At 41.9% G+C, this 72,089-nt stretch overlaps 1 protein-coding gene and 1 pseudogene across 2 annotated transcripts in view; both read left to right on the top strand.

The window, feature by feature from the left end:
• The window catches only part of LOC120528399 (zinc finger protein 665-like), a 9,347-nt gene extending 5,930 nt beyond the window's left edge, over nucleotides 1-3,417 (top strand). For both annotated transcript variants that reach the window (XM_039752556.1, XM_039752555.1), the window contains exon 3: nucleotides 2,268-3,417. In XM_039752556.1, coding sequence (XP_039608490.1) covers nucleotides 2,268-3,076 — 809 coding nt within the window. In that variant the 3' untranslated portion in view covers nucleotides 3,077-3,417. The remainder of the gene's footprint in view (nucleotides 1-2,267) is intronic.
• A 29,214-nt stretch (nucleotides 3,418-32,631) lies between these two features.
• LOC120529007 lies at nucleotides 32,632-64,867 on the top strand (annotated as a pseudogene).
• Nucleotides 64,868-72,089: the final 7,222 nt, after the last annotated feature.

Here is a 72,089-nt window from a genome sequence, read left to right as displayed (position 1 = left end):
CACATGACTTGAACATCATGAAGCTTGGACTGAAGCTGTGATGTATGCATGTATGCAGTGGTGCATTACGTTCAATGAGAATATCAAAAGTCATATTTTGTTAAAGACGTGTATATTTCTTAAATTGTGTGGTAGTTAAGGCAGAAATGTCCACACGACTCTTAACAAGAGAGAACCCAAATTCAGAAACATTATTGGGTAGGAAGGCTCTGATCGGAGTCTAAAGAGCTGATATTAATCACTTATTCCATTCCATTAGGAGCTGCTGATATCAATAATACCGTTTTATTTTTTTAAATAATAAATGTAATTTTACCAATACATAAACTTCACATTTCATAATAAAGCTACTGCATACAGCATACACAAAGAACATTTACCCATAATGCACACATAATGGAACAAAAACAAGCTGAACAAAACAAAAGACATGTCTTAATCATACTCTACATTTCTAATCAGATAAAATGTTCAATTAGATATTTGTAGCCGTCGACTCCGACAAGAAGAAAATGAGACAGTCTTGGTGAACGCTTCAGGTTCTCATCTAAGAATATAAGCATCTCTGCATGTTCTGAGGACAGTCTGGTCCTCCTGTCATCCACGACGTGTGCTGCCCTACTGAACAGACCCTCGCTGTCCCCACTCGTATAAGGAGGGCACAGGTAGGACGACGACTTTTATTGGTCCTCCAGAGAGCCAGTGGCCCAGCATCTCTTGTGGTATGAGGTTCACAGAGAGAAAGATTCACCTCTGATGCTGCTGTCTCAAATATCGTTTTTATCTTTATTGACAATTTCTTTTCATGCGTTCTGCAGTTATGTTGGCGGGGAGTTTCTTTGGATCTCTCGGCTGTCGTCTGTCGCTCCGATTGCGTTTGTGTGGTCGAGACACCGGCACCAAGCAGTATATGTGTTTTGAGATTTGCAATCATCTGTGAAATGCGTGTCCTTGTACCATTGTTTAATTTAGGGAAAAAAATCATTATCGTAATAATATCTGTTACAGAATTCGTGACTGTATAATGACTATTCACATTCAATGCTTATTATGCATAATTAGTATTATTTTGTTTAGCTCTAAAAACTAGGCTCGCACCATTTTACCCAACAAGCAAATAAGAGGGCTGATTGCAATTTCTAACTAATCGACGCTCACTTGATAACAATTTATATTTATTTATCAGCTCGGTAAAACTCTACATCCCTTTCATCCCATCTACCTACACATTTACTGAAAAGCTAATCAAAGGAAATTTGGTCAAAATAGCTAATGCCTGGTTAATTAATTAATTATAAAAATAAATCGGTCAACAAACACTCACTGGCAGATGGAATCGTGGATCTAAATGATCTACAAGGTGACATGTTCCAGAACTGAAAGTGGCTGGTTGTCCAGGCTTACGAATTGCACTGTTTTTACTGTCACAGTAAGTCTTTGGTGTTCTTACTGTCAGTATTATAAGGTTGCGTTTTCTAAGTGCTGCCATTATTGGAGGCCGAGTGTGAGTAGGTGACTGAGTTAGACTAAGCTAGCTGTTCACCTCAGCCCGAAAAGCTCGTTCTTCACACCAGTCCCTTTTGTGTTGACTTCTCAGATGCTGAATTAAGTTTATATTGTTGAAAGTGTTAGCAGATAATCCTCCATCATTGACTTTTTTTGTACAGATATTGCAAACTGCAAATTTATCTCTTGTAAGAAGGCAATTAAACTGTTAGACTGGCGAGGACGTGTTTTTGTATTTTGGTAATGTTGGAACTTTGTCTTGCGTGCTTTTTATCATTTAAGATCAAATGTTAAGGTCAGCTAATTTGCTGATCATCGGTCAAGTCATTTGGAGTGAAAGTTGGCTGATTTTGATTTGTGATCGATTGATCAGATCTGGCCTGTCTTTCACATATGAGAGAAAGGTGGATAAATTGAACATACAGCAGCAGAACATGTAAAGACCACACATGGAGTGTCCAGACCAGAAATGGCACCTCTGTGTGAGGCAGGAACTCCAACCAGTGTGTCCCCACTTTACTTGTACTGTTTCATTTATTTTTAAAGGTGAGTAGTGCTTAGGAATTTGGACATCAAACCCTGAAGTTGCAGTTTTAAATTCAGCTATTAACACCATGTGACCACAAGCAAGTCACGTGACCTGTCTGTGTTCCAGTTGAAAAACAAGAGAAATGTAACCAATTGTGTCTGAAATGTTGCGAGTCACCTTGGATAAAGATGTCAGGGAAAAAATTATAGTTAAACTGTTTGTGTTATTTCAGATTTACTGAAGAATAGCAGCTTCTCTCCACCTTCATTTGGTCAGCCCTCTCCTCAATACAAAGAGAAAGGTACGAAGAAATCAGCAAGAGGATGCGAGAACTTGAAGGCACCTTTTTTGCAATGCAGTCCTCTCACTGCCTCTGGAGTAACACCGACAGAAGCCATCAAAACTGATCAAGAGCAAGTGGAGAAAGAAATCCAAATTCATACTGGAAAAAAATGTTTGGAATGTGGAAAACAATTCACACAGAAAAGTAGTCTTAATGAGCATATGAAGATTCACACAGGAAAAAAAGCATATTGTTGTCATGAATGTGGTAAGCTGTTCACTAGGAGAAGCCATCTTCAGAGTCATAGAAGAATCCACACAGGAGAAAAAACTCATATCTGTCCAGAATGTGGTAAGTCATTCTTACGTATAAGCAATCTTCAGACACACAGAAGAATCCACACAGGAGAAAAAACTCATTGCTGTCCAGAATGTGGTAAGTCGTTCTCAAGGAGAGGCCATCTTCACACGCACAGAAGAATCCACACAAGAGAAAATCCTCATTGCTGTTCAGATTGTGGTATGTCGTTCTCCCGTAGAAGCCATCTTCAGAGGCACAGAAAAAGCCACACAGGAGATAAACCTTATTGTTGTCCAGAATGCGGCAAACAATATTCTGACAAACTCAGTTTTCAAAGGCACACAAAAGTTGATACTGGAGAGAAGACATATTGCTGTTCTCAATGTGGAAAAAGGTTTTTCAACAGTAGGTGTTTTCGAGTACACACACAAACTCACACTGAAGAGAAAATGCAATAGACCTGTTCTGAATGTGGTAAATGTTAGGAAAACGAGAAAAGTTTTCATATAAACACCAAAATCCATACTGGAGAAAAATATTTTTGCTGTTCTGAATGGGAGAAAACGATTCTTAGACTTAAGCATACTTCAGTCCCACATCTGAACTCACACTTGCGAGAATCCTTATTGTTGTCCTGAATGTGATAAGCAGTTCTCACAACAAAGCACACTACAGAGTGACATCAGACTTCACACCGAGAGAAACCTCACCATTGCTTGGCAAACAATTCCAAGTGTCTATCGTTCTTTGGGTAAAGAAAAACTTCCTAATGTTTGTGCGAAATTTACCCTTAACAAGTTTCCAACTGTGTCCCCGTGTTCTTGATGAGCTCATTTTAAAATACAAGTCTCGATCCACTGTACTAATTCCCTTCATAATTTTAAACACTTCAATCATGTCACCTCTTAATCTTCTTTTGCTTAAACTGTAAAGGCTCAGCTCTTTTAATCTTTCCTCATAATTCAACCCCTGTAGACCTGGAATCAGCCTAGTTGCTCTTCTCTGGACCTTTTCTTGTGCTGCTATGTTTTTTTTTGTAGCCTGGAGACCAAAATTGCACACCGTACTCAAGATGAGGCCTCACCAGTGCATTATAAAGGTTGAGCATAACCTTCTTGGACTTGTACTCCACAGATCGTACTATATAACCTAACATTCTGTTAGCCTTCTTAATGGCTTCTGAACACTGTTGGGAAGTTGATAGCTTAGAGTCCACTATGACTCCTAAATCCTTCTCCTAAGGTGTACTCTCGATTTTCCGACCGCCCATTGTGTATTCAAACCTAATATTTTACTTCCTATGTGTAATATTTTACATTTACTGACATTAAATTTCATCTGCCACAAATCTGCCCAAAGCCTGTATGCTATCCAAGTCCTTCTGTAATGATATAACGGATTCCAAATTATCTACTAATCCACCCATCTTGGTATTATCTGCAAACTTAACCAGCTTGTTACTTATATTCCTATCTAAATCATTTATATATATTGAAGATCGCAGCGGCCCTAGCACTGACCCCTGTGGAACACCACTCTTAACATCGGCCAGTTCTGATGAGGTTCCTCGCACCATCACCCTCTGCTTCCTGTGTTTGAGCCAATTCTGCACCCATCTAAAAACATCACCCTGAACTCCCACTTCTTTTAACTTGATGCCCAACCTCTCATGTGGCACCTTATCAAATGCTTTCTGAAAGTCCAGATAAATAATATCATCTGCTCCACTTTGACCGTATGCTTTTGTTGCAACCTCATAGAATTCCAACATGTTAGTAAAACACGACCTCCCTCTTCTGAACCCATGCTGACTGTTCAGAATAACTCCTGTCCTTACCATGTGTTGCTCAATCTTATCCTTAATAATTTCTTCCATTATTATTTACACTTATCTTCAAATCTTTGACGCCTGTTTAATGTAATATACTCACCAACTAAATCAAACACCCCAGAAATATTATTATCATTGGATGCAGAAAAAGCATTCGACATGATTGAATGGAAATACCTTTTTACTACATTGGAGAAGTTTGGGTTTGGCCCGAACATTTGTGCATGGATTAAATTACTGTATACTAATCCAGAAGCTTCAGTTTGCATCAATAACATTTGCTCAGACTACTTTAAACTAGAATGTGGCACTAGACAAGGATGCCCCTTGTCACCGCTGCTGTTTGCGATTGCCATTGAACCACTGGCAATACATTGTCGAAATACTGATCAGATAAAGGGGATTAGCAGAGAAGGACTGGAACAGAAAATCTCATTATATGCAGATGACATGGTACTGTATATTTCGGACCCAGAAAATTCTGTGCCTGCAGTCTTAGCAGCACTCACAGAATTTCAAAAGATCTCTGGTCTCAGAATTAATCTGAATAAAAGTGTACTCTTTCCAGTGAATTCTCAAGCATATAATATTAGATTAGACACCCTACCTTTTATCATTGCAGAACAGTTTAAATACCTCGGGGTAAACATCACAAGTAAACATAAAGCTCTTTATCAACAAAATTTCGTCTGCATGGAAAAAAAATTAAACAAGACTTGCATAGATGGTCAACCCTTCATCTCACACTAGCTGGAAGAATTAACACTGTTAAGATGAATATTCTTCCTAAGCTCCTTTTTTTATTTCAAAACATCCAATATACATTAATAAATCATTCTTTAAGCAATTAGATTCAACAATAACCTCATTTATTTGGAATTCAAAACATCCACGCATCAAAAGAGCGACCCTACAAAGACAAAAGGCAGAAGGTGGCATGGCTCTACCTAACTTCCAGTTTTATTACTGGGCAGCAAATATACAGGCGATAAGAACCTGGACACAAATAGAAGAACATACACAGGCTTGGACCGCAATAGAAGTAAAATCCTACAGTACTTCTTTCTATTCCTTGCTCTGCGCTCCAATAAACACATGCTATCACAATACACTAATAACCCAATTGTGCTCCACTCACTTAGAATCTGGAACCAATGTAGAAAGCATTTTAAGACAGAGAAGCTTTTTCTGTGGCACCTGCAAGAGAACCACCTCTTTCAACCTTCACAAACATATGCAGTTTTAATATCTGGAAAAAATTTGGAATTAACTTGCTTAGAGATCTTTATATAGACAACGTCTTTGCATCCTATGAACAATTACATTCCAAATTTAACATTCCAGCTACACATTTCTTTCACTATCTTCAAATCAGGAACTTTGTTAAACAGAACCTTCCAGATTTTCCTCATCTTGCACCCTCATCCATGCTGGAAAAAATATTGCTCAATCTCAAGGACTTAGACTCCATCTCTACAATATATAAAATCATTTTACAATCCCTCCCTTTCAAAGATCCAAGAGGACACTGGGAAAAGATCTCTCAATTAATATATCAGAAAAGGAGTGGAAAGTAGCAATGCAGAGAATTCACTCGAGCTCCATATGCGAAAGCATACAATTATACAACTCAAAATTATATATCGAGCACATCTGTCTCACTAAAACTCTCAAAATGTTTCCAGGGCGAGATCCAACCTGCGAACGTTGCAACCAAGTCCCAGCCTCACTGGGTCACATGTTCTGGGCCTGCACCAAATTAACATAATTCTGGACAAACATTTTTAATTACCACTCAGACAGCCTTGGACTCACAATCCCTCCTAACCCATTAACAGCTGTGTTTGGGGTTCTTCCAGAGGGGCTTAAAGTGGAGAAGGACAAACAAATTGTGATTGCATTCACTACACTGTTGGCACGCAGACTTATTCTGATAAACTGGAAGAACCCAAACTCTCCTCTTTTAAGTCAGTGGGAAACCGATGTGTTATATTATTTGAAATTGGAAAAAATCTATTACTCAGTTAGAGCATCCGTACAGACTTTTTTCAAAACATGGCAGGATCTAATCAGTAATATTGTAAAATAAGTTCATGAAGCACAGAGAATTTATTAATTTAGGTATGTTTACAAGCCTTAAATTTAACGCCGTTTGGCTTGCTCTCTCTCTCAGGGGTGGGGATCGATCTGTTCTTAATTTTTCTCTTTGTAAAAACTTGATTGCTTTGTATGGATTGTAATAAAATTAATAAAACAAAAATAATAATTCCTTCCATTAATTTTCCTGTGATGCATGTTAAGCTTACTGGCCTATAGTTGCTTGGATCTGCCCTGTCACCCTTTTTATATAATGGGATGATATTTGCCATTTTCCAGTCCTTTGGAATCTCTCCAGTGCTCAGTGACTTCCTAAAAATATGTGTCAAGGGTTTATATCTGTACTCACTAGCCTCCTTAAGTACTCGAGTATAAATATTATCTGGTCCTGGTGATTTGTTTGATTTCATCTTATTTAATCTGAGCAGCACTTCTCCCTCTACAATTTCCAAATCCCTCAGTACCTCCTTAGTAGTCCCTGTTACTGCTCTGAGGTTATCCACTTGCTCACTTGTAAACACCTCAGAAAAATGTAACTTTAGGGCATCTGCTATTTCATTGTCTGTATCTTTTAATTCCCCTTTACTATTCCTGATGAACTTGACCTCCTCCTTTAACTGTTCTTTTACTACTAAAATACTAAAAGAATTTCTTGGGGTCTTCTTTTGCCTTATCTGTTATATTCCTCTCCAACTGTCTTTTAGCCTCTCTTACACCTCAATTCTTTGTATAATAATAGGAGAAGTTATATGGGAAAGAAGCCTTACATTTGTACTAAATGTGGAGTGTGATTCTCCTATAATAGTTTTCTTCACAATTATAATTCATTCTGGTAAGAAACAACGCTGTTCTGACTGTTCCAAGCTTTTCTCTGACAGCAGGATTCTTAAAGATCACATGAGAATTCACTCTGGAGAGAAACCTTATTGCTGTCCAGTGTGGCAAACGATTCTCACGTCAAAGCACACATATGTGCCACTGAAGGATCCACACTGGAGAGAAGCAGTACACCTGTTCTGAATGTGGTAAAGGGTACTCTTCCAGAAGAGGTTTTCGGAGACACACACAAAGTCATTTTGGAGAACAGCCTGTCCCAGCAATGACAAATGATTTTTCCATTTGCTCCTCAGCCAAAACAATTGAAGACAAATCTTCTGAATGCTTTAAAGGACTCCAATTGAAAGTAGTTAATAAATGCATAAGAATAGTGGAGAAAACACTGAAGGTGTGAAACAGATCCTAGATGTAAGGTCACCTCAGAGTCATATGTGAATACACACTGCAATACAACACATATTTCACAAACAGCAAGAATCTTCTTCAATAACGTCTAGGTGCAAGAAATAACCTAATTGTTGTCCGAAATGTGGTTAACGCTTTTCAGACAGCTGTGGCCTTCATATTCATAAATGGCTGGCCTACTTGTGGTAAGCCTCTTCGCTGTTCTGGATGATGAAAGTGGTCCTCCTGTATCAGCCGTCATCAGCAACCCGTAAGATTTCATGAAGGACTCAGAAACGGTACTGCCAGGACGTCGACCATCCAGGGTGTGAACACAACTGAAAAAGTACAATGTAATAATGAAAAAATTAGGAAGTCAAATCCACAGTGCAGTGCCAACTACCAGTAGGTGCCACTCACAACAAGGGGAATATTTTTGTTTTGGAGCTTAGGAGATGTGGCCTTATCTGAGTAGCCATGAACTTGTACCGTCTCTGGGATGACTTCGGATGACTGACGCTTTGGCTGAGTGCAGACAGCCTTTCTGAACCCTGATAATGAAGAAGTCATTTAGTAACATCAGCTGACAGCCAGTGCTGTCCAATCAGATACTGGGGAGGGACAGTTGAGGAGGACAGGAGACTCAAAAGAGAGTTGTCACATGACTGACCAATGTAGAGGTGATTTATAAGACTTTTACACTAATTTAGGTATCATTTATAAATGATAAGAGTCTTTACAAACCACACACATTTATCAGCTGTGTGTCAAGGGTGAGTCAAAAAGTCAGAATTTAAGAAGATCAAAATACAAATAAAATGAAACATTCAGGGTTCAAAGAGAAATGTTTAAGAATTGAAGAGGAAGTCACAACAGCATGTTGGGGTTAGCACGGGGGACCACAGTTGTGAAGAATATCAATTAATGTGTAGAAAGAACATTAAAATAATAATAATAATAATAATAATAATAATGTTATGAAAAATGGGACACCATACTTAATGCAAAACACAATGAAAATTAAATGAACTGATTTTATTGTCTGACATATAAGAGAAAAGGAATGAAAAAGTAATAACACACAGGGATCTCTGCTGCCCCAGCTGTTATTTTGAGTTCAGCACCTTCTTCTTATCGATACCCAAGACAACGATTCTTCACTTTGAGACTACAAGCTGGAGGCCACAGGAGCTCAATAAACTCCAAAAGCAGAATGGACGATTAGAAAGCTCTGCTCTGAGAGAATGTCAGCTGCACAAAGCTTCGGCTTCATTTACTTGACAGAAAACTCCAAAAAGCAGAAGTGGCCCCTTCTGTACCCACCAATGAAGGTCAAATTTGACTCCTCACTACTCAGCGTTGGTTCACTCTACTTGGACTTCTGTGTTTTGTGAGTTTATATTTCATTTTTTGGCCACACTCTTTTTACATTTCATGTCATTGATGTTCTCAAATGTGTGAGTATAGCTTGACTCTTACAAGGACTTATCTAACAAGGGTACATTGGCCAAGGCAGAAAAATATAAAAAGTGGAAACCACAAAATGAAGAGATGACATCGATGAAATCCGCTCAGTGGCAGAGGTGACGATGACAAAATCAGAAAGGGCAGCATAGAAAAGGCAGGTACTAACTGAACACAAAAGAAGAAAGCTGATTGGTGGAAAGACCTGTCAGTCACTCCTGATTGGACTGTTGAGGTCAGCCGTGGCATGCAGACTTCAGAGTTCATGTGTTTTTGATTTCAAATCTGTGACCATGCACTGAATAAGTCTGTTATTTATCGGTTAGCATGTTCTGAAACTGTAATGTCATCACAAAGATCAGCATTTTATTAATACATGAATTACATTCCAATAGGTGGTGCACTGCCAATGATAACGTTGAGGTTCATGCTGATCACTTATATTTCATCCCAGCTTATTAAATGCCACATTCCTTTGATATTTCTATACTTTGTCTTTTTTTCTTGAGTGACTGAAGTTAATATTAGGGCAACGGATGTTGGAAGTTGCTGCTTTCTTGCCCAGGGTGTTACCAACTCTGAGAGGTTCCACTTGAATAATAATAATAGTAATTCTTTATATTTTTATTGTGCTTTTCTCAAAACTCTTCTACACAGTGACTGGGGAGCAACTTCAACCACCACTAATGTGCAGCATCCACCTGATGATGTGACAGCAGCCATTTTTGTGCCAGTATGCTCACCACACATGAGCTATTAGATGATGAAGTGTTGAGAGAAACAGTCAGCTAATGAGAGAGAGGGGGCGATTAGGGGTACACAATGACAAGGCCTTTGAGAGCAATTTAGCAAAGACATCTTTATGGAGGACACACAGGGATCTTTAATAACCACAGAGAGGACTTTTTTTTTTGTTTTACACCTAATCTGGAGGACAGCACCATGTATACAGCACAATGTCCTTGTCACTGCACAGGGGCATTGGGATCCACATTCAGACCACTGGGTAAGTCCCCTATTGGCCTCACCAACACCTCTTCTAGCAGACACCCAAGCTTTTCCTAGATGGTCTTCAATCCAAGTACTGGCCAGGCCTGAATATGCTTAGGTTGAGGTAGATGACCTGATCTGAAGTGCATGTGGTGTGTCTGCTGGCTACAGAAGAGCAAGGGTGGCAGAAGTAAGACCCCCTTGGTTGGTAACTGGCATAAAAACAAATGTTATACGAGTCTATGTGTCTCAGAGACTTCTGTACATTTGTCAGTGTTGGTGACAGTGAGTCCCAGTGTGGGATACTGAGAGGTGACAGGCTGGAGGGGTCACTCTTATGTACTTAAGTGGAATGAGTCTGAGGTGGGACTGGCATCAGGGCATCCCTTATACCCAATTGTGTGACTAGGATCTGTGCGTGGTAATTGTATGGTGCAGGACTAGACAAGCCTGTTCAACAGACTTGATTAAGTCTCACAAATCCTGACATAATACGACTTGAATAACCAAGAAAATCTAAAAACTGTGAAGGAGCCGAGAGCGCCGAGCGCCTGCTGTATGTTACGTGTCTGCCTGTCTGTCTGTTTGTCTGCCTGACTTGTGTCCTGTCTCTTGTCAATTTTTAAGAAGTTTCCATATTTCTACAATCCTTGTGTTTTTTAATGAATCCTATGATTCTGTTTCTTAGACTGAGTGGTCTTCAGTTACCTTAAGAGAGTCTTACAGGTGGGGTCTTTACTGAATAATCTGATAAATTACTGGCATGGACAAAGAAAAAACAAAAATTCATTATTTGAGTGGATTAACAACAGTCAGTCGATTCTTCTCACCAACAACATTCACACAACTCTGATAAACTGGAGACGAGAACTTATTATGGGATGGGCAATTAGACTAATAAAGAGGACTAACATGGACTCTGATGTGGACTTCAGTATGTAATATGTGACGATGCCGGCCTCTCCAGACTCCCTCTTCCCACGTAGGAGTCTGTTGAACCAACACCATCGATAGTTATGACAAGATGAGCGGACAAATCTCATTGAAGTCAGGGGATGGTGGAAAGTGCTCAAGAGCTTTTATTAAAAAAACAGCCAGAAGTAAAATCAAAAGTGTCATGTGAACATGTGCAATGTTCTCAAAAAAAAAATTCACAAATCGTTAAAACCAGTGAAAGGTGGGTATAAAATCCATAAGAAATAAATCCGTTAAAACAGAGGTTACAAATGCATGGTCTCTCGTCACGTGATCTCAGCCCAACTCCTTCTGTCTCCCCGGTTCATAAACATAACCACATCAAGTAAATATTCAGAGTTCGAGTGTTTTCGGCGGCTGAATCCATCTACCGCTGTGTGTGTAGTGCGAGTTGTCAGGTGCATTCTCAGTTTGCATCTTCTTCCCTGTCTGTGAGATGGGCATGCTGTCAGTTTCATGTGGATGCTCCGGCTGGTCCTCCGCTGTAGCCTCGGTCGGCGCATCATGACGCGGTGCCTCACTGGTCTCTGTGTTAGCCTGAAACTTTTCTGAGAGCGTAGACTCGGCAGGCCTGAGGTCCACACGGTTGCATCGGTACAGAGCTCCTTCTTCATCTACCAGATAGGAGCGTGGGGCTACCTGTTGGAGGCAAGTTCCCATCTCCATATGCCGGTTCTGTCTCCAGGAAGAAACTTCATTCTTATGCTTTGTCCCACGTTCAGCTCGGGAAGATCTCTGGCCGTTTTACCAAATGATTGTTTTGCGACTTAACTTTTGAAATGCAGCTTATCAGGTACATCCATAACAACACATGGTTGGAGCAGTGCGTCAGTCACAGAGAGGGGTGTTTTCACAGCCTGCAGGCCATCAGCCTCTGTGCAGAGCTGGTGTCCATGCCCATAGTCGGCGTGTTTCTCCAGAGCAAAATCGCTTTCCACAGGTCATTACCCGCATGGTTCGCTCGTATGCAAAGAGTTTTAATAATTTTCATTGCTGATCCTGCTTTGCCGTTAGCTTTAGGGTACCTTGGGGATGAAGTATCATGCTCGAAAACCCCACTCCCGAGCGAACTTTGAGAACACAGTGCAAGCAATTTGCAGACCCGTATCTGTAATGACTCGGTTGGGCTGGCTGTACCTGGCCAATTGAGCCTTGCATCTCTTAATGGTAGTGTCTGCTGATAGGTCAGGCAATAGTTCAACTTCCCAGAAATCTGAGTAGTGATCAGCAGAAAGTCCTTTCCTGCGTAGTTAAATATGTCCATACTCAGAATTTGCCATGGACGTGTGGGGAGTGAATTTGACATCATGGTCTCTTTCTGCTGTTCGTGTGCGTATTTGTTGCACATGGTGCAATGTCCTACATAGTCTTTAATCTCCCTGTGCATATTTGGCCAAAACAGTGTCTTGTGTGGCTGTCTAAGGCAGGCTTCACCGCCTATGTGGCTCCAATGTATGCGCCGCAGCATCTCTGTATGCAGTTGCTTTGTAATAATTACACACTGGACTTTATAAAGTACCCCGTCCTGTAGACTGATTTTGTCGCGGTAGGCCTAATACTAATGGCCACGGGTGTTTCCACCTTCATGTCGGGCCATCCATTCAGCACTACTGACTTGAGGATTTGGAGGTGCTCATCACACTCTGTGGACTCTGATTTGTGAGAGTCGCTGGCGAGTGACATTCAAATAGTCAGCCTGGTTTATGTCCTCATATCGTTCTGTTTATTGTACATTCTGCACACTGAATGCCGGACATGTGGTGTGTGTGTTCCGTGAGAGCGTATCGTGGCTCTGCTCAGCGTGTCGCTCACATACATAATCGGGCCCGGTTTAGAGGTTACTTCCAGAGCGTAGTTTTGGAGTGAGAGTAGCATACTTTGAAGTCATTTTGGGTGCTAAGCAGAGGTTTATTAAAGATTGCGACTAGCGGTTTGTGGTTAGTTTCAGCAGTGATCTCCCACACCATACAGATAGCTATGAAAATGGTGGCAGGCAAACACAATGCTTAAACATTCCTTTCTCGATCTGAGCGTAATTCTGCTCGGTTACAGTGAGAGCTGTGGAAGCAAATGCTACAGGCTGCCCTTCCTGTAGTAGGCAGCAGCCAAGGCCATTCTGACTGGAGTCACTCTGTACTGTTATGGGATTGTTAACATCGTAATATCTTAGTATTTGTGCCACAGCTTGACTTCGTCCACGGTGTTCTGGTGCTTCGGCAGCCTGCAATGCCACTGCATGTTTTTATCCAGGAGCCTGCGCAAAGGCTCGCACACCTCTGAGAGGCGAGGCATGAATTTCGACAGGTATGTAATGAATCTGATGAACCTGTACACCCTTTGAATCTGTGGGAGCAGGCATGTCTTTTATAGCCTTTACCTTCTCTGGTTCTGGCTTGAGACCCTCAGCTGAGAGTATGTGTCCATGAAAATGAACTTCATTCAATGTAAACTGCAGCTTGTTGATACTCAGTCTCAGCTTCACTTTCCTGCAGTGGTTCATTAGGGCAATTATATTGGTGTCGTGGTCACGAGTGGCTTCCTCCAGAGAGTCTCCGCAACCCAATATAAGTATATAATTCGCAATCAGCTTGACACCATGCAGGCCAGCTAATTATTTATATTGTTTACTTTGGTACACCTCAAGAGCTACTGACACGCCAAAGGGTAGCCTGAGCCAGCACATTCGCCCCTATGGTGTCCAGAACATTGTAAGGACGCTGCCATGGTTGTCTAATTTAATTTGTAGGAAGGCGTCCACCAATGACAAAAGACGGGCTTTGGGCAGCTTATAAAGGACATCTTCAAGTGTCGGCATTATATAGTGGGACCTTTCAGAGCTTTTTTCAATGCCTTTGGATCAATGCAGATTGGGATTTTCCCAGTTTTTTTTACTATGACCATGTTGCTTATCCATTCCGTGGGGTCAGTCACTGGGGCTCGATGGCCATCACGTATGTGTTTGTCCATTTGGGCTTTGACAGCTGTCTTGAGGTCAACTGTAACATTGCGTGGTGAGCATTGTACTGGTGTGACAGTCCGATCCAGGTCAAAATGTACTTCCCCCAGGGAGATTCAATGGAATTGCTGTATACGTCCCGGTATCTGTTGGTAAGTTCATGTTCGGTCAGGGTCTCTGTGATATGGCCTTCTAAATTATGAAGTTCTTCCGGTATTGTAATGTTCATCAGTCCCAAATGCTCACATGTTGAACCTGATAGGAGCGGATATTGATTTGCTTCAGCTATTTCATATCCTAGCTTGTGACTATGTCCCTTTATCAGACATTCGGTGCGAAAAAGCCCACTGACTTCATCACCTCCCCCGAATACAGTTTCAGTCACGTCTGGATATGAATTAGCTTTACATTAGGTACCAGCTTACGTTTATCCCATAGACTCGTGACATTGCACGTTGCTCACGAGTTCTGCTGGCAACATTGTTGGGTGCTGTGGAGCTGTAGGTTGGCAAATCACTTTTTCCCTCGGGAGCTGGGTGACCCCATTGTACTGGTGGTGTATGTGTCCGTCAGTGTCGTCGTCCTCCTCCTGTTCAAGCTTGTCTTGGGTGACTACCGTATGCAGCTGACGCTGGTCTCGTTTCACTTTAAGGCACACCATTGCGAAGTGGTTGAGAGTTCCGCAGAGTCTGCAAACCTTAAAAAGCTGGGCACGTGGCTCTTCCCCCGTTTTCTGTGCTGCCACAGTACTTGAACTTGTCAGCGCTCCCGTAATTGCTCTGAAGTCGTGACTTGGTGGTCTTGAGTGTACCTTGTTGTGCTGGCTTTAGAATGTCTGCGGTGTTAATAATGTCATCCGCTTTAGCCTGCGTTAGCGCCTTCATTCGCAAATCTGTTTGCTCCGCAGCTCGGCAGATGTCGATAACGGATGACAAAGTAAGTTCCCGTTGTCTTAGCAAGCGGCGTCATGTGCTTTCATCAGCAATACCTAACACCAGCCTGTCTCTAATCAGTTTTTCTTTCAAATGTCCATAATCACACGTTACAGCTTTCTGCCTTAGTTTAGTTACAAATACGTCTACTGTCTCACCTTCCTTTAGCTTAATGGATCCGAAGACAAAGTGGTCAAATATGACATTCTTTGTCGGCTTGAAATGCCTCTCGAGGGCAGTCAAAATTTACTGTTCCTCCGTCAAGTGCAGATTGTGTCGGTAGACATGTCGGCACTCGCTACCCATTACTCGACCGAGGATGGCTGCTTGTACATCTGCAGATCTCTCACGCAGTCCGGTGGTTAACATAAAGTCCTGAAATTCCACTTTAAAGATCTCAGTTCGTAGCCAAGTTGCCGGACATCTTCATCTTGACTGGAGGTGGTATGGCGTTTGTGTACATGGTTGCTTGATTATAAAGTACTTTCCAAATGGCTTTTCAGCTGGATATGTGGTTGATTTGTCGTAAAATCGGCGCGGTTGTGGTTCACACTTCTGACACCATGTTTGTGTGTACAGTCCACGCGGAGCGATTTTCCACAAGCAAACTCTGCTTTATTCTAACTGTGCATTACAGTCAACTTCCAACAGGACACACAATCTGTTAATATAGTGTCTGCCACAAGATGGCAGCATAACCCCTTAACAATGAGTGTAGAGGTGACAGTTCTATAAAGTTTAAGGCCGTTCAGTAAACAGTCAGTAGTTTTCGCCTGCATTATGAAGACGTTGTCTGGCGTGTTTTCTTTCCTCGCACGGCACTACAGATGCTTTGTATGAAGTGTTCACCGAGCCAGTTGTTAATCACTACGAGCTGCACTGAGAGGAGGCGCAGGTAGCGACCAGCACACACAACACATTCACTTCATGATATACCCTGCGAAGAGCTGGCGCCCCGTTCAGGAATTGTTCCTGCTTTGCGCACAATGCTTGCTGGGATGGGCACAGCCCTGAATGGATGGCATAATTAAACATGTATAACGAGAATTTTTCAAAGTTCCGAACACTCCGTGTCCTCAGTTTTTAGCTAGTTTTACTTTCACAAAAACGTTCATCGCGTGGTGATTGGTTATGTAGTGAAAGAAAAAGGAAGGATAAGAACTGGGGGGTTTGGTACGTCAGACAGAGACAGCACTCCTGCAATAAAGAAATCCCACTGAGAAGAACATCCAGTGAATTCTGTGTTCGTGTCTACAACCACCAGCTCACGAACCCAACATTTACACAATATTCCAGTTAAACCAGTGTGATACCCAGTCATACACCCAGCTTTATGGAGCCTCGTCACACCCGCCATAAAGGGTCTCTACACTGGACGTACACCTGGGGACCCCCGAGGGAGCAGCACTACCGCCACACCACCGTAACCCCTCCTTGGCCATGTTTAATAAACGCTTTAACGTATTTCATCATTAAATGATATCAAGTATTTATTTTTGCATTTTAAATGTTCAGAGAGCAGGAATATCATAAAGTGAGTGGATTCTGTGTGGCGATTGCTGCCGAGAATAAAGTGGAAATGTTGACTTAAATCCCGACACAAGTTTCTTTTCTTCACTGTGTCCGTATTTATTTGTTTTGCTTTTTCTTTTTTCTTCTCCGTGGCCCTAATACCCTTCCGCCTGCAGGTGTTTAGCGCAGTAAAAGCCAAGCAGCCTTTCAGAGATCCCCATGAAGAGCAGAGACTCCGTCCATTGCGGTGCTTGGCGCCGACGCTGCAGTATATCTGCGCTCAAAATGACAGACCTGCACGTTGAAGCCAAGTTCAGTGACAAAGTAAAAGGTAATGCTATTTATTATTCTACACAGTTGTAATTATTCGACACAGTCCTAGTGTTTTATTTTACAGTGCATATCATTTGTTTATTTCTCGTTCTTTTTCAGCTCGTGGTGTATTTGCTAAATCATTAATTCTGAGGGGTAACTTTGTTACAGAATACAGAGTTTAACTTCTGAACCAGGAAAAAGTAGAAAACCAAATCAGCGGAGGGAATTTGTCTGCTGCTCTTGTGAATGATTTTTAAATATAACTCGTATTACTAGGAGGCAGAGGCACAACTGAAACTTGGTTAGAACCTCAGAGATTTGAAGAAACCAGGAATTCATTTTACCAGACAGACAGACAGACATTTTCACGAGTGTTTCATTATTTCTGCAGGTGAATTCTACTAACAAACCATCAAAATTATTTTGACAAATAACGTAAATTAATTTTTCTTTCTATTGGACAACGCTTTAATAAACATGAGTTAGTTTTTAAAATTATGTTCCTAAAAGTTTTTTTTTAAATATCTAAAGTGACTGTTTTGTTTTTTTTGGTACATAATTACATTGTTGGTGACCTAAAAGATATTTTATTCACATTAATAAAATGGTGAAGTCTTGTATTTTTAGTGGATATGAAGTTTTGATATTTTGACTTAACTTGTGACCTGCAGCTCTGGACTGTAGACTCGTGATTAGAAGGGAAGGTTTATTGGCTTCCAACCATTTCACTCCTTTCAGATCCCACTTGGCTTATCTGTTACTGTAGATATTTGATATCATTTCACTTACACACGTATTTAGTTTGTCTTATTCTCATAATAAATCAGATTATAGTGGCTGAGGTGTTACCTGAGTTAAATTTTCACAACTCTGTGAACATCAGTACAGTTTGTTGAACTTCCTTTGTGTTTCAAACTGTAAAGCCTCTCTTCCAGCATTTCTCACTATGCTAATGTGAACCTACAGCTCTCACATATTCTGTTTCTCTACGCTTTAGTTTCTTTTCACATAACATCTCCTGGACCACTCAGGACCACCTCATGCACATATATATATATATATATATATATATATATATATATATATATATATATATATACTGTATGTGTGTTTGTGTGTGTGTGTAATAAATATATCAAAGCAGGTGTTATCTAAAGAGATTTGGTATAACAGCCAGTTATTCATTGAATCCAGACTGATGATCTTATCTAGAGATTGTCTCTTTATACTTAGGTTATTTTAATAGTTTCATTGCTTTAGGGTTTAAAACCATTTACAAGTGTAGTTGCATTTTATAATATTTTGAATTAGTTTAAGGGAATGCACTAAAAATACCTATGGCCTAATCAAAGCTTTCTTAAAGTGGATATTGAACAATGGAAAAGAAAAATAATGTATTTTTTTCATTACATAATTATTCAATGTTAGAACAATGTTGTTGTGAACAGGTCGTTTAACCAATCCAAGTACTGTGGAACCTCGGGTCAAGAATGTTTCTGAGCACATACAAATCGAGTTATGACCAAAAACTTCACCAAACTTTTTCATGTGTTCACGACCACACACTCGGGTGACAAAACAAGCCTGTTTCCCTTCCAGTTCATACGTGCCGATGATTTCCGCACGTGTTCAGTCTCTCCCTGTGCATTCCCTGTACAGCAAGCAAGTGAGAGAAAGAGAGCGCGAGAGAGCGAGCAGGGGTGTTTAGGCCGATACTCAGTGGGGCAGAAGGAAGCGGTCGCTCCATCTGAGCGATCAAGGAGCTGGAGTGACCAGAAGAAGGACGGCTGGCCGCATAAGGCCGAGAAGGCAGTTAAAGAATGCACTGGGCTTGTTTTAAAGAGACTGATTCGAGCATTGTTTTAACCTCGTTGTATTTAATGAAGACTTTTTTCTGTTGGATTTTAACTTTGGTCGGTTTGTAGCATGCATTATTGCAACGTTACTTTTCTTGGTTGTTTATTAAATTATGGATTTTTCAAATGTTCATGTTTTTCCCTGTGCTTAAAACTCATTAAAAAAAGTGTTTTTAGCAAGCGGTTTGTAGCGCTATAGCGCAGACTCTTGCAATGTTAGTTTTCTCTGTTGTTTATTAAAACTTCTTCTTTCGGCTGATTACGTTACACCACAGCAGATCATCTTCTTCCATATCTTCCTGTCCTCGTCATCTTGCTCTGTCACACCCATCACCTGCATGTCCTCTCTCACCACATCCATTAACCTTCTCTTAGGCCTTCCTCATTTCCTCTTACCTGGCAGCTCTATCCTTAACATTCTTCTACCAATATACTCAGCATCTCTCCTCTGCACATGTCCAAACCAATGCAATCTGGCCTCGCTGACTTTGTCTCCCAACTGTCCAACTTCAGCTGACCCTCCAATGTCCTCATTTCTAATCCTGTCTATCCTCATCACACCCAATGCAACATCTTTAACTCTGTCACCTCCAGCTTTGTCTCCTGACTTTCATTGCCACCGTCTCCAACCCATATAACATAGCTGGTCTCACTACCGTCCTGTAGACCTTCCCTTTCACTCTTGCTTATACCCATCTGTCACAAATCACTCCTGACACTCTTCTCCACTCATTCCACCCTGCCTGCACTCTCTTTTTCACTTCTCTTCCATAATCCCCATTACTCTGTACTGTTGACCCAAGTATTTAAACTCATCCTCCTTTGACAACTCTACTCCCTGCATCCTCACCATTCCACTGACCCCCCTCTCATTTACACACATGTTTTCTGTCTTGTTCCTACTGACTTTCATTCCTCTCCTTTCTAGAGCATATCTTAACCTCTCCAGGGTCTCTTCAACCTGCTCCCTAGTATTGCTACAGATCACAACGTCATCAGCAAACTTCACAGTCCATGGGGACTCCTTTCTAATCTCGTCTGTCAACCTGTCCACCACCATTGCAAATAAGAAAGGGCTCAGAGTCGATTCCTGATGTAATCCCACCTCCACGTTGAGTGCATCCGTCTCTCCTATCACAGACCTCACCACTGTCACACTTCCCTCGTACATATCCTGTACAACTCTTACGTACTTCTCTGCCACTCCCAACTTCCTCATACAAAGTACAATACCACAGCTCCTCTCGAGACACCCTGTCATATGCTTTTTCCAGGTCCACAAAGACGCAATGCAACTCATTCTGGCCTTCTCTCTACTTCTCCATCAACATCCTTAGAGCAAACATTGCATCTATGGTGCTCTTTCCTGGTATGAAACCATACTGCTGCTCACTAATAATCACCTCACTTCTTAACCTAGCTTCCAATACTCTTTCCCATAACTTCATGCTGTGGCTCAATAATTGTATTCCCCTGTAGTTACTGCAGTCCTGCACATCCCCCTTATTCTTAAATATAGGCCCACCAGTACACTTCTTCTCCACTCCTCAGGTATCCTCTCACTTTCCAAGATTCCATTAAACAATCTGGTTAAAAACTCCACTGCCATCTCTCCTAAACACCTCCATGGTTCCCTATGTATGTCATCTGGACCCACGGCCTTTCCATTTTTCATCCTCTTCATAGCTGTCCTTACATCCTCCTTGCTAATCCGTTGCACTTCCTGATTCACTATCTGCACATCATCCAACCTCTTTTCTCTCTCGTTCTCTTCGTGCATCAGCCTCTCAAAATACTCTTTCCATCTTCTCAGCACACTCTCCTCACTTGTGAGTACGTTTCCATCTTAATCCTTTATCACCCTAACCTGCTGCACATCTTTCCCAGCTCGGTCCCTCTGTCTAGCTAATCGGTAAAGGTCCTTTTCTCCCTCCTTAGTGTCCAAAATGCTATTTACTGTATTAAAACAAACTCGTTTATTGCAACTGTTTATGGTAGTAAAATCACACAGAATATGTAGACTATCGGCTCTGACCGCATGTCGTGATGTCTCATTCGCCGCTAAGACCCGATTCTTTGTAGTGAGCGAGAAGAGCCGACTCCCATCTGGTAGTGCTGAATCTTCAGATGCAGAGAATCCGTGCAGGCGGGGCGGAACTTTCTTTTGGTGGGCACACCATGTGGCCAATCACAAGCAAAGACAGACAGGGATCATACCATGATGTGAAAGAAGGAAGGGGGGCAGACGCTCCGAAGACAACGAGTGTACTGGTACAGGCCAGGTACACAGAGCCGCAGATAAACAGGGAGTCGGATTGAAATGCAAGCACATCGGGAAAAACTGAAGAAATGAGCGAAAACCGAAAAAGAAACATTTCAATGATATTGGAGACTGCAAAGCTGAGTGCAGAATTTGTAAAATGAAAATATCCATCAAAGCAAAGCAGGGCCAACACCAAACCTGCATAGACATCTAAGAAGTGCTCGGCCATCCATGAAAAGTGTCCTGTTTTGAGCCAAGAACTTCTGCTGCAGCATCCACCGCCTTGCCTAAAACTACAGGTATATCACAGCCTTCTGCCACTCAATCCAAAATAAGCACATTTATTCCAATACAATTGACTGCAGCCAGACAGATAAGTGATGATGAGGAGCTGCTAAAATGATAGCCCATGACTTTCACCAATTTTCCATTGTGGAGGACAAAGGATTTAAAACTTTAGTTCAGGCCTTAAACCCCATTTATGTTCTCCTCTGTAGAAAAACTTCATCCTAAATAATTAGTCCATGACTATATAACACGGAGCATGCATTGTGGCGAGACAGCATCAAAAAATACGTAAGCAGTTTGCCTGACAGCTGACTGCCGGACATCCAGAATGACCTGCTCATACGTGTCTGTCACTTGTTACTTTATTGAAAACGTTAAGATGACATCCTGCCTTCTTGGCTGTTGTGAGTTTACTGAGAGACGTACTGCAGAAAACCTGGCAAAGGATCTGCTGAGAGTGAGAACAGAGTGACAAGTAGACGACACAGTGGCGTGCTGAGTTACTGTATATATACTGTATGTTACGTGGAGAGGCCTGTCCGCCGTAAGCAAACATCAAAATTCAAGCGCAGTCCTCTCTCTTACTGTTAGACGGCACTTCTGGAATCTCTAATATGTCACTTATTGTTTTGGAAATAGGGGTGACACAGTGTCGCAGTGAGTATTGCTGCTGCCTCACAGTTAGGAGACCCAGGTTCACTTCCCAGGTACCACGCTGCGTGGAGTTTGCATGTTCTCCCCCTGTCTGCGTGGGTTTCCTCCCACAGTCCAAAGACATGCAAGTTAGGTGCATTGACGATTCTAAATTGTCCCTAGTGTGTGCTTGGTGTGTTTGTGTGTGTGCATGCCCTGCAGTGGGCTGGCGCCCTGCCCGGGGTTTGTTTCCTGCCTTGCACCCTGTGTTGGCTGGGATTGGCTCCAGCAGACTCCCGTGACCCTGTAGTTAGGATATAGCGGGTTGGATAATGGATGGATGGATGTTTTGGAAATAAGACGTGATATTATTCTTAGGAGTATTTATAATATTCCATCCATCCAACCATTATCCACCACTTATCCGAGGTCGGGTCGCAGGGGCAGCAGCCTAAGCACAGAAGTCCAGACCTCCATCTCCCCAGCCATCTCCTCCAGCTCCTCTGGGAGGACCCCAAGGTGTTCCAAGGCCAGCCAGGAGATATAATCCCTCCAGCGTGTGCTGGGTCTCCCCAGTAGCCTTTTCCCAGTGGGGCATGCTCGGAACACCCCCCAGGGAGCCATCCAGGGTGTATCCTAACCAGATGCCTGAACCACCTCAGCTGACTCCTCTCAATGCGGAGGAGCAGCGACTCTACTCCAAGTCTCTCCCGGATAACTGAACTCCTCACCCTATCACTGAACTCCTCACCCTACAAATATTAAATATTTGTCATTTAATTTGTATTATTATAAAATGGAATAATTTAAAATGTGGAGTTACTAAAATTACTAAGAATTTTCAGGAAATTTAATGAAAACCAAAGAAACGTTTGAATTTAATGTATTTTTTTATCACATGGATTTAAATTTTACTATGTCACATGTGTGACTGTATAATTTGATGATATAAAATATTAGTGATGCCCCAGTCTGATCAAGACTTGAGCACTTCTGCCAATAGTGCATTCCCAAATTAAAATTTAGTGTTGTTGGGTGGATCTCAGTATAATCAAAAATCTGAAAATCTGCATAAAAACTTTAGGGAGGGCACAAAAACTAATATGAAAAAATCTGCCACACATGGAAAAAGGTTGAGAAACACTGTATTAGACAATGAGAAATTAAAGTTGCCGCAGCTTCTCTACTAATAACATGTAAGGGCTGGGAAAAGGGTGATGAGAAGAGGAAATCTCATTGTATCCTTCATGCCATTTCACCATCCACAGGGTTTATTGTGTTATTCCTTACAGATTCAGACAGCATGACCATAATGTCAACTGGATTGTCAAATTAACTTGTACTGCAGGTTGAAACTGATGTTCTGAGTTGGACCAGTTGTGGTGACATTAAATTTAGCAGTCACTTCTGCTGCCTCACAGATCCACTGTCCTCTATTCATTTTCCATTTGGAATTTAATCCCTTCTTCCAATATATTTTATGTTTTTCTCCAGCTACTCCAGTTTTTCTCTAGCATCTCTACATGTTGATTTGGTTGATTGGCAGTGACTGTAATTTGGCTCTCTAATTTAGGTCCTGACCTTCATTGGACTGACACACTGCCGAATGTTGATCTCTGCCTCATGTCCAATGCTCCCAAAATCCATTTATCAGAAACTTTGTACCCAGCGTAGAAAGAGCTTGTCATGAATATTTCTATTTCTGGACAAACTAAACTTTACCAGTCTAATTTATTCAGCTCATTCTTTATTCTCAATGTCCTCTTTCTGTGTTTTTGTGACTTACAGATTCACACAAACCAGTTTAGTGCCACCTAATGTACTAAATACATCAAGTCCAGACCACTGGGGTGCATCTTCAGTTCAGAGAAATTGAGCGGAACACAACATGTCACTCAACACTAAGCGGACCAATCAAGACACTGGTGAAGTGACAGACGTGACAGTCGAGTAAGGACAAATGACTAAGGGAGAGCCGTCTTGAACTAATGGCCTCCCCACTGGTTTCCTGATTTTATGCTTGTCTGCTTTTTTTTTTTTTTTGCTCCCTCATTGAATTGCTGCATATTATTGAAAACTAAAATCCCCATCTAAACCCCTGCTGACTGCTCACTAGTAAGGAGTGAAAAGTCAGAGTTTTGTTTCACAAACTGATTTTCAGTCTAAAATTTGTTTTGCATGCAATTTCACAATTGTAAAATTAAAAAAAAATCTGTTTAGTATGCTTTTTTATTTTCTTTGTTAGGGGTGGTCAATGTTGTATGAGGCTGAAAGCAATGAATAATGGTCTCTAAAGGTTACTCTAATATCTGCTTCCTTGATCACTCACTATGCCAATGCTGTTACCCCAGTTCTTCATGTCTCCTTCCATGTGTCTCCACACACTTTCATGTTCCTCACACACATCCATGCCAACAGTTTTGCTTCACACCGTTCATATGGTGATCAGAGATAACACCATCAGTGCTCACTCTCCACAACTCCATCTAAACCATTATCCTTTCCAAAGCTCCCCAGGAGTCACACTAACAGGCTTTACCTGAGAAGAAAAGCCAACACAATGTGCCTGTAAGTGCTGCCTGTCTGCACCTACCACTGTCCGTACTCTTCACCAGAATATTTTTTTACAATATTTTAGTACGTGGAGAAGAAGGCTGCCATTGAGAACATATTCAGTCATCACTACTGTCCACTAATAGTCCTGTTCTTGATATGTGCTACTCAATCTTTACTAAGCAGCTGTTGTTAAAAATGCTAAATAAATCAGATTTATAATCAGGTAATGAAGCCACTCAAATGTTATTTACAAAAAATTAAATCAAGATAAACCTAACTGTGCCTTTCTACCTGGAGCCAACTCAGAATCTGCTGTAACTCACATTATAAATGACATTCTGATTGAACACAATGTAGTAAACTCCACCATTATTAAGATTTTAGTCTTAAGGACAACATCTGAGAATCAGCTTGCTGGTTAGACGCTGTCCTTATGTGGTTTACTTTTTATTTATCAACTCATTTTTATTATTTACAGAACTCCCAATTCCTTCCGTCTTCAGGGTCTGATGTTGTGGCCATTAGTGTTTTGGTTCTGTTTGCCATTTTAAGATTTCACTCTGAAATGTAATATCATCTTTACTGTGTAGACTGATGACACTCAATTGTACTTATAAATGTTTTTAAAACCTTCTTTTAATTACATTCATAGGTTTAGTGAGTTAAAATAATACATGAATGAAAAATATGTTTTCATTTCACAAAGAAGGCAGGTCTTTATCCATTGTCATTGCATTATTATGTTTTGTGTTTTATCTGCAAGTCATTTTGTGTTTTATTTTACAGCACTTTTTTTGTAAAATGTGTTTATGAATTTTACTAACATAACACAATATCATCTTCACAGTTTCCATTTTTCTTTTTTCTTTTTATTTTCAGGTTGTGAAGTTCCAGTTTTCACCCTACAGCCTCCTGAACCTCAGGACAGAGAGGAGTTTTTACAATGTGAGTCTGTACTTTGATTAAATGGATCATCACAATAGAAATCATTTCTCTTTAATATCTCAGTCCAGGCTTATGATATAAAAATGTGGTGTGAATGTTGTGTGACTGATGAGCTGAAAGTGATGGGGGTCCTGTGACAAGTGCATTATGGGAATGAGAGATTCAGGACTGTGATATACAGTACCAAAGCAGTCTGTTGGACCTGAATCAATCAATCTGAAGAGTCAATTGAATTCATAGGAAGTTAAAAACACAAAAACATCAAATGAAATCCTGACGACTATGCCAAATCCTACATCCATTGGTATTTTTCCCAAGATCTACAATTTCCCAAGAATTTTGTCCCTTCAAGGATTTTTTTTCTCGTCTTCTTAGTGAATGAACATGGCCAGTTAAAGCCCACTGAGACATTCCTTGTGTGATTTTCAGCTCTACTAGAAATGCATTGTTGTTTATCTTCTTTCTTTTGGCCTCTTTTCCTTTGTACTTTTACTGCACTTTATATTTTCTAGTTTCTACTTATTGTGTGTTTTTCTATTTTAGTTGTTCACCTTTAATGACTAAATTAATGACTAGCAAAATACCTGCGCTTCACAGCGGAGAAGTATTGTGTTAAAGAAGTTATGAAAAAGAAAAGGAAACATTTTAAAAATAACGTAACCTGATTGTCAATGTAATTGTTTTGTGAGTGTTATGAGTGTTGCTGTCATCAAGGATTTGATTATCATTGTTTCTTTCAATCAGGTTCGTATTTGGAGGGTGTGTTGTGTTCAAGTTACATTCCGTGTTTGTCTATTCTATCCCTGACCATCTCATCTTCGTTTGCATAAGCACAGTCCTTCAGCAGCAATTTTAACTCCGTTACAAAGTGATCAAAAGTCTCATTTATACCCTGCGTCTTCTCACTAAACTTGTATCTCGCGGATATCGTATTCGTCATAAGCATGACAAATGCCTCAAAACAGTCATAATAAGTTTTCAGTACCCTGGCTTCCTTCTGGGTGAGAGTCCATGTGTTAAAAATGTCTCTTCCTTTTTCCCCAGTCCACAGGAGCAGGTAGATGCATTTCTCACTCTCGTCTTTGCCTTTTAGCGGGCCAGAAAACATCAGCTCCACGTGCTGTTGGAACTTTTTCCATTCTCCTGGCAGGTTAAGAGAATCCCAGTCAATTCGTGGTGACGGAACTCCAACAAAATCCATCACTGTCTGTCATACCACCGAAATAAGTACATACATTGGTTTCGGTTAGTGCAGGGAAGCCGCCTACCAAATTTCGTGAAGATGGGGCCATAAATAATAAAGTTCAACATGGTGGACGTTGTCGACCGTTATGACCGTTACCTGAGAATTTCAAAATGAAACCTGCTTAACTTTTGTAAGTAAGCTGTAAGGAATGAGCCTGCCAAATTTCTGCCTTCTACCTACATGGGAAGTTGGAGAATTAGTGACGTTGGAAAGTTCAATATGGCTTCCGACACTGGCGTCATACCACTCAAATAAGTACGTACATCGGTTTTGGTTAGCGCAGGGAAGCCGCCTACCAAATTTCGTGAAGATGGGGCCATAAGTAAGAAAGTTCAACATGGAGGACATTGTCGACCGTTATGACTGTTACGTGTAGAATTTCGAAATGAAACCTGCTTAACTTTTGTAAGTAAGCTGTAAGGAATGAGCCTGCCAAATTTCAGCCTTCTACCTACATGGGAAGTTGGAGAATTAGTGATGAGTCAATGAGTGAGTGAGTGAGTGAGTCAGTCAGTGAGGGCTTTGCCTTTTATTAGTATAGATAATACTGTAATAATAATTTATGTTGTGGATTTTATCCAATGAATGCAGCCCAATGTGCTAGAAACAACATAGATAGATAGATAGATAGATAGATAGATAGATAGATAGATAGATAGATAGATAGATAGATAGATAGATAGATAGATAGATAGATAGATAGATAGATAGATAGATAGATACTTTATTAATCCCAAGGAGAAATTCACATAATCCAGCAGCAGTATACTGATACAAAAAAAATATTAAATTAAAGAGTAATAAAAATGCATGTAAAAGCAGACAATAACTTTGAATAATGTTAGCGTTTTACCGGTGGAATTGAAGAGTCACATATTGTGGGGGAGGAACGATCTCCTCAGTCTGTCAGTGGAGCAAGACAGTGATAAAAGTCTGTCACTGAAGCTACTCCTCTGTCTAGAAATGACACTGTTCAGTGGATGCAGTGAATTCTCCATGATTGACAAGAGTTTGCTTATTGACAGACATGTGCACGAGTGACAAAGGTCTCTAGACTGTTGTCCCCTCACCAGATATTTTTTGCCCCTCGATTGGTCACTCAAGGGGTCCATCACCTCTGAATAAATTGTCCGTGAATATCTGAAGATGAGGACTCACTGGTCACTCAGGTATCAGGCACACTGATGGAGTTTGGTATTTACTGAGGCACTTGATGTCATATTAGACATTAAACTGCACCTCCTCTTTCCTGCTCTCAGGTTTGTCAAAGTCACCCAAACTTAAGGAGTTAAGTCAGCTGACTAACTTCACCATCACTGTCAACATTTAAAGTACCAATCACATGTGATACCTGTGAACACTTTTATCTAACCCTAATTCACAATTCCCTCAGGACCCCTGAATATGCTGCATGTCACCCGATGTAAGTCTGTATGAACAGACAGATAAAGGTCCAGGTTGACCACCATTATTACAGGCCTAAGCAGCAGGTGCAGACTGTGAGTTCTAAATCTGTCATCTTCTTTGAGCGTAAGGGGTTCAAAAGGAAGTGGAGAAATTAGAGAAGGAGTGAGAGGTGATAGTGAGAGAGGTGGGTGTCGGGGGGACAAAGGGCAAGATGAACAACCTCAAGGAGCTGAGTGAGTCACGTGAGTGTGCTGCTTGTGTGTCTGTGCCACTGTAACATAACTTGATAAATAAAGAACTGAGATTAATTCTTCCTCTCTGACGTTTTCTTCTTTGACTTGACACATTCTAATAGCCCTCCTGTTATCACAGATTATATTCCTTGTTGATCAAATCTGTGTCCTGATGTTTGACTGACATCTAAATCTTAAATCACTTTGTCATCAGACAGGCAATCACATGATGAGCTCTTCATTGCTGACCTAAACTCTGTTGTCCTCTTCTCTCACTCTCATTATTTCACTTCAGCCATTGTGTCAGTTCTCATTGTCTGACCTCATAAAGCCATTGGTCTCTATGGTCACTCACATGCATATCACATTTGCAAATCAGCAGTGATTCAGGTCAGAAACTCATTTTAAAGTCGATGAGCACATTCTACACGTTCTCATTTACTTTGGGTCTGTTACCCTAACAGTTTTGCTGTCGTCCTTGTCCTCATTTCAATGACACAGCTGTCCCACCCTGATGTCTGGAGTACTGCAGTTCCCATTAATTATAAATGGTATAATTATGAAAGTCTATGTCATCTCACATAGTAATTTCAAGTTCAAGTTCAACTTCTTTATTGTCATCCCATCCAAATACATTGTACAGGTTGATATGAAATTGGGTGTCTTTAGGCCCGCCATACAAATATACAACATGTAGTGCAACAAGACAATATACACCACTTAGTGCAAATACAACAGGCAGTGCAAACAGACAAGACAGTGTGCAGTAAAATGGCACGACAATGGTAGGACAACGTCCAGCAGATCAGTTCTAACTGGATCAGTGACAGCTTAACAGCAGAGGAGGCATTACTGTGTTAAAAAGGTGAAATATAAGCAGTCGACTAATGTACAGCAAACATTTAGTAACTATTTATCACTCATAAAGTGCAAAGTGTACATTTGATTTAGAAAGTTTTCAAATGTGCAAATAGTGTAAAGTTTACATTTCAGAGTTCAACATCGAGTAGTGGGGAGGTGCTCAGGCATTAGGTAGTTGAACAGTACAGAGAGAAGAAACTGTCACAGAGTCTGGATAATCTGACTCAGATACTGCAATACCCATCTGCTAGATGTCAGGAGCTCAAAGAACCCATATTATGGGTGTGAGAGGTCAGTCACAATGCTGGACACCTACGGAGGTTGTTTGTGCTGTAGGTGTCTTGTATGGAGGGGAGAGACACACCAATGAAGTCCATCCTCAACTGTCTTAGCAGTCCTCTGTGGTAACTTGAGATCCGCAGCACTACAGTCCCCATACCACACCATGATGGAGTTGGTCAGCACATTAACACATTCATGTATCTGCTTAGTATAGTGGCTTATGTTTGGTAGTGAAAGGATGGCGCTATATAATAAGGACTGATTTACAAGGCTGTGGATAGGATGAGAAATAAACCATTAGTGGAGTGCAGGGTCATGAGGATATCTGGAAGACCACAGGAAAGACAGCAAACAACTCTGTAAAGGAGGCCTGTACTTGGTAGGGTCCACTCACACACACACACACACACACAAACTCACACACACACACACACACACACGCACACACGCGCACACACACACGCAATCACACACTCACTCACTCACACATGGATACCATCTGGGCCAATTACACTATGCCAATATATAAACAGGGTCATACTTTTATAACCCTTGTGTTTATCGTCAGTCAGTCATTCTCCAACCCGCTATATCCTAACACAGGGTCATGGAGGTCTGCTGGAGCCAATCCCAGCCAACACAGGGCACAAGGCAGGTATTTATAATAAATTTTAAATTGGCCCGAGTGTGTCTGTGTGTTCGCCTTTTGATGAACTGGCACCCTGTCCAGGGGTTGTTCCTGTCTGGCCCCAATGGTTACTGAGGTATGCTCCAGTTTCCTGATGGCCCTGCATTGTGTAAGCAGGTTAGAAAATCAATGGGTGGATGGATGGATGGATGAATGGATTATTCTGTTTCTTAAAATGAGGGGCTTTAGTTACATTGATGGAAGTCTAACAGCTGGGAACTTCAACTACAGAGAAAAGTAACGAAAATAAAGTGTGGGCTTTACTGAATAATAAAATGAATTACTGGCATTGACAAAAGGCAATACTGGTTTTGAGTTGTTTGACAGATTAACATCAATCAATTGCTTTTTCTCCTCCTAACATTCTTATAACTTTTATAAGTTAGAGAAGAGAACTTACTATGGGATGGACATTTTGATTAATAAAGAGCACCAGCATGAGTGGAATGAATCCTCAGTTTAACAGCTCGCTGTCTCTGTCTGCTGAGGGCTGCCAAGCTGTCACATTACAAATCTGTTTATGATGATTTATGTGTTGAGTTTAATTTTAATTTTAGTTAATTTGTACAACCCCAATTCCAATGATGTTGGGACGTTGTAGAAAATGTAAATAAAAACAGACTATAATGATTTGCAAATCCTTTTCAACCTATATTCAATTGAATACACTACACAGACAAGATATCGAATGTTCAAACTGATAAACTTTATTGTTGTTTGGCAAATCTTTACTCATTTTGAATTTGATGCCTGCAACACATTCCAAAAAAGCTGGTCCAGGGGCATGTTTACCACTGTGTTATATCACCTTTCCTTTTAACAACACTCAATATTCGTTTAGGAACTGAGGACACTAATTGGTGAAGCTGTGTAGGTGGAATTCTTTCCCATTCTTGATTGATGTACAACTTCAGTTGCTCAACAGTCCGGGGTCTCTGTTGTCGTATTTTGCTCTTCATAATGCGCCACACATTTTCAATGGCAGACAGGTCTGGACTGTAGGCAGGCCAGTCTAGTACCCGCACTCTTTTACTACAAAGCCACGCTGTTGTAACACATGCAGAATGTGGCTTCGCATTCTCCTGCTGAAATAAGCAGGGACGTCCCTGAAAAAGACGTTGCTTGGATGGCAGCATATGTTGCTCCAAAACCTGTATGTACCTTTCAGCATTAATGGTGCCTTCACAGATGTGCTAACTAACACTAACACACCCCCATAGCATCACAGATGCTGGCTTTTGAACTTTGCGCTGATAACAATCCGGATGGTCCTTTTCCTCTTTGGCCCAGAGGACACGACGTCCATGATTTCCAAAAATAATTTGAAATGTGGACTCGTCAGACCACAGCACACTTTTCCACTTTGCGTCAGTCCATCTCAGATGAGCTCGGGCCCAGAGAAGCCGGCGGCGTTTCTGGGTGTTGTTGATATATGGCTTTCGCTTTGCATGGTAGAGTTTTAACTTGCACTTGTAGATGTAGCGACGAACTGTATTAACTGACAAAGGTTTTCTGAAGTTTTCCTGAGCCAACATGGTAATATCCTTTACAGAATGATGTCGGTTTTTAATGCAGTGCCGCCTGAGGGATCGAAGGTCACGGGCATCCAGTGTTGGTATTCGGCCTTGCTGCTTACGTGCAGAGATTTCTCCAGATTCTCAGAATCTTTTGATGATATTATGGACAGTAGATGATGAAATCCCTAGGTTCCTTGCAATTGTATGTTGAGAAACGTTGTTCTTAAACTGCTGGACTATTTGCCCACGCAGTTGTTCACAAAGTAGTGAACCTCGCCTCATCCTTGCTTGTGAATGACTGAGCCTTTTGGGGATGCTCTTTTTATACCCAATCATGACAAACACCTGTATCCAATTAACCTGTTCACCTGTGGAATGTTCAAAACAGGTGTTTTTTGAACATTCCTCAACTTTCCCAGTCTTTTGCTGACCCTGTCCCAGCTTTTTTGGAACGTGTTGCAGGCATCAAATTCAAAATGAGTGAAGATTTGAAAAACAACCAAAACAGCAATAAAGTTTATCAGTTTGAACATTAGATATCTTGTCTTCGTAGTGTATTCAATTGAATATAGGTGGAAAATGATTTCCAAATCATTATATTCTGTTTTTATTTACGTTTTACACAACGTCCCAACTTCATTGGAATTGGGGTTGTAAATGTGCACTGAGCTCTGAGTCTTTCTAATGTGAACTGCAGTGTGTAATAAATAAATAAGAAATACTGATGTGAATGACACTTTAGCAGATCCCCTGTGACAGGTCTTCTCTTCTCTTCTCTCACTTTGTGGTCTTCACTCTCTGAACTCCTTTCTCATATTAACTGTTCATCCTCAGTTTCTCCTCAGATGTCCTCTCTATGAACTCTCAGCTTTCTCTTTAAATCTCCTCCTCCTCCTCCTCACTGAGCACAGACAAACTTTCACTTTCGTTTCTTCACAAGTCCCTTCCTTGTTTGTCTGACTGATTCTCTCTGCCTGCCTCTCCTCAGACTGATGATGGCTAAAGCCCAGCTGTTTGTTTCACAGGACGAGTTCACCTGCTCGGTGTGTCTGGACACCCTGACTGACCCCATCTCAATCCCCTGTGGACATAATTTCTGTCTGAAATGCCTTACGGACTACTGGGATCAGAGCCAAGTGTGCAGCTGTCCTCAGTGCAGACACACCTTCACCACAAGGCCTGAGCTGAACAGAAACACTCTGCTGAATGAAGTCATCAAGAAATTTAAGAGACCAAGACTCAGTCCTCATCCGTTTCAGAATTATGTAAGGCCCTGGAGATGTAGAGTGTGACTTCTGTACTGGGAAGAAGTTCAGAGTGGTGAAGTCCTGTCTAACCTGCATGGCCTCCTACTGTCAGACTCACCTGCAGCCTCACTATGAAGTAGTGGCCTTGAAGCACCACAAGCTGACTGGTCCTGATAGAAATCTGAAGGAGAAACTCTGTGTGAAACATCAGAAAAGTCTAGAGATGTTTTGTAAAACTGATGAGACGTGTATCTGCATGATGTGTGGAATGACTGAACACAACAGTCATGAAAAGGTTGAGCTGGAGATGGAAAGAGAAGGAAAACAGGTGAGTGGAGTTTAGTGTTTAATGGAAACTCAATAAAAAAGGAGTTAAGTGATACATAAATGTAGTTTGTCAGATAAATCTATTCCTTCATGATGAGGAGTCTCAGTTTGCTTGTGTAGGACAGCAGGAAGCTGGAGGCTATCCTGGTGAGACTGGGTGGAAGACATGAAACAGTCCAGGATGAGATCCACAGTGTGATCCATGGACAGTCGAGTGAGCTGAGTGCTCTCATTAAACTGAGCGGAGGTTCATTGTGTTCTGATCACTTGTGTCTCAAGTACCTCAGGCCTCTCTAAGTTCAGAGATTTTAACCTTCTTGTGAACTGGAATGATGATGGCTACCTTAAAGCAGTCCGGACCTTTCCCCAGCATCAGCAAATATTAAATATGTTAGTAAAGACAGGGGCTTACTGGTCTAAGAATACCAGGTGGGACTACTCAGGGCCTGCTGCTTTCCTGATACTCCATTTCCTAAAAAGGTTTTAGTACCTCCAGGGTGGGGTGGAGAGGAATGACTGGGGGGAGGGAAGTTGAAGAAGGTGAATCGGACTTCAGTGAAGGGGGTCTGAGGGGGGTGACACAGAAATGGTTGTGAGAGGCAGACAGGGAAAACCTCTGTGGTAAATCGCCCTCATTGCAAACAAACAGAGGAAAGAAATCAAATGGAAATAAGGCTTGTATGTTCAAAAGCTCTTCACAAGTAAAATTAATTCTTGAAGTCAACAAACAACACAAACCAACCACTCAATACACACAGAGAATGAGCACACCGGAAAAAATGCGGAAGCCTATCAGCGCCCAATATGTCAGGAGTTTGATTCTGTTGTCAGGTGTTCCTCCTGTGCTGCTTTAGTGACCGTTCAAATTACGAGGTGAGCCCCCCATCACTGTTCATTTTTCACCATTCATTACGTTATTCTCTTGTATTTGGTTTTCTGTCTCTTTTTTTACTTCTTATTTCATTTTTCCAGTTTCCACATCACACATTGTTATTTTGGTTGTGATGTTTGCCTCTTTTGAACAGGTGTTTAGTTCTGTCACCTCATATTTTATTCTTTGCCTTATTTCATTTACTTAGAAAATTAGGGGCTCATTGTCCTGAAGAAAAAGTTTTTGTGCCCTTGAAAGGCGTTGGCATTTTGAAATGGTTGATGTTTGAAGTCAGTTGACTTAGTAAAAATGATAAAGCCGTAAAGTGAGTGGACCGATCTGCCCAATGTGACTCACCCGATACGTGCAGGTCGCCATCTGTCACATTTTTATCAGTGTCCTCCAGCCCAGAGTCCGACGGCGTTTCTTATTATGTTAAGACTTGTTCAACGTCTTCTGCAGTCTTATTTCAGCTTCTTGACTGACTGAATAAACACCCAGACGCTTACTGCTTTAAAGAATTTAAGATTTGTCTCATTCATCACTCTATTGATGTTAGTTTGCAATTTCATAGATATATATATATATATATATATATATAAATGAACAATTCTGATTTTTGTTTTTTTTTATACAATTTCTTCTTTGTATTAGCAACATTAATGACTGTATAAATTTTCTGAGGTGTTAGATAGATAGATAGATAGATAGATAGATAGATAGATAGATAGATAGATAGATAGATAGATAGATAGATAGATAGATAGATAGATACTTTATTAATCCCAAGGGGAAATTCACATAATCCAGCAGCAGCATACTGATAAAAACAATATTAATTAAAGAGTGATACAAATGCAGTGCAAATTAAAAAATGCAAGGTAGAAAGTGCGAGGCAGGTATAACAGTCAATAACTTTGTATAACATTAACGTTTACCCCCCAGGGTGGAATTGAAGAGTAACATAGTGTGGGGTCTCCTCAGTCTGTCAGTTAGCAGGACGGTGACAGCAGTCTGTCGCTGAAGCTGCTCCTCTGTCTTCATATCATCCTGTGCAGTGGATGCAGTGGATTCTCCATGATTGACAGGAGCCTGCTCAGCGCCCGGCGCTCTGCCACAGATGTCAAACTGTCCAGTTCCGTGCCTACAATAAAGCAGCGTTTCTCAACCTTTAAGTATTTGCAACCCAAGTTTTCATAACAGTTTTAATTGTGCCCCCCTTTTTTGAAAGGAGCCCACTAATACCAATCTGTTCTTTTTTAATTAATGATATATCATAGATGCGTATTTTATTATACCTACTTAACTTTTAGCAACATTTACAGTATATTTGTATTACCATGTATTTTTTTACTTTGTTGACTTTCATACTACTATCCACCCCAGCTTATCTATCCATCCATCCATTATCCTACCCGCTATATCCTAACTACAGGGTCACGGGGGTCTGCTGGAGCCAATCCCAACCAACACAGGGTGCAAGGCAGGAAACAAACCCTGAGCAGGGTGTCAGCCCACCGCAGGGCACTCACACACACACCAAGCACACACTAGGGACAATATAGAATCGGCAATGCACCTAACCTGCATGTCTTTGGACTGTGGGAGGAAACTGGAGCACCTGGAGGAAACCCACGCAGACACGGGGAGAACATGCAAACTCCACACAGGGAGGTCCTGGGAAACAAACCCAGGTCTCCTTACTGCAAGGCAGCAGCGCTACCCACTGCGCCTCCGTGCCCCACCCCCCCAGCTTATCCCTTAGTCTTATTAATATCACTGCCTGTTTCTTTTTATGAGTGTATAACTTCAGACTTCTTAAACTTCTTGTGAATGACTGACCCCCTAAACATCAGTGCCCTGTGTTCCAATATAACCCAAATCACCCTGATTCCCCTAAGTCCTGTGCCCTTCCATCATAAACCAAATCTGATCCTCATGTTTCCCTCTCTGATCTCTCCAGTCCTCCCAAGAGTGGCTTGTGTCACAGACAGCACTTCTGATAAGACCACCTTGACTCCTCTGCTCCTAATCTTAGCTCCTTCGTCTTTATACTTTTCTTACACAATTGCCAGCCTGCTCTCACTTTTGTCAGTTGCTGACATTGACAATGACAACTGGATCAGCACCTCTCTGTAAAATAGACAAGCCACATGCCCTCCAATCCATAAAGCAGCCCACCATTATTGGAATCTGAGTTTGTTTACTTTCACTTTCCTTCTTATTTGTATAATTAAATTGTAACTGTTGTCCAGTTTCTCTAAGGAGAGATTATGCACTGATATGCACTCTACAAGCTCAACGTCTATCTTCAATTGAACTGTTAAAGTAAATGTTTCTTTCAAATCTTTTGTATTATTATAATTATTTTATCAAATATTTGTGTGTAACCTAATGTGACATTATGAAGACAAGTGTGACAGAAACAGTAAGTTGTGTCTTCGAATGTAAAACAAATGTTTTGTACAAATGTGTGACACCAAAAGTGGAAATTAATTCTGATGAGACCCCATGCGTCCTTTTGTGTTTCCAAACAGAAACAGCTGGGGGTGACACTGAGTGAAATTAGGAGGAGACTTGAGAAGAAAGAGAAGAAAATGAAGGAGATGAGGAGGAGAGTGGAGGAGATGAAGGTGGGTGGAATTAAGATAACACTTCATATGAAAGTAAGGAAAAAAATAAAAGGGTTATGAGAATTTCTGGTAATGACGTGTGAGGACAGGGAGATGGAGGAGGAGAGAAGATGGTTTATTGTGTCCTTCATGGCATTTCACTGCTGACAGCATTTCATGTTTTAGTCATTAGACATTCAGACACCGACATCTTAACATCCTCAGGTTTCTCATTCCACCACTTAAAGATGACTTAACTCCCCTTAACAATAACTCATACAGAAGATTGGTGCTGATGTTCTGATGTTCAGATGTGCATTAAGCCTACTCATCTATTTAACCCCATGTGTACTGGTGTGTCGGGAGCACAGGTGGAAATCCTGAGGTGACCAATTTGTCAGTTCTGCTTCTTAGCTTTGCACCCAACTCTTTGCCCTGCAGAACTTGCAGTCTGATCTCCATATTTCAATTGTACAATGACAACTAAATAAGCTTGATGATGACATATGGATCCTTCACTGCTCTGGCCAGGAGCCTATCCAGCTATTCACAAAGGTTTTCTATCAGTGTACCCAAAAGGCAACACAGCATGTGAGACTCTCTGTATCTGTAGCAAAACTTCATCTCAATTCCCATAATACCTGAATCTCTGACTATGACTACTTTCAGAGCTCCTCATCCCTGCCTACTGTCTCAGAAATTTCAGAGTCACTGTGCAGGTCTACAAGGTCCTGAAAACAGCTGAACATCTCCAGATTTGGGGTTGGTGATCATGGACAGTGTGCACCTCATACACTACTGTGACTCACGTGGACACTAACTTTCACCTCAATGACACTCGGGTGAACCATACAAATAAAATTCACAGTGGAAGTTATTAGTATTAATGAGAAGTTAAATAAAATAAATAGCAATGCAGCAACCTGGAATATAAAGACTCACAACTCTGAAGATTACAATTGAATACAGTTGGGAGAAGGTTAATAAGTAAAGACACAACTACTGTAATTAAATTACAACAGATCAGCTTTTCTCCACAATACCAATTCTTCTCCTTCTTAATTTTCAACTCTCAATCCCAGGATGACCAGGAGAGGCTCTTTTAAAGACGCACCTCTGTAACACTACCAGAGTTCTCACTGGACAATAGAGCTGTCCTGACAAAGACTCTCATAGTTCATACAGAACCCCTTATTAAGACTGCACATTCCATACAGTCTTTCAGGTGCCTTTAGAAGATGCTGCTACCCAGAGTACCAAGGGTCTGCTATGGCCCTTATCCTAAATCAAATTATCAATCACTACATCAGAATACCAACAAAAGTGTCTTAGGACTGTTTTCTTTTTTTTTTAATTTGGTGACTCAATTTTATATTTCTCTCCTATCCAATCAGCTGTCTGTGGAAAGAGTAATGGAGGAACATGATAAGAGCTTCACTGATCTGATGCGGTGCATTGAGGAAGCCCACAAGAAACTGACTGAGAGGATCAGAGAACAAGAAAAGAGAGAGATGGAGAAGGCTGAAGGAGTCATGGAGCAACTGGAGAAGGAGATCAATGAGCTGAAGAGGAGAGAAGCTGAGCTGAAAGAGCTTTCAGAGACCAAGGACCATCTCCACTTCCTACAGGTGAGTGTGGAACTTCAGAGGGAGTCTGATCAGACTGGGGTTTGTGGGACCGGAGCAACTTTATAGTCAAATTCAAAGGATCTGAGTAGTTTTTACAAATGGTAAGAACAGGCTGTTCAGCCCAATTTCACATTTGCCTAATGTTTTCCCAATTTATGCAAAACTCCCAAAGTTCCTGCCTTTATCTTTGGCCTTCAAACAAAATCCTATAGCCACCTGACAACCTCCTACCTTGATTTAACTGCACTGATCAATGTAACTCTTTTATGACCTTTTTAAATATGAAAATTGGAAATATCTACCAGCAGTTGACTTCTCTTGTAAACTCTGTACATGGAACATTTTATGATCCCCCTTCTTCTTTTTTTCTTACTATTTTTAATCTCCCAACTGTGGTTCAAATGTCTTATATTGTTAGAAATTCCAAGTGCTCTACCTGTCAGCTGGCTCCAGTTCTTACTGATTTCTCTTTCCTCTCTAATAACTAACATTATACATTCTTCCCTTATCTCTGGTCTTGTTCCTTTATTTCTTAAAATGGCTGTGATAACTTCAATTCTCAAGAAATCTGGTGCAAATCCCTCCCTACAAATTAAATAATTATCATCAAATCTCAAATTTACCTTTCCTTTAAAAAACACTTGGTAAACTGTTACCATGCAGGTTCACTCTCACCTTACTGACAATCATTTGTTTGACCAATTTCAGTGTGGCTTTCGTCCATTTCACAGCACAGTTACAGCCCTGGTTAAAATCACCAATGACCTGCTAATGGCAGCTGACTCGGAGCTGTTGACCACACTTGAGCTCCTTGATCTGAGCCCTGCCTTCAATACAAAATCTTATGATATTCTCCTTGAAAGATGAAAATCAAATGGTATTATTGGCACTCCACATGCCTGGTTTAAGTCTTATCTCTCAGATCACACACAGTTTGTATAACTAAACAATTTCAGATCCCAAGTTTGCCCAGTTGTTAGTGGTGTTCCCCAGGGCTCTGTCTTGGTCCCCCTTCTATTTATTATTTATCTTCTGCCTCTTGGTCGTATCTTTAGGAAATTTGATATTCTCTTTCACTGTTATGTTGACGACCCCCAGCTCTATCTGTCTACTAAGCCTGATTCCACTCTTCCACCTTCTTCCTTCTCTGACTGTCTTCAGGAAGTTAAATCATGGCTGTCTACTAATTTTATTAAATTAAATAGTGATAAAACAAGAGGTTCTTCTGCTAAGAACTAAATCTGTTTTGACAAATGTGATAATATCTCATTGACTATTGATAATTCTCTAATCTCTTCTTCCTCCCAGGTTAAGTGCTTAGGTGTCGTTCTTGATAGCACATTAAAATTTGAGTGTGAATATTTCTATCTCAGCTGTTTATGTCCATCTCTTTCAGCTACCAGAACTTCTATTCTCGTTCATGCTCTGGTCACATCTCGTATTGATTATTGTAGTCTTCCTCACAAACTCCTTTACAACTTCAGATGATTCAGAATGCTGCAGCTCATATTATTACCAGAACTCCTTCCATTGAACACATCACTCCAGTCCTTCAGCAGCTTCACTGGCTAACTGCTAAATATCACATTGATTTTGAAATTCTGCTAATTAATTACAAGACACTCCATAATCTTTCACCTCCTTATCTTTCTGATCTTCTTCATATCTTCATTCCTTCCCATACCCTTAGATCTTCTTCCTCTATTTATCTTATTGTACCTCCTGCTCACCTGACTACCCTGAGGTTTAGAGATTTCAGTCGAGTGGCCCCTCGCATCTGGAACTCTCTGCACAAGATATTTCTAATATCGACTCTCTTCCTATCTTTAAATCTCTCCTTAAAACACATCTTTTTAAACTGGCTTATCATGTTTGATATGAATTTTAGTTGATAAATTTAAATTTAATTTCATTTCTGTGTTTTTTCTGGTTTTATTGTACTGTAATGTTTTATTATTTTTATATTGTGGCTGTTGTTATTAATGTGTTCTGTAAGGTGACCTTGTGTGCCTTGAAAGGTGCCTATAAATGCATAAATAAATAAGTCAACAACAACAATTTTTATTGTTATTATTATTATTATGGCGTTGCGCGGTTGCGCAGTGGTAGTGCTGCTGCCTCGCAGTTAGGAGACCCAGGTTCGTTTCCCGGGTCCTCCCTGCGTGGAGTTTGCATGTTCTCCCCGTGTCTGCATGGGTTTCCTCCGGGCGCTCCGGTTTCCTCCCACAGTCCAAAGACATGCTGGTTGGGTGGATTGATGATTCTAAATTGGCCCTAGTGTGTGCTTGGTGTGTTTGTGTGTGTCCTGCGGTGGGTTGGCACCCTGCCCAGGATTGGTTCCTGCCCTGGGATTGGCTCCAGCAGACCCCCGTGACTCTGTGTTTGGATTTAGCGGGTTGGAAAATGGATGGATTATTATTATTATTACCTGAGAGGCAGGTAAATCTATAATTGTTTGAGGAGGCAAATTTGTATGAAATGTGTTCTTAATAAGTTTCATTTTAAATGAAGCCACCTGACTAAAGAAGACACCAACTCCTTCATATCTTTAAACACTCCTGTCATGTCACCTCCTCATGTCTCTGTCCTTTAACTGATGACATTCAAATCCTTCAGCATTTCCTCACAGCTCAAACCCCACAATCCAGCCTGGTCTCTCTTCTTCTTCTCGACTTTCTTTTGTGCTGTTTTCTCATTTCTCTAACACACAATATTCCTGATGTGGTCTCACAAGTGTTTTCTACAGAGCAGACTACAGAACTGTGATGAGGACAAAAGGGTCCCAAGTCTTTCTGACAAGTCACACACTTTCTAGTGGCAGACCTTCTAGTGTAAGATTAAACTGAATAGTGTGTGTAAGTCTTTGGATTTAATTTAAATACCAAATTTCTTGCTGGGAACAAATATACTTTTATCTATCTATCTATCTATCTATCTATCTATCTATCTATCTATCTATCTATCTATCTATCTATCTATCTATCTATCTATCTATCTATCTATCTATCTATCTATCTATCTATCTAATTCACTTCATCTCAGTACATTAAAGAGCCCAATGCCTTGTTTTGTCTGCTAAGTCAGTTCTTCACCTGCCTGTCTGCTGCCCCCTCAGTCCACTTATCTACAGTCTGATGACTCGCCTCTTATGGACTCCTGCATGAAAATCGTTTTGAATGTCAAGGCACCTGACATCTTATGGTCCACTGTAATGAAATATTCTCCTATAAATAATCAATAAATGAATGAAAAATAATCTGTCTAAACCCAAACTCTCTGTTCACCATGCTGATCCTCTTGAGAGGAGGTCCTTCTTATAAATGTTACTTTTTTTTTCTCTTCATCCCCTCCTCTCTCTTGATGCAGACTTTCTCATCTCACTGTGTCTTTTCTGATGATGGAGACTCACTTAACTTGACTGTCACTGCCGATTTCTCTTCTGATGACCTGCTAAAGGAGGTGTCAGGCCTGAAAAAGCATCTGGAGAAGATCAGCCAGTGGGACATCCTGCCTTTGACTCCATCAGGTACATTGTCTGGTCATGTTGTGTTCATTGTTAAAGTCCATTAGGAGGACCAGAGTCACAATAACAAGGGCAGTGAGATGCATGAAGAAAACATGTTCATTAAAATGTATCCATTATCTCTATTAGTAATTTTTGTAGTGCTATTTACAATGACAAGCTGAGTGATATCACATTCTCAAAGTAAGCAGCTGCTTTTATTTAGAGTTGTTAATATTGTGATGGATGGCTACTGTCTTTACCTGGCCAGGACACCCTTAGGATGGAAGGACAGGGGGAGACAGATTGCATAGTGCTTTATCTCCCCCCAGGACATTAGATAGCAGTGAGCCCAAGCTCAGATTCCCACATGAGTGCCCACAGGGCATGCTGGGTATTGTCGTCCTAGTGGACAGCCCTGTTGGGTCCCATGGTGGCCACCATGGAGAGGTGTATGACTGGGGAATCCCTACATCATGGGGTTTCCGCCTCACATGGAAGTGCTGGCAGACCACTTCCGGGGCAGCGTCAGGGGGCCAGAGTCGGGAGGAAAGAGGACAAATCTTACAAGATGAATGGAGGAGGCAATGAGAGACAGAGAGAGAGTATTGATCATAGTGTACTTGTGGTTTTGGTGGTGGGAAACCTTTACAAAAGAAGAGTTTTCCCACAATAAAAGACTATTTGCCTTTTAACCTGTGTCCATGCCTGTTTGTGTTGGGCGTTTGGGGAGCTGGAGTGCCCCCTTACTGTTCACAATATATCTCTCCTAGCAGAGTGAAACAGCCGCTCATTAAAACAGGCTACTGGTACAATAGTAAGTCCATCTGTTCTGATCATGTTGCACATTTTTGGAGCTCTGTTCACCCGACATGCTCACTCTTATGTCCCTCTTACTTTGTGCTCCTTTTGCTCATCATGTTTGGCCTTACAGCCATCAGTTTTTTTGAGCTTTGTTTCCTCTGTTCATCGGACATTGCTGCCCTCTGTTGGACACTTGATGACATTATGCCCTGGCACAGATGTCTGACATCCATCCATCCATTATCTAACCCGCTGAATCCAAATACAGGGTCACAGGGGTCCGCTGGAGCCAAACCCAGGCAACACAGGGCACAAGGCAGGAACCAATCCTGGGCAGGGTGCCAACCCACCACAGGACACACACAAACACCAAGCACACACTAGGGCCAATTTAGAATCGCCAATCCACCTAACCGGCATGTCTTTGGATTGTGGGAGGAAACCAACGCAGACACGGGGAGAACATGCAAACTCCACGCAGGGAGGGCCCAGGAAGCGAACCCAGGTCTCCTAACTGCGAGGCAGCAGCGCTACCACTGCGCCACCGTGCCGCCCCAATGTCTGACATTGAACCGTTTATTGCTTTATATATATAGAGGGGTCTTTTTCGATTTACTCCCTTAAAAGCTTCTTCTCCATTTGACACTGTGATTCTCTTCATGTGCTCAGTGTAAGGACCAACATAAAATAACGAACAGGAAGTTGTGTTAAACTGGCAGGGCCAGCTCAGCATTCAAATGAAGACATAAAGGAAAATGAAACTGAATTGGGATTAACTTCAGTGCTTGTGATATCATGAAGTCTGAATGAGCTTCTGCTGTCTTCTCTGTCCTTTACATTCGCTCAGATGGACTCCTCTTTAAAAGTTCACAGTAAGCCACTGTCAGCCGTTCTCCCACAGACTCATTCATGTGTGTTATATGAATGGTGTCGTATACTCAGACTCATTTCCAGCACTGATATTAAAGAAATTGTTTTAGAGATCAAATCATTTTAGTTTTGATATTTAGGTGGTAAAGCTGAACAAATCAGAGGACAGCATTAGGATCCTGACCACTTCAGGACCATCTGAACACTTCACTTAGTATACATAACAAGTCCACAGGTGAAACACAATTACAGACTTTACTTTAATTTTAAATGTAATAATGTTTATACACACAGATACAGTTGAAGTTAGAAGTTTCCATCCACTTCAGGTGAATTCTTTAAAAGTCATTTTATAATCAAACCATCGATTTTATACTAATAAACTACGAGCATTTAAAACGTCTACTCTATGTGGGGCAGAAGTCATTTTTTCCACCAATGTTCACAGACCTGTGAGTATTTCACTTTTTATTGACCAGATCACAATTCCAGTGGGTCACAAGTTTACATACACTTTGTTATCTGTGCCTTTAAAAAACTTGGAAAATTCCAGAAAATGATGTCACGCCATTAGACAATTAGACAATGAGCTTCTGAGAGCCAATCAGTCTCATTGGAGACAACATGCGGATGTATGTTAAAGCCGACCATCAAACTCACTGCCTCTTTACTTGACATGATAAAATCAAAAGAAATCAGCCAAGAGCTCAGAAACAAAATGGTGGACCTCCACAAATGTGGTTCATCCTTGGACACAACTTCCAAATACCTGAAGGTTCGACGTTCATCTTTACAAACAAAAATACACAAGTATAAACACCAGGGGACCACCCAGCCATCAGGCAGGAGATGTATTGTGTCTCCTATAGAAGAACGGACTTTGGCACAAAAAGTGCAAATCAATCCCAGAACAACAGCAGAGGACCTTGTGAAGATGCTGGAAGACACAGGTAAACGAGTCTCGATATACAAGTTTTACATCAACAACCTGAAAAGCTGGTCAGCCACGAAGAAGTCCACTGCTCCAAAGCTATCATCAAAAAGACAGACTGCAGTTTGAAATGGCACAGGGGGGCAAAGATCTGACCTTCTGGATAAATGTCCTCCGGTTTGATGAATTCAAGATCCAACTGTTTGGCCATAATGACCATTGTGATGTTTGGAGGACAAAGGATGAGGCTGGCAAGCCAAAGAACAACATCACAACTGTCAGACATGGGGGTTGGAGTGCCTTGTTGTTGGGGCTGCAGGAGGGACTGGCGCACTTCACAAAATAGTTGGCATCATGAGGAAGGACAGAGATGGAGATACACTGCAGCAACATCTGAAGAGCTCAGTAAGGAGGGTGAAGCTCAGTCGCAAAGGGGTCTTCTAAATGAACAAGGACCTCAAGCAGACCTCCAAAGTTGTTGCAAAATGGCTTAAGGACAACAAGGTCATGGTTTTGGAGTGGCCATCACAAAGCCCTGACCTTAATCTGATTGAACTGGAAAATGGATGCGAGCAAAGAGGCTTATGAACCTGTCCCAGTGAAACCAGTTTTGTCAAAGGGAATGGGGCAAAATTCCAGCACCTTATTGTAAGAAGCTTGTGAAAGGCGACACAAAACAATTGGTTCAAGTTAAATAATTTAAAGGGAATGCGACCAAATATGAATAAAGTGTAAGTGAGCTTGTGACCCACTGGAATTGTGATACGGTTGATAAAAAGTGAAACACTCAGAGGTCTACGGACTTTGTAGGAAAAAATGACTTCTGCCCTGCACAGAGTAGATGCTTTAAATGATGTGGCAAATTTATCATTTCAAAAATCAAAAAAAAAAACCCATCTATATCTTTATTGTCATTGTAGCAATGTACAGTACATTGACATTTTTCCAGTGCAGAAAAAAAAATTAAATAAAAACAAAACAAAACACAATTACTCAAGTTACAACTAAAATAAGGGAATAAAATAAGCACCAAAATTGTCCATAACAGCAGAACAATGTTTTCCACTCATACATACATACATTATATTGCACTTGTCCCTTATCTAATGTTAACTTAGAATGAAGGTGCACTCAGTCAGATTGACCATTTAGCAGAATTCAGCATGGTGATGGCTGAAGGATATAAACTCTTTCTCAGTCTGTCTTAGTTTTTATGGATCTGAAACATCTGCCTGAAGGCAGGCGTTCAAACAATGCGTGTCCTTGGTGTGATGGGCCCTGAAGAATTTTCTTGACGTTCCTGAGACAACAGGAACTATGTAGTTCTTCTAGTGAGGAGAGAGGACAGCTGATTATCTGCTGGGTGACCTTAATGACCCTGTGAAGCTCTTTCTTCTGTGCAACTGTGCAGCTGGAGGACCAGGCACAGAGACAGTAGACCAGGATGTTCTCTACTGTGCAGCGGTAAAAGGACACCAGCAGTTTCTTAGAGATGTTGTTCTTCCTGAGCATCCTCAGGAAGTAGAGTCTCCCTTGAGCCTTCCTCACTACCTCAGCTGTGTGTGTTCCCCAGGTCAGGTCCTCCTTAATGATGACTCCCAAGAAGCAGAAGTCTGAGACCCTCTCCACACAACCCCCATTGATAATGAGTGGCTGGATGTTGTCTGCCTTCTTCATGAAGTCTACAATGAGCTCCTTGGTCTTGGCTGTATTTAGGAGCAAGTTGTTATTCCTACACCACGTTTCTAGCTGCTCCACCTCATCCCTGTAGGTGGACTCATCCCCCCCAGAGATGAGCCCTACTACCGTGGTATCGTCAGCGAACTTAACAATGGTGTTGCTGTAGTTGGCAGGAATGCAATCATGAGTGTAGAGGGTATAGAGCAGGGGGCTCAGAACACAGCCCTGTGGGGAGCCAGTACTGAGGCTGATACACGTAATTTTGGAGAAGTATGGGCCCACTCTAACCCTCTGAGTGCAATCACTCAGGAAGTCATTGATCCAAAGGCAGGTGGAGAGTGGAAGTACTATGTCTGACAGTTTGGTCACCAGTCTGTGGGTAAGATGGTATTAAAGGCAGAACTCAAGTCTGTGAAGAGCAGCCGTGTGTAGCTCCCCTGCTGCTCCAGATGGCACAGAACAGCATGGAGAACAGTGGCCACGGCATCCTCCATAGACCTGTTTGTTCTGTAGGCAAACTGGTGCGGATCAAGCATAGGAGGCATGAATGACATGATGTGATTCCTGATGGGCTTCGCGAAGCACTTCATAACCACAGGGGTCAGTGCAACTGGCCTGTAGTCATTAAGACTGGTGATGGTCTGTTTTTTGGCCACAGGCACTATGACAGAGGATTTCAGGCAGGATGGCACAGTGGACTGATACAGAGACTGGTTGAATATTCTGGTGAAGACCCCAGCCAGCTGGTCTGCACAGTCTTTTAGTATGCATCCTGAGATGTCATCAGGTTCAGCTGCCTTTCGTGGGTTGACAGCCCGCAGTGTGCGTCTCACCTCGTGCTCCCCCACTGTGAAGATGGTGCTGTTGTTGGTATCTGGATGGGGTCTGGTTGTCTCTGGTGGATCCACTTCAAACTGAGCAAAGTATTGGTTCAGTTCCTCAGCCAGCAATAAATCACCTCCCACAGCTCCAGCACTGGTCCTGTAGTTGGTCATATACTAAACACCCATCCACACTTGCCTGCCGTTGTTGCTATCCAGGTGTTCCTCGATCTTCCTTTTATAGTCTGACTTGGCCTCTCAGATGCCCCTCTTTAGGTTGGCACAGGCTGTGCTGTAGAGACCCTTGTCACCGGACCTGAAGGCAGTGTTCCTCTCTTTCAACAGCCATTGGACTTCCCTGGTCATCCAGGGCTTCTGATTGGGGTAGTTCTGGATATATTTATCCACAGTGACAAAGTCTGTGCAGTTCTTAATATAGCACAGTATGCTGTCACTAAACACTTCAAGGTCTGGGTGTTCAAAGATGTCCCAGTTAGTCCTACTGAAACAGTCCTGCAGCTGCTGAGGGGCTCCATCTGGCCAAATTTTAACTTTCCTTGTGCTGATAGAAACAGTTTTTATAAGTGGAATGTATGCTGGGATTAAAAACAGTGACGTGTGGTCAGAGTGTCCCAGGTGAGGTAGCAGTGTAGCCCTGTGGCCCTGTTTAATATTTGTGTAGACTTTATCCAATGTGTTAGTTCCTCTGGTGGCACACTTGACGTGCTGACGGAATTGAGGGAGCACAGGTTTTAAATCATCATGGTTAAAGTCCCCAGCAATGATATACACAGCATCAGGGTGCTTGGTCAGCTGACTACTAATAATGCTGTGTAAAAGTTCAACAGCCGAGTTTGCATTAGCATCTGGTGCTATGTAAACAGCGGTAATCAAGACCACAGTAAACTCTCTAGGGAGATATATGGGTCTGCATCTAACAGTCACATACGCCAGGTTCGGGGAGCAGCGGCTGTCTACAGTCACTGTATTTGTACACCAGTTGTTATTTACATACACACACAGCCCCTCTCCTCTGCTCTTACCAGATTTACTGATCCTGTCATGGCACTGTGCAGTATAGCCTGTTAGCTGGAGAGCAGAGTCCGGGATCAATGACTGAAACTAGGATTCTGTGATCAACAGAATGAAACTGTTCTTTATGATGTTATTTGTTGCCACCTATAGCCTTAGTTCATCGATTTTGTTGACGAGAGATCTGGCATTGGTGAGGAAAACACTGGGGAGCAGTGGTTTAACAGGCTGCCTACATAACCTCACTAACGCGCTGGCCCTGCAGCCTCGCTTTTGTTTTCTCTCTCTGCGCCGCCTCCGTTGCCTGCCTGCAGGGATGATAATCCACGGAGAGCTGGGACTCCTCGCTATGTCTGCCGGAATGTCATGGGAGTGGAGAAACTCTGATGAAACACTCCCTTCGCTGCATGCTCTGATCTTGAGAAGTTCCTGTCGGCTGTAGATGTTGTCAGCTCGACAAGATGCAGGTAAAACAAGTAGTAATAGTAGCACACACATGCACACTAAACACTGAAACGAAGACCACTGAGCTGCTGCATCTGTGTGCGCTGCTATGTGCTTACAGATGTCATTATACTAACATCATTTGTTACTACAAAGTATGTTGTGTCTCTTCAGTGAATCCTTGGGTACCGCTGGTTTGACTTTGAATGTGAGGGAGCGTCAGTTACGACACTACAGCCATGTGGCGTGATTCCCCAAGGATGACCCTCATTGTTGAAGACCCGAGTGGCTGGACCAGGCCAAAGGGACACCCACATAACACCTGGCTGCAGTAAATAGAGGGTGGGACTGGACTGCGTGTCTGCCTGGGGATTTGCCAGCCAGGATCTCAAGGTGTTTTATCATGTGGTGGGTGCGGCTGTACCAGTGCATGGCCCCCAACCTGACCTGACAGTACAAAATCTGTGGAGGATTATAAAGTGCTGTACAGATTTGTTTAAACATGCAGTAAGCTAAAGCAGTTCTGTACTGATGAACATAAATGGAGCCTAACAATGTCTGTCCATGAAAAGAACTGCTGAGCTGTGGCCATCTGACAACACAGGAGAGGAAAACAGAAAGTGAGGTGACGAGGGTTAACAGGTCAGACATGTGTGCGCCCAACTGCACCGGCACTGTTTACTACCTGGAAGAAAGTCTGAGATCCAATGGCGGATTGGACTGGGCAGGCTGAACTCAGTCAGTTTCTTATCATGGAGCTCTGCGATGTTGGTGTCTAAAGCAGAGGTCAAGTCCACAGAGAAGACCCTCACATCTGCCCTGGCTGATCAAAGTGTTGGTTAATAAAAATCAGTTCATCATCCACACACCGGTGGGCTCAGTACGCAAACGTGATCTGCATGTCTTGTTGTTTTATTCAACTGCACTGCATTTGTAATAAGTGTCTAAGAATTTAACATTATAAAACTCCATCTTAACATTCTCCATTCTTCTGTTTTCTTTGTATTTTCAGATCGTGAAGCTCCAATCTTCACCCTACAGCCTCCTGAACCTCACAGCAGAGAGGAAATTTTACAATGTGAGTCTGTCAATTTATGGTGTTTATTATCAGTTCACTTTTAATATCTCAGGTCAGGCTTATGATATGAAACGACATTGCGGAGCTCTCCAAGTCAAGTTTTTCTTTTTTTTCTTTTTCTTCTTACTTTTTTGTGCCGAGTTAAGACTTAAGATTTCTATGATCGGGCAACCGTATTACAACTGAGAGAGCGCAGCCATATCAAACTTTTTGACCCAATCTTGCTGGAATCCCATCCTGAGCTAGAATGCAATGCTGACTCGATGTTGGGTAGGCCCCCGGCAGGGAGCTCTTCAGAGAACAGGCAGAAGTGGAGGCGCAGCAGACGGGGAGGAGCTGACCGAAGGCTCCGGCGCTTGGTTAGGAATAGAAGGCTAACCCTCCCAGTCATACTGTTTGCAAGTGTTCAGTCTCTGTAAAATAAGATGGATGAGTTCCACGCTCGGATTTCCATGCAGAAGGACATTCAGGATTGTTCCATATTGTGTTTCTGCGAAACCTGGCTGGGGGAGAGGACACCTGATGAGGCAATAACACCAGACGGCTACATGATCTTCAGGGAGGACCGAGGTGCTGCGGACAGTGGTAAGACTTGTGGAGGAGGAATGGCCGCCCTTGTAAAACAACCATGGTGTACCGACTGTAAGACCATTTCTAAATCCTGTTCTGAAAACGTGGAATATCTGACTTTGAAGTTAAGGCCATTTTATCTGCCCAGAGAACTGCAATGCATCATTGTGAGTGTCGTTTATGTCTCCCCCTCCGCTAAGGATGAGGCTGCACTGAAGGAGCTACACAAAATGATCAACAAGCATGAAAACACATATCCTGACACCGCTGTGAGCATTTTGGGAGATTTTAATCATTGTAATCTCCAGAAAAATATGCCTAAACTGCATTAGTTTGTGACCTTCCCCACCAGGGGAAATAAAATACTGGACCACTGCTATAGCAACATCAGAAACGCCTTTTCAGCTGAACCAAAACCTCATTTTGGAAAGTCTGATCACCTGGGGCCACATGTATAACGCCGTGCGTAGAACTCGCAATATAAAATGACGTAAGCACAAAAGCCGAAATGCGCTTACGCACAGAAAAATCCAGATGCAGGAATCTGTGCGTACTCCAACTTCCACGTTCTTCCGCTACATAAATCTCGATCAGCGTGAAAAGTAACGCTCATGCACGCGCTTTATGTAACACCCCAACTCCTCCCAGAATTACGCCTCTTTGAATATGCAAATCAATATAAATCATCCTTTAGCTCAGCCTTCTGTGAAAAGACAATGGGAAAAGCACGGGGGAAAATATAAGAATTTCAGCGAATACCAAGTGGAGGCAAAGAAAAAACATACTATTTGTTCATATAAACCGTAGTATAATCAACAAAAGGAAGTTGATCGAATGACATAGCGTGTTGGAGAAACTTGAAAGCTCACGTTCACAAAATCACACAGTGCCGGAAATAAAAAAGAAGTCACATATCAAAGTCGCCGTGAAAAGGCGAGTTGTAACCCACTGTCTGAGTGTCATATGAAAGATTATTAGGGTACAGAGAAAAAAAGGCACACAGTGGGGAAAAAGCACAAAATGTCAACTTCAATCTCGAAATTTCCACTTTAATCACGTAGTTTATTTTGTCATTAAGGTAGAACATCATAAACTTCATCTTAAAATCGTTTAATTAACCTGTTTCTCAAATCACATTGCAATTAAAGTAACACGTTAAATGCTTTGTTTTGTATGTGATCTTCTACGTGCCTATGTGTGTGAATCACTACTTGCTTCTTAAACTGGCTGTCGACCCAGAATCCATTACATTCGTGATATTACAGCTCTCTGAATAACTAAAATACTGAGATGTATACGTGATATCATTTTCATGATGATTGGAGTTAAAGCACTTTATTAAATATGGGTTTTACGGCGCAGTGATTGTGCGCGACCTTCGATGAAATTATTTATTGCAGCAGTACTCATGGGCGGCTCTAGGCTTGTGGCGGCCCTGGACAGAGAAAGAATCGGTGGCTCCTTCACCAATGTATATATGGTATCTTATGCACGGTGGATGGCCACGTCCGTTGCGGACACTGCATAGCCGCCTTGTGCTCATGACACAAGCGTTTAACTTTTGTCGAAATTTGCCGCTGCGTTTTTAGCCATGTAGTTATTTTCTCTTTCTGCTTTATATTCAAAATATATTGGCGTGGCCGCCCCTGCAGTCCTTGCTTTTCTTTCACCAAGTAACCGATCGCCACATAATCAGCTCTGTAACAGATAAGCCATCTGTAAGCTTAGAGCGCCGATTCTTCAAAACGTTTAAGGAACATTGAAATATCTTCGTAGTACATGTTTAATTATTCTATCCTTCATGCCAGTCCCAGTGAAGAATATAGATTATTTAAATGAAGTTAAAGTTTTATCTGTATAATATAATAAGTATATTTTGCTGCATTTCATCATAAAAATGATATCATCATCATATGTAAATACGCGCTTTATAAAGTGGCGCAGGTTGTGTAATATTATAACTGTAGTACAAGTTTACAGTGAGGTAACTTACTACTTATAAGTACAGACAGTTCTACAAGGAGCAATTGATTAAGTGCGTTTAGAGTTCTTGAAATGAAATTGTTTCTGAACTGCGAGGTACGTACAGGAAAGGCTTTGAAACGTTTTGCCGTGGCTGAGGTAGCGTGTGCTTGAGTCTGTATACCGATAATTCTCTTTCCGATCAGCTTTTGCTGTGATTCACACTCAGATACAGTGATATAAATACTCCGAGTAGTGCAGTGAGAGTAATATGGAAAAAGATGATCCACTGTGGCAACTCCTAATGGGAGGAGCTGAAAGAAGAAGACGGTGCAGTTAGAGTAACAATGCTAAAGCAGTTATGGTATTTGGAATACTATTGCTATTCCCTGGACCATTATATTGTTACAAGTTAATTACAATAAGATGCATTACACTAATAAACAATATGCAGTTAGTTTCAGTGTATTAATAAAGCCGTGTCAGGAAAAAAAGGAGTAACCACACAGGAACAGTAGCACTGCTTTGACGCTGGGTGCTGCCAGACTGCAAAACCGAGCGGAGAACTTGCGTACGACAAGGTATGAGGTACCGTGGAAAAGTGCGTGGCTTTACACCAAGTGTAGGGTTTATACATCGCGATTTGAACGTGGAAAAGTTCTTACGCAACATTTCTGTGCGTACGCACCGTTCATACATGAGGCCCCTGGCGATCCGGCTTAAACCAGTTTATAACAAAAGGCTCATGACAAAGCCAGTCACAACTAGGGTCCTCATGTGTAAATGGTGCGTACGCACAGAAATGTTGCAAAATATGTTTATTATATTATACAGGTAAAACTTTAACTTCATTTAAATAATCTATATTCTTCACTGGGACTGGCATGAAGGATAGAATAATAAAAAAATGTACTATGAAGATATTTCAATGTTCCTTAAACGTTTTGAAGAATCGGTGCTCTTTGCTTACAGATGGCTTAACGTCTATTACAGAGCTGATTGTGTGGTGATCGGTTACTTGGAGAAAGAAAAGCAAGGACTGTAGGAGTGGCCACGCCAAAATATATTGAATATAAAAAAGAATGAGAAAATAATGACACAGCTAAAAACGCAGTGGCAAATTTCGACAAAAGTTAAACACTTGTGTCTTTAGCACGAGGCGGCTATGCAGTGTCCGCAACGGACGTGGCCATCCACCATGCATAAGATACCATATTGACATTGGCGGGCGAAGGAGCCACCAATTCTTTCTCTGTCCATGGCTGCCACAAGACTAGAGCCGCCCATGAGTACTGCTGCAATAAATAATTTCATTGAAGGTCACGCACAATCACTGCGCTGTGAAACCCATGTTTAATAACGTGCTTTAACTCCAATCATCATGAAAATGATATTACGTATAAATCTCAGTATTTTAGTTATTCAGAGAGCTGTAATATCACGAATGTAATGGATTCTGTGTCCTGTAGGTGGTAGACAGCCGTTTTAAGAAGCAAGTAGTGATTCACACACATAGAGCACATAGAAGATCACATACAAAACAAAGCATTTAACGTGCTACTTTAATTACAATGTGATTTGAGAAACTGGTTAATTAAACGATTTTAAGATGAAGTTTATGATGTTCTTTTTTAATGACAAAATAAACTACGTGATTAAAGTGGAAATTTCGAGATTGAAGTTGACATTTCGTGCTTTTTCCCCACTGTGTGCCTTTTTTTCTCTGTACCCTAATAAGCTTTCATATGACACTCAGACAGTGGGCTACAACTCGCCTTTTCACTGCGACTTTGATATGTGACTTCTTTTTTATTTCCGGCACTGTGCAATTTTTTGAACGTGAGCTTTTAAGTTTCTCCAACACGCTATGTCACTCGATCAACTTCCTTTTGTTGATTATACCACGGTTTATATGAACAAATAGTATGTTTTTTCTTTGCCTCCACTTGGTATTCGCTGAAATTCTTATATTTTCCCCCGTGCTTTTCCCATTGTCTTTTCACAGAAGGCTGAGCTTAAGGGAGATTTATATTGATTTGCATATTCAAAGAGGCGTAATTCTGGGAGGAGTTGGGGCGTTACATAAAGCGCGTGCATGAGCGTTACTTTTCACGCTGACCGGGATTTATGTAGCGGAAGAATGCGGAAGTTGGAGTACGCACAGATTCCTGCATCTGGATTTTTCTGTGCGTAAGCACATTTCGGCTTTTGTGCTTACGCCATTTTATATTGCGAGTTCTACGCACGGCGTTATACATGTGGCCTCAGGTGATCAGACTTTCCAAAATGAGGTTTTGGTTCAGCTGAAAAGGCGTTTCTGATGTTGCTATAGCAGTGGTCCAGTATTTTATTTCCCCTGGTGGGGAAGGTCACAAACTAATGCAGTTTAGGCATATTTTTGTGGAGATTACAATGATTAAAATCTCCCAAAATGCTCACAGCGGTGTCAGGATATGTGTTTTCATGCTTGTTGATCATTTTGTGTAGCTCCTTCAGTGCAGCCTCATCCTTAGTGGAGGGGGAGACATACACGACACTCACAATGATGCATTGCAGTTCTCTGGGCAGATAAAATGGCCTTAACTTCAACGTCAGATATTCCACGTTTTCAGAACAGGATTTAGAAATGGTCTTACAGTCGGTACACCATGATTGTTTTACAAGGGTGGCCGTTCCTCCTCCACAAGTCTTACCACTGTCCGCAGCACCTCGGTCCTCCCTGAAGATCATGTAGCCGTCTGGTGTTATTGCCTCATCAGGTGTCCTCTGCCCCAGCCAGGTTTTGCAGAAACACAATATGGAGCAATCCTGAATGTCCTTTTGCATGGAAATCCGAGCGTGGAACTCATCCATTTTATTTTACAGAGACTGAAGAGGCGTAATTCTGGGAGGAGTTGGGGCGTTACATAAAGCGTGTGCACGAGCGTTACTTTTCACGCTGACTGAGATTTATGTAGCGGAAGAACATGGAAGTTGGAGTACGCACAGATTCCTGCATCTGGATTTTTCTGTGCGTAAGCAACATTTCGGCTTTTGTGCTTATGCCATGTTATAGTACGAGTTCTACGCACGGCGTTATACATGAGGCCCCAGGACCGTCAACATCTGGACTGATGATGCAAAAGCTAGTCTGCAGGGCTGCTTAGAGGCCACAGACTGAAGCATTTTTACAAAGGCCACTAACAATATTCATGAATATACAGAGACTGTGGGTGACTACATTAACTGGTGCACGTCCATATGTGCTCCTTCCAGGACTGTGCATATGTTCCCCATGCAAAAACCTTGGTTTAAATGGGATATAAAACAGAAAATCAGGAAGCAGCAGGAGGTCTTCAAGTCAGAAGATCAAGTGGAGTATAAGAGAGACCGGTATGAGCTGCAGAAGTATATCGGAGCAGCAAAAACGGCTCACTCACAACAACTTGAAGGCTACTATGTCAACCACAACACACACAGCATGTGGCAGGGAATTCAATCTGTCACAAACTACCGGAGAACTACAAAAACTACAGATCTCAGAGATGTCACCCTTCCACACAGCCTTAACACCTTCTATGCCAGGTTCGACAGGCTGAACACAGTCACACCCTCAAAGGCCCACTGTGACCCCACAGACACTGCCTTTCAGGTGACACACACACAGGTTCTGAAAGCCCTGAAGAAGGTGAACCCCCACAAGTCTGTGGGACCCGATGGAGTTCTTCCCAGAGTTTTGAAGGACTGTGGGGAACAATTAGCTGTTGTGTATGCTGACATCTTCATCCTGTTATTATCCCAGGCAGTAGTCCCCCATATTTTTAAATCCTCCACCATCATACCAGTCCCCAAAAGATCGGACACATCCACCCTAAATGACTTCAGGCCAGTGGCACTCACACCAGTTGCCATGAGTGCCTAGAAAATCTGGTTCTCACGCACATCAACCATATGGTCCCGGACACTGTTGACCCCCTCCAGTTTGCCTACCGCCCCAATCGATCAGTGGATGATGCGATAGCAATAGCCCTACATCACATTCTGCAACACCTGGAAAGTAGCAGAACGTATGCCTGGATGCTTTTCCTGGACTACAGTTCTGCTTTCTGCCTGGGCAAACTGATCAAGAAGCTGACAGACCTCAGTGTCCCAACTCCCACCTGCAACTGGATCTGTCTTCTTGACAGATAGACCACAGGTGGTGAGAATGGGAGGACGGGTGTCTGCTGAGCTCACAGTCAGCACAGGATCCCCACAGGGCTGTTGCCTTAGCCCCAAACTTTTCACCCTATACACTTATGACTGTGTCTCCACCCAGGACAACACCATCATCATTAAATATGCTGATGACACCACCATCCTGGGGCTCATCAAGAGTGGGACGAGTCAGGATACAGGACCATGGTAAACAACATTCTTGTCTACAGAAAGGAGAATGAACTCATCCTCAATATACAGTACCAAAGAAATAATACTGGACTTCAGGAAGAATCCGCCCCCTCTACAGCCTCTTATCATCAAAGGGACTGAGGTGGAGAGGGCCAGTAGCCACAGACCTGAGCTGGACTCTTAACACCACAGCCATAGTGAAAAAAGCCCAGCAAAGGTTTTATTTCATTAGGCTGCTCAGGAATGCCGGCCTGAACCATCGCCCTCTCTAACCCAGGCTTACAGAGGACTGATAGAGAGTATTCTCACCACAGGCATCACTGTCTGGTATGGCAACACCACACAGGCAGAGGGGAAGCCTTTGCAAAGAGTCATAAAGACTGCGGAGAGGAACATAGGGACAAAACTTCCTTCCATGGACTCTATGTATGCACATCGTTGTTGTAAAAGAGCAGAGGGAATTATCAGGGACTCACTCCATCCAGCTCACTCTCTGCTCAGACACAAAAACTGTAGACACAGCAGAGCGGACAGCATCATCACTCACAGAACAAGGTTTTTCAATAGCTTCTTCCCTGCCACAGTTAGACTGATGGCAAAACAAAATTACTGAAAATGTGCAATAACCCCACACTACCTCACTTCACTTGTGATGTAAATGACGAGTGATAAATGTGAATTTCCCCTTGGGATTAATAAAGTATCTATCTATCTATCTATCTATCTATCTATCTATCTATCTATCTATCTATCTATCTATCTATCTATCTATCTATCTATCTATCTATCTATCTATCTATCTATCTAAATGTGCAATATTTTAAATTTGCAATATCTACAATATATTGTATTTTTTTAGTGTAGATATTACCACCTTTCTTTATAGTACTGGTATAATCTATATTATTTATTATACTGTTTTACTGTTTTTACATTTTTTTTTTTATTTTAATGTTTTAGTATGACTCGGACAGAGCTCTGCACAAGAATTCCCATGTGCTCTGACTGTTGGTTTTATGCACAAATGGCAAATAAAAGAACCTTGATCCTTTGAAAGCATTATGTGAGTGTGATGGAACTGATGAGCTGAAAGTGACGGGGGTCCTGTGAATGATGCATTATGGGATATAAAGATTCAGGACAGGCAGGCACCAAAGCAGTCTGTTGGACTTGAGTCTCTTACGTGTCAAGTGAACTCAAGGGAAATAAAAATGAAATCCTGCCAATTACACCAGGTCCTCCTGTCACTCCAGTCACTCCAGTCCTACCTCCATTGTTCTTTTTCCTTTTTCTCATTTTTCATTTCACTTTCTGCCATTTTCTTTTTCTCTTTTCTCCTTTCTATTTCTTTTTATTTCAGTCATTCCTTTATAATATTGATAAGAATTATTTATTTACACAGGACAAGGCACTCAATGAAAGCAGCTCAGTGTGCTTCATATAAAAACACAATGTCCACTCCATTAATATATACATATACAGTGTATGTGTGTAAAGAGGAAGACAAAAGGACTGTTTTATAAAAGCTGACTAAAATACCTGGCCATTCTGTTCTCCATATAGCTGACAATTTGTTTTTGATTCATAACTTAACATATTGTAATTATAAAACTAAATAAAAACAACAGAAGAAAAGTATTGGGAGACCTTAGATGTTAAAAGACATCATTGGATGAGAATCAACACTCTAATAAGAATCTCAGGGGTCTTCAGCCACTCAGTCAAGTCCTCACTTAGCTGTGATGTGTCATTGTGTGGCTCACACTGAATGAGGACAAGAGAAGAAGAGGAAAGGTCAAAGGTCACAGCTGAGCAGGTCAAGGTGAAGACTACAAGACCACCTCCAAAGAGCTTCATGTTCCTGTGGCCACAGCAGCTAACATCAAGAAGTTCAAGGTCCATGTAGCCAAACTCACTGGATGTCTCTACAAATAAAAAATGGACCCCTTATTGACCAGAACGACAGTTTAAGAGGTGAAGAAAAAACCAAGGGAGACATCAGGACAGACTCAGGCTAACCACCACGATCAAAGTTCAACTAGCACCACCAATCACTTACTGATGAAAGGGGGCTTCATGGGAGAAGACCCCACTTCTGAAAGACAGCATTTGAGTCTCATCAGCGCAGCTCCTGATTGGTTCTTGTTAATTGTCTGTGTTGTGCTCCTACCCCAGTCCCGTTACACACTCCCAGATTTCCTCACTCATTTTCTTTTCTCTCCTTTCAGACTTCTGTCCCCTCACACTGGACATGAACACGGCACACAGAGACCTCCATCTGTCTGAAGGGAACAAGAAAGTGACACGTAAGTGGACAAAAGCTGAATATCCTGATCATCCTGACAGATTTGACTACTGGCCTCAAGTTCTGTGCAGAGAGGCTCTGACTGGGACTCGCTGTTACTGGGAGGTGAAGAGCAGTGGAGGGGAACTGGTGATTGGAGTCTCATATAAAGGACTGAGCAGGAAAGGAGATGGCGAGGAGTGCTGCCTTGGATACAACAACAAGTCCTGGAGTTTGGTGTGGTCTCATTCCCAGTACTCTGTGCATCACAATAACAAGGAGACTGAAATCAGCGCCCCCTACAGCCCCAGAATAGGTGTGTATCTGGACTGGCCTGCTGGCTCTCTGTCATTTTATAGCGTCTCGCACACAATGACCCTCCTGCACAGGTTCAACACCTCCTTTACTGAACCCCTCTATCCAGGGTTTTCTCTTGATCTTTACTCCAGTGTAACAATCAGCCATCTGACACCATGTGACCACTGACCAGTACCCTCCACCGGTCACTTGATGTCCCCACAAGCTCAGGTCCTCTTTATCTTTGTAGTTTGGGCTGAAATTATATTTATAGGATTAGCACCTCCGCAATTGAATTTGTGGATGAGAATGCGGGGCGAGTGCGGCTGTCAGGGTCTTCATTATTATTGGTTTTGAGTAGCCAATCATGTGTTTGTGTTATAATGAGGGGCGGAGACACCTCAGACCTACAAATACCAGTCTGATCAGCAGGAGTCACTGTTGATTCACAGTCACATGTTCTTCAGGCTGACACCCCAACAACTACTGAGGCCCCCAAGTGTCACTGAATGTCACCTGTTAAGTAGGACAGGCATGTGGTCCTGCTGGATCAGCACAACTGAAAGGCGCTATACAGACTCAGTATGGAGAGCTCTTGAATAGTGACTATATGTAGGAGCAGAGAATGACAGATGGGACTGGAGTGTTGTCCACTCACCAGACATATTGTGACCCTCCATTGGTCACTCAAAGGGTCCTTCACTTCAGAATGAATTCACTGTGAATGTCTGAAGACGAGGACTCACCGGTCAGTCAGATGTCGGCCATACTGACAGAGTTTGGTGTTTTAGTTGATGTCACAATAAACTTTAAACTGCACCTCCTCCTTGTCCCCAGATTTGTCACTCTTGGTACCCTGAAAGCTCCAACATCTTCAAAACATGAATTCTTGGTCAGTTGGCACACACTTGACATGGGTGCACATGTGTGGCTTTGCAATGGACTGGCACCCCGTCCAGGGTTGGCACACCTTGATCAAAAAATGAAAGTGAAATACGGATAAGAAAGACAAGGAATGGACAGAAGGGGTCACTGATTGGTCAGTTGCCAAACTACTGCCTCTTGTAGCCACACTAAATTTTACACAGCAATTTATAGAACAAGAAAATCTAAAAGATAAAAGCAGAAAGCATTCAGTGAAATCCTGAGCAGTGAAACATGAAAGGAGAGAATGAGAAACAATCAGAAAGTCAGACGAATGGAGACTTTAACAGGAGGACTGAGGGGTGGGACTGAAGTGCAGTGGCGCCCTCTAGTGGACACCCGCCATATTACACACATGGGAAAGGTCAGCAGTGAAGGGGGAGAAAAGAATACAGTGCAGTGGAAAAGAAATAAGAATAAAGTAAAAACACAAGAGTAAAACACCTGAAATAAAGAATTTAAATATTATATCTAAAACTAATTAAGATTTAAATGAATTAAGAGCAAAATAATTCCTTTCATTTCATTTCATTCATTTATTTGAATTAAGCTTTTTAATAATATATTTACAAAATAGAAATCTACTAATTGTTTAAATTTTGTATAATAAACTCCCAATGGTGTTTGGGGAATAAACAATAAGGATGACTGACATTTGTCAAATCTGCTCATCTGTGACCTTCTGACTTGTCACCACCTCTGGTCACATCTACTGTGTTGTCTAATCTGAAGATATAACACTCCGTATTGATGATCCATTTTTTTAATAGCGCTGGAAAAGTCAGAATATGCTTTTTAATTCTCAAGACAATGGGGTGAGTAACAAATAAGATGTTGATTTGGATTAAATATTTGATTTGTAAGTCTAGCAGTGAAATCGATCATTTAGACCTGAGCAGTGCTCTCCATTCCACATCTGAGTGTCTGTGCTCTGTCATGTGTCCCACGTGCCCCTGTGTGTCCGCTGTGTGCCCGCTGTGCCCTCGTATGCCCACTCCAGCCTGATGACCCCCCCACCCCACACACACTACTGAGATGTTCAGTTACTAATAAAGATGGACATTAAATGGTGAATTTGACACTCATGGACACCACAAGAAGTTGAAGTGCGTTGAGGACTGAAGTCAGCTGTGATGTTTCATTTTGAGTTTCATTTCTTCCTTAAATGAGATTGCTTTTACTTTAATCTTTTTGTTATTTTGTATGAATTGTTTTGTAAATGGTATTGATTTTATTGTTGTATGTATGGTGTGTTCATGTATATTTTGTTTTATTATTCTCATGTTTATGTATTTTGTTAGTTTTGTTATCCCTTGTTTGTTTTTTTTTTTTGTGTGAGCTTCATGTGGAGCCCAGGGGGAGGGGTCATCTAACACTGCATCTGGAGCTCCGCCCCCAGGGGTATTTAAGAAGAAGCTGCAAATGAAAGAGCCGCTCCAACACTGGGCTCTGTCCTGTCTTTTGGGCTCTACTTTATGTTTTGATGGTCCTTTTGGTCTCCTGCTCTCATTTTGGTTTGTTGGATTTTGGTCACTTGAGGTTTTTGTTTTTTTATGCCTGCCTTTTTTTTTTTTTTGTAAGTGTATTTTAATCCTTTCTTTTATTTTTTATGATTTAAATGTTCAGTAAGCTCTGTCTGTGATATTTCTGTTTTTTATATATTTACATTTACTCACTTAAGAGACGCTTCATCTAAAGACATTAAAATTGAATTCTTTCTTCATCACAGCGTTGCTGATGTTTTCTTGCTCAAGATCTTTAATTGCCTTACGTTGCTCTCTTTCAGCTCCAATGACGTTTGTCCCGTTATCTGATCGTGTCATTCTAACTTCTCCTCTTCTGCATGTGAATCAGTGTGTGGCATTGATATAAGAATCAGAGGCTAAGCTGAGTGCCGTCTCTGTGTGCACAGCTCTGATTGTTATACACGTGAAGATTACTCCGCACCTCCTGACCTGACTTCGTCATCTTTTAACTTGTGAAGGACCAAAATAATCAACTCTGACATCGGAGAAAGGCGGCTGGTCAAGAAACAAACGATCTTCAGCTAATCTGCCATTTTAGTTCTCCTGCTTTCTTATTGTATCTTCTCATGTTGGACACTTTGAAATGATTTATCTGTTAGTTGACTTTACTTGAGTTATCCCGTGTTTCTGGTGTAGCTGTGCCAGTATATAGTTGTGGCCACAATGGCCGATTTCTTTATGAATGTGCTGCAATATAAGGTGGTCAGTATGTGAATATTTGTGTAGAATTGCAGGATGTTCAGCTTTATCTGGCATTGCAGCTTTGCTGAGTCTTCCTCCAGCTCTCACTACTCCATCTTGTATGACTTGCTCCAGTTTGAAGATCTGACTGTTCTTTATCTCACAAGCCCTTTTCTTTAAAGCCTTTAATTCTTCTGGAAGTTCTTGTCATTGACATAGGTGAACAAGTTCTGTTTCAGCTTTAGCCGAGTCTTCTGGTGACATCGGGTTTGGTGTTACCGTCAGTTTGGACATCTTCATGTGCTCGACGGCGAGTGTTTCTTGTTCTTCTGGGTTACTTTTAGATTGGCTGACTTCTACTTGAAATGTTTACCTTTCATTTTAAGTCTTTAAACTTGAGGAGCCAAGCCACTGATTTCTTCAAGCATTGCCATTCTGAAAACTAAGTGATAAGTTTATTGAGGGGCTCAGTCACTTCCTCTATTCGTGTCATGTTGACTGCACAGATTTTAACTTCTGGATCTTCTTCAGAGAGTGAATCGCTTAGTTGATGAGGTCTAAATCAGGACCACTCAAGGACACGCTTGTCCTGAAGCCACTCAATCATTGTCTTGGCTCTTTGCTTCAGGTCATTGAACTGTCAGCCCACTCTGCAGCAGGTCTTCTTCAAGGACCTCTCTGTGTTTGGCTGCAGTCGTCCTTCTCTTCATTCTGTCCCGTCTCCCTGTCCCCCTGGCATGATGCTGCCACCTCCATTCTTCATCTTAATGATGGTATTAGGCAGGTGATGAGCAGTGCCTGCTCTTGGTCAGTGAGTCTTACCAGACCAGAGAGTCTTTTTATGTCCTCAGAGTCCTCTAAACTGTCATGAGTGCCTTCCATTAAACACTCAACCATAAACACCTGACTGATGGAGTCCTGCTGAGTTGGTCATATTTCTGACAGAGTCTCCTATCTCAGCAGAGGACTTCTGAAGCTCTCTTAGAGTGACCATTGGGTTCTCAGTCACCTCCCTGACCCAAGACCCTTCTTGTCCAGTAACTGAGTTTGGCTGGATGACCATCTCTAAGAAGAGTCCTGGTACTTTAAATTTCTTCTGTGTCACAATTTCAGAAGCCACTGTGCTCCTGAGGACACTTATAAGTGTTTGATCCCCTCTCCCTGATCTCCATCTTACCAGAATGTTATCTTGGTGTAGGTGTACAGAGAGTTCTTTGGACTTCATGGCTTACGTTTTCTCCTGACATGCAGTGTGAATTGTAGGACCTTCTAGACACAGAAACACGACTGACTTTCTAAACGACGGCCACTCAGTTCAGTAGTGGACTTCAGTGAAGTTCTGGACTCATCTCACGCAGACAGGATGGACTAGAGTGCAGTTTGAGTGACAGAAGAAGGGGTCTGAATACGTCTAAGAAGGAGAGTTCAGTTTGTGATTCTGAATAAATTTATTAACCTTTCTGTTAACATGTCTTCACTTTGTCATGATGAGTTATTAAATGTTGATTCAGTGGATAAAAATGGGAAATTCATTCATGAAAAATTAAATCTACAACACAACAAAGTGTGAAGGAAGAATCTGAAGACTTTCTCAATCCACTGTATTTTGAGATATGACACTTAAATTGAGAGGTGGCCTGGTGGCACAGCACAGTGCTGCTACATTCCAACAGTCCTCACCTCCACCCTGATTATTACAGACCTTCACATTGTGACAATCGCTCCTTGATGGTGTGTTAAAAATCAGCCGCTGGTTATGTCCACAAAATCCTGTACTACCCACCAGGACTATAATATCTCCCTGTAAATTTGCCTTTTTAATATAATTTAGCTATTTAACTCTAATCAATATTGTTTTTAACACTGTCCTAATACGAGACCTCAATCCCTGATGAGGTCAAGTCAGATCCACACATCCACACTGAGACACCGCTCTCCACCTGACTGAGTTGAACTTCTCTTTGACATCAATGGCGACACCTCCACCATCTTGGATTTTCCTGCCTTTTCTGAATGTCGTGTGCGACTCTGTGCTACACCTGCCTGACTCTGCTCTGAGTTATTTGTAAATTTACATTTATTTATTGGGCTGATGTCTTTATCTGACTTTTGTGATACAATTACTTACATTTCTTTTCATTTTCCAAATGGAGCCCAGGCAGGTGAAGTGATCACCTCAGGGGCAGACAGTGGTGTCAGGAGTGGGATTTTAACCAACAACCTCAGGGTTTAAAGGTCAAAGCCTTCACCACCACAATCTACAGGTTATCTATCTATCTATCTATCTATCTATCTATCTATCTATCTATCTATCTATCTATCTATCTATCTATCTATCTATCTATCTACAAACATTTGTAGTAATGAAATACATTGCATTTTTCACTCTAACAGATGGTGCATCATTTTACTACTACAAATATTTGTGATGCTCCATTTGTGCCATCTGTTAGAATGACAGAGACGTAGAAGCTGGACAGACACACAGACCTTTTATTAAAGTGCATAAACTCAGTTCTTGTATTTAAATTCCGCTTTTCATCACTTTCTGCTTACAGAATTTCTTGAAGTCTGACACTGACCAGTCAGTAAGTTTACAGTCAAACTGGATAATTCAAAAAGATTTTTTACCCTGAATAAAGCCAATAACCTCTCATGATGTTACTCAGAGCTACAGAGCCACACTTTTCATGTCATTGCTCTCCTGTAGATCTCCACGTAGCGTCTCTCGTTTTCTTTTGGTCTTCTTACAGATTTGTGCCATTCGTCCCCCTCAAGTTCTCTTTTCTGTTCAGCTGACTCTCCCTGTTATTTGTTTTTATATTTTTCATCAATTCAGGAAAACTCCACAACATCAGGAGAGTCCATAACTCAAGTCTTATCTCATAACACACCACACGTCTCCCACACGGAGGTTTCAGTTTCCTCACACGGAGCTGCAGCCTCTCATCCCCAAAGACCTCAGTTCAAATGCTGGTCCTGGTCCTGTATTTATGTGCGTTTTTTTTACATGTCCGCAGGTCCCAAAGATTTCATTAATTGCCTCAGATGACATTCTTGTGTGAGTGTTGGGGGTCTGGGGGTCCTGCAAAGAACTGCATGGTGGGTTCCTGTCTTAGTCACTGGGCTGCCAGGTTAGGATCCTCAAGACCCTCACTTTGATTGATGGGATAAAAAAAAAGATGGAGAGATGGATTATGTTGTCATGGAGACAGAGATGTGACCCTGGTTAAAAGGTGGTGAAGGGATCACAGTTTCTTTCTTTCTTTCTTTATTTCTTTCTTTCTTTCTTTCTTTCTTTCTTTCTCGTGAGAGTGCTTATGTGTTCTGCACATCACTTAAACTTTGCTCAATAGTGTTTTTTATGCTCTTGTTCATTTTATAGATTTGGATGGGTGATATTGAGACATGCATTTGGTGCATTGGCGATCCTAAATTGCCCTGTGTGTGCTTGGTGTGTGTGTGTGTGTGTGTGTGTGTGTGTGTGTGTGTGCGGTGGGCTGGCACCCTGACCGGGATTTGTTCCTGCCTTGTACCCTCTGTTGGCTGGGATTGGCTTCAGTAGATCCCCGTGACCCTGTAGTTAGGATACAGCGGGTTGGATGATGGATGGATAGATGGATATTGAGAACTTTCTTGGAAGTGCAGAAAATGAAAATATCACATCAGAGGTAAATATCATTTTAAACATATTTTACAAATATAATATTCATGGACTCTTACTGATGTATGTATTATTTTATCTTCAATGAGTTGTATTTAATCTTAAAATGAAACATTATTGATTTTCTAAAGTAAAGTTCAATAATCAATAAATAAATTAACATTTTCCTATCACTTGCTTTTGCAGTTGAGATTATCCAAAGTACCAAGTCTTTCATAATCTCCTTTTGCAAATTTATTAAAAATAAATTGTGAATACTTTCCGGATGCACTGTATATTGTTTTCAATACAAATTGTTGATTTAAAATAAGTTGTTAAATGAATTCATATATTGGGAAGTTTATGTACAAACGAATTGTACACCTATGTTTATTCAACTTCATTAAAAATGTATTATTTTCTTCAAATGTTTTGAGTTGGTGAATTATGTGTTACATGTCAAGGCCTGTAATACTCAGTAATATGTTTTAATCGTGAAGGAAACAGTAAAAAGCAGAGAGTTATTTTTTCTTTCTAAAAAATATTAAAATAAAAATGTTTGGCATTTGTTAAATAAATAATACTGTAAAATAAATTGTTGTGATGTGAAATTTTGCATACAAGTTGATAAATATTTTGTATGTCTTTATTTGTAACTTAATGTAATATTAGTGTTACATTATTGATAATAACAGCAATGGTTTGATGGTTTAAGACCCCCTTTCCACCTTTTAGGACTGAGTCTCTTTGTAATTTTACAACAGAGTTGGGTGAAGCTCCTCACGCAAGTTTGGCTAATATTTCTCTGCTGAAGTCTCTCAGTTAATCCCCACAGGACAGACAGGCTGCCTAACTGCCAAGCTTTACCTTAACATATGGTTTGGAAGGCAGGTGTGAAGGTATTTTGCCCGCACCCCCCCCCTCCATCCCCCCGGCACCATTAGTCTGAAGTATGGCAGTTTGGAATTGGCTTGTATGAAAACTTTTAAGTACCATGATGCCCTGTTGGCTGTAGGGGTTGGACAGAAAACCTATAAATGTGCTTGCTTTACCACCCTCTCTCTCTTACCAAACTGATGAAAGACCATCTCACACCATGAACTGAAAAGGGCAAAACAATGAAGGACACAGCTCGACAGCAATATTGAGACAGACATGCAGCCTGTTCTGAAGAAAGCTGACATAAATGAGGCCTTAACTAGAGACATTTTAATATAACTAACAAGTCTGTGTGCCGCCTGAAACTACACATCACCATTTATCAGGTTGTATGGTTGCCAATATTCACTTGTACTTTGCTTATTGTTATTATTTATGAATTTTATCAATAATACATTATTTAAATTGTAACTTAACTCCTGCTTGTCTTTTACTATACCATTATTGCCTGAGGTTATAGATGTAGATGTTATATGGTGCAATACCTTATAAACAGTGGTAAGTCCGGGAGATTTGAGGCATTTTGACAAAGGCTACACATTAATAATACAAAAGGGGAAAGCAGAGCAATATAATACTCTACCAAGGCAAAACATAAATGTAGAACTTGATGCTTAATCATGTCTTTTATATTGTCAAAGTTTACAGAATTCAGTTCTGCACACAGTTCAATCATTACGATAAATAACTGCAAGACCATTTTACAAAAAAGTAAAAATGAATGTTGGTTCGTTATAACAAGCTCTTTACCATGTAGTATGCATTACTGTTGATGTTGGACCTTACCAATGTACTCATGAACAATTGTTTAATACTACATGCAAAATGCTAATGCACATTATGTTTGGGTATCTGTTAATAACTCATTGGCCTTTTGAACACAGCATGCATATTTGTCTTTTAAATTTGTTTCAAGCTGAATAGCATCTTGTAGTATCGGGAGATGTTGGACAGACATTTCAAGTGGTTGAATGTCTCCTGAGGCTCCATATATGCATCATCTATAAATGATGCACCTATTCTTTGTACATTTTCTATGAAACTCTCTCTAAACTGTTGTGTATTCATGTCAGATGGACTTGTTTGGTGAGATATAGTGGACAAGCTATCAAACCATATTTGTTCCGGTGTTCTGTTGTGTTCAGTTCTAATTCTATGCTTATTCCAGCCTTCTCTGAACATTTAAAATATTTGATTAATTGTTGAGAAGTAAACATATTGTACACAGCCTTTGTGTAAACCATTGCCTTCTTCAAGTATACCATTATCTTCCATTTCATAAAATTGTTTGTAGATAGGGAAGAGAACCTGTATATACATCTCTCCATAGCCTTTCAATTCTCTGGTTGTGGAAAGTTAATTTATATTGCTGTCACGGTGTAATCCTCTGATGACATCATAATCAGTGCTACATGAACATTTTCTGTGTCTTGGTCAGACCTCATTCTACATGGTAATCCATACTGCAGAAAGTCTGATGAAGAATTATTTGTAGCACAACTTAAATAAGATATTAGACAGGAGAAGCCATCGATAGCACCAAGTACAACAAAGCTCCACCTATCTATCAAAATCTATCAAAACAAAAAATCTTAAGCACATGTGCAGTTTAGTGAAAAATTGAATCATAGATTAGGTTCGAGAAGGAAAACACAAAGAATAGACATTGTCACAAAAACGACCAAGAGACATTGGGAAGGTTTGGGTCAGCCACCCATATAATATTTCCTGGCTGCAAAACTGATTAAACAGAACAGACATGTTCACACGACTGAGTCCAAAACAGAACTGACTACTGTCTTAAGATAGCGGCTTTTAAAATGGAAGTAAAGGAAGTGATGTAATCAGGGCTGGAACAGGAAGTGAGGGCGTTGAACTTCCCGAGAATGGTCTGCAAGGAATTGAAAAAGAGAAGAGTGCACTTTTCCACATACACATAGAATTACTAGACGCCGCATGACCAGCAGCATCGTAAGTCAACATTGCTGCCATATTGCGAGTGGCACTGCTATGGAGTGAAGTAATGAATAATGTGCTGCTTGGGATTGTACAAACCGCTGTACGCTCCAAACCAGATCCCAGGGGATTACATTTCATAGGTAAGTCTGAACAATGTTTTGGTTATACTTAGCCATTAGAAAATCCCGTTTTATAAACTTAGCACTCAAGGTCACCTTACAATAAAATTAAACAACATTAGTAAAATTAAAACAAGAGAATGATAAATCAAAAAGCAATAATTAGCAAACAAAGATAACTGCAAGTAACAATGAAAAATTCACAATTGGTATGCCAGTTTAAAAAGATACGTTTTGAGGGCAGATTTAAAATGTGTTATTGAGTCGAGCTGACGTATACGAGAGGAAAGGCGTCGTGCATATGAACTGTTTCGTTTATATTTTTGACCTGTTTCTTTTTGCTGAATTGTGGATTTATCTGCAATATACGGGGCCGGAAACCCCAAAACATTATGCTGTCTCTTGTTGGGTCTTTTATAGTGGCGTAGCCGGCAGGATAGAGTTCAGAGAAAGATGACTGAAGGACAGGACCTCAACACAGTGCTACAGGGGATGTCTGCCCAGATCCAGGCCCTGCAGCAGGCGCAAGCCGCCACCACCCGGGAGTTGGAGGAAACAAAGGCCAGGTCGGCAGAAGCCCGGAGGGTAAGGCCCGATCTGCCTCGTCCAACGCCTCCGCCTCTGGTGCCGATGACGGATGCCGACGATATTGAGTCCTACCTGGGTATTTTTGAAAGGACGGCCACCCGGAACAAGTAGCAGCGGTCCGAGTGGGCGTCCATTCTGGCGCCCTACCTGAAGGGACCCGCGCAGCGGGCTTATTACGATCTCCCCGAGTAGGAAGCCACGAGTTACGACCTCCTAAAACAGGAGATCCTGGCCCGCTATGGCATTACGCCGGGCCAGCAGGCGAGCGAATGGAGGAGCTGGCAGTTCTACCCTGAGCGGCCGGCCCGAGCACTGGTTTTCGACTTCTGGGGGAAGATGGGCCGCTGGCTATGGCCAGAGGGTCCCCAGGCCAGGAAAGTAGTGGAACAGGTGGCCTGTGAGGGTCTGGTGAATGCTATGCCAAGCTCCCTCGCCCAGCAGGTCCAGTGCCACCCCTATAAGGACATGCCAGGACTCCTAGAAGTCCTGGAGCGTCAGCTCGTGGTGTACCAAGCTGGGGGGTCAGATAGGCAAGCTCGTGGGAACCGACAGGGACGGGCGGCCAACCCCGAGCCCTCTCGACGCGCTGCGGAAGCGCCGCCAAGACCCAAAGAAAAGCCGGCCTCTCCGCGCTGTTACAAGTGCGGGGAGACCGGCCACCTACTGCCGACCTGTCCTCTCAACACCGCCTCGGAGCTGATGGACTGCACCTGGGCCACCGCGGAAAGGTACTGTACTCCGTCGCACCCGCAGGCAAGTCCAAACACGGGAGTGGTGTTATTGAATGGGCACTCGGTGGTGGCTTTATTTGACTCCGGCAGCAACATTACCATTTTCGCCGTTACGTATTACCGCGACAGTGGTTACACAGCATTTGCAAGTCACTTGTGTGCATGGGGAGACCAAGTCTTACCGTTCCTCCATGCTGTTACATCACATGGAAGGGGCAGGTATCCAACTTGACGGTCGCGGTGTTGCCCGAACCCCCCTATCCAGTAATTTTGGGACAAGACTGGTCGCACAGGAAAAACGGTAAGACGAACACCGCTCCCAGGGCCTCACTGGGTCTGGTTATGAGGGGGCGAGGCACCCTTCCCGCGGTCTCCACGCCATGCTCTGGGGCAAGCCATAATGGTGCAGGCACATCGGGGGACGTTTCTCAGGCGACGGACCCTGACCTGGAAGTATCCACCGGAGAAGGGACGAGCCAGGGAACACTTCCGCCAACCCGCTCACAAGACCCCCTGAGCAATATGGACCATCAATTTCGGTCCACGCCTGCCTCATTTAAAAGGGAGCAGTGGAATGATGATTCCCTGCGGTTTGCCCGGAATGCGATAGTTCTTCCAGGCAGCTCACAAGCTGACGGTTCCATGCCACGCAAGCCCTTTTTTGTGCTGGAGAATGATCTGTTGTATCGGGTGGCAACCCACGAGGGTGAGGTGCGGAAATTGTTGCTAGTGCCGCGTACCTTCCGGCGGGAGGTATGTGAACTAGCTCATGTTCACCTCCTAGGCACCCACCTCGGGGCCAAGAAAACAAGATCAACGAGGAGGTCCAGCGCTTCTGTCAATCCTGTCTGGAATGTCAGATTTGCCAGATTCCTAGGAGGGGCCGAGCTCCTCTCATCACAATACCCCTGATAGAAATCCCGTTTGACAGAATAGGGGTGGACTTAGTAGGACCCCTGGAACCCTCCAACTGTGGCCATAAGTACATATTGGTCATGGTGGATTACGCGACCCGATACCCAGAGGCGGTTCCCCTGCGCTCCGCTAACACCAAAAATATCGCACAGGAATTAGTCAACTTATTTTCTAGAGTGGGTATCCCCAAAGAAGTCGTCATGAACCAGGGTACTCCCTTCACCTCAGATACGTTCAGGGAGGTTGCCAGATTACTGCGAATAAAGCACCTGAAGACGTCTGTCTACCACCCCCAAACAGACGGGTTGGTGGAGCTTTTTAACCAGACGCTTAAACAGATGCTCTGCAATGTAGTCAGCGCCGATGGCAGGAATTGGGACCAGCTCCTACTGCTCGTGCTTTTTGCATACCGGGAGGTGCCCCAGGCCTCTACGGGCTTCTCCCCTTTTGAATTATTGTACGGGCGACAACCCCGAGGACTTTTAGACATACTAAAAGAGGGCTGGGAGGCTGAGGCCCTTCCCTCCTCCAATATATTGGAGTACTCAAGCGGCTGGGTGCGGCTCGATACTTGACTAATCTTGATATGATGAAAGGGTATTGGCAAATTCCCTTAACGGCATCTGCAAAAGAAAAAACGGTCTTTAGCACCCCTAGTGGACATTGGCAATACAAGGTCCTCCCATTTGGGCTGCACGGGGCCCCAGCGACCTTTCAATGTCTGGTGGATAGAGTGCTGAAGCCCCACCAGTCCTATAGTGGCGCCTACCTGGATGACGTCGTCATCTATTCCGGCACCTGGGAAGAGCATCTATTGCAGGTCTCTGCTGTCCTCGCGACCCTGGCTAAGGCCAGCCTCCGCATTAACCCCCGTAAGTGTTTTTTTGGCTTAAAGGAGGCCAAGTATTTAGGCTACCTTGTGGGACAAGGACAGGTGAGACCCCAATGTTCCAAAGTCAAAGACATCCTGGAATGGCCCCGTCTGAATACCAAGAGACAGGTGCAGGCTTTCTTGGGGCTGGCGGGGTACTACCGCCGGTTCGTACCCCG

This window comes from Polypterus senegalus, chromosome 4 (genome assembly GCF_016835505.1).
Source record: "Polypterus senegalus isolate Bchr_013 chromosome 4, ASM1683550v1, whole genome shotgun sequence".
Taxonomy (NCBI): domain Eukaryota; kingdom Metazoa; phylum Chordata; class Cladistia; order Polypteriformes; family Polypteridae; genus Polypterus; species Polypterus senegalus.
This window is presented reverse-complemented; position numbering and strand designations above follow the sequence as displayed.